The following is a 72089-nucleotide window of genomic DNA, read 5'->3' as shown; positions in this document are numbered from 1 at the left end:
CTCGTTTCTCATCATTTTGGACCATGGGCTATAGCCCATATCGTACGGCATACTATAGCGCGCCGTTTTTCATCATTTTTGAAGATTTGAAAAAAATGACAAAATGACAAAAACGAAAGGTTATAGCCCATGTTTTTTGAAATTTTGAAAAAAAAAGTTAGCCTCGTTTCTCATCATTTTGGACAATGGGCTATAGCCCATATCGTACGGCATTCTATAGCGCGCCGTTTTTCATCATTTTTAAAGATTTTAAAAAAATTAAGAAATGACAAAAACGAAAGGTTATAGCCCATGTTTTTTGAAATTTTGAAAAAAAAAGTTAGCCTCGTTTCTCATCATTTTGGACCATGGGCTATAGCCCATATCGTACGGCATACTATAGCGCGCCGTTTTTCATCATTTTTGAAGATTTGAAAAAATGACAAAATGACAAAAACGAAAGGTTATAGCCCATGTTTTTTGAAATTTTGAAAAAAAAAGTTAGCCTCGTTTCTCATCATTTTGGACCATGGGCTATAGCCCATATCGTACGGCATACTATAGCGCGCCGTTTTTCATCATTTTTGAAGATTTGAAAAAAATGACGAAATGACAAAAACGATGGGTTATAGCCCATGTTTTTTGAAATTTTGAAAAAAAAAGTTAGCCTCGTTTCTCATCATTTTGGACCATGGGCTATAGCCCATATCGTACGGCATACTATAGCGCGCCGTTTTTCATCATTTTTGAAGATTTGAAAAAAATGACGAAATGACAAAAACGAAAGGTTATAGCCCATGTTTTTTGAAATTTTGAAAAAAAAAGTTAGCCTTGTTTCTCATCATTTTGGACCATGGGCTATAGCCCATATCGTACGGCATACTATAGCGCGCCGTTTTTCATCATTTTTGAAGATTTGAAAAAAATGACAAAATGACAAAAACGAAAGGTTATAGCCCATGTTTTTGAAATTTTGAAAAAAAAAGTTAGCCTCGTTTCTCATCATTTTGGACCATGGGCTATAGCCCATATCGTACGGCATACTATAGCGCGCCGTTTTTCATCATTTTTGAAGATTTGAAAAAAATGACGAAACGACAAAAACGAAAGGTTATAGCCCATGTTTTTTGAAATTTTGAAAAAAAAAGTTAGCCTCGTTTCTCATCATTTTGGACCATGGGCTATAGCCCATATCGTACGGCATACTATAGCGCGCCGTTTTTCATCATTTTTGAAGATTTGAAAAAATGACAAAATGACAAAAACGAAAGGTTATAGCCCATGTTTTTTGAAATTTTGAAAAAAAAAGTTAGCCTCGTTTCTCATCATTTTGGACCATGGGCTATAGCCCATATCGTACGGCATACTATAGCGCGCCGTTTTTCATCATTTTTGAAGATTTGAAAAAAATGACGAAATGACAAAAACGAAAGGTTATAGCCCATGTTTTTTGAAATTTTGAAAAAAAAAGTTAGCCTCGTTTCTCATCATTTTGGACCATGGGCTATAGCCCATATCGTACGGCATACTATAGCGCGCCGTTTTTCATCATTTTTGAAGATTTGAAAAAAATGACGAAATGACAAAAACGAAAGGTTATAGCCCATGTTTTTTGAAATTTTGAAAAAAAAAGTTAGCCTCGTTTCTCATCATTTTGGACCATGGGCTATAGCCCATATCGTACGGCATACTATAGCGCGCCGTTTTTCATCATTTTTGAAGATTTGAAAAAAATGACAAAATGACAAAAACGAAAGGTTATAGCCCATGTTTTTGAAATTTTGAAAAAAGAAGTTAGCCTCGTTTCTCATCATTTTGGACCATGGGCTATAGCCCATATCGTACGGCATACTATAGCGCGCCGTTTTTCATCATTTTTGAAGATTTGAAAAAAATGACGAAATGACAAAAACGAAAGGTTATAGCCCATGTTTTTTGAAATTTTGAAAAAAAAAGTTAGCCTCGTTTCTCATCATTTTGGACCATGGGCTATAGCCCATATCGTACGGCATACTATAGCGCGCCGTTTTTCATCATTTTTGAAGATTTGAAAAAATGACGAAATGACAAAAACGAAAGGTTATAGCCCATGTTTTTTGAAATTTTGAAAAAAAAAGTTAGCCTCGTTTCTCATCATTTTGGACCATGGGCTATAGCCCATATCGTACGGCATACTATAGCGCTGCGTTTTTCATCATTTTTGAAGATTTGAAAAAAATGACAAAATGACAAAAACGAAAGGTTATAGCCCATGTTTTTTGAAATTTTGAAAAAAAAAGTTAGCCTCGTTTCTCATCATTTTGGACCATGGGCTATAGCCCATATCGTACGGCATACTATAGCGCGCCGTTTTTCATCATTTTTGAAGATTTGGAAAAAATGACAAAATGACAAAAACGAAAGGTTATAGCCCATGTTTTTTGAAATTTTGAAAAAAAAAGTTAGCCTCGTTTCTCATCATTTTGGACCATGGGCTAATGGGCTATAGCCCATATCGTACGGCATACTATAGCGCGCTGTTTTTCATCATTTTTGAAGATTTGAAAAAAATGACGAAATGACAAAAACGAAAGGTTATAGCCCATGTTTTTTGAAATTTTGAAAAAAAAAGTTAGCCTCGTTTCTCATCATTTTGGACCATGGGCTATAGCCCATATCGTACGGCATACTATAGCGCGCCGTTTTTCATCATTTTTAAAGATTTGAAAAAAATTACGAAATGACAAAAACGATGGGTTATAGCCCATGTTTTTTGAAATTTTGAAAAAAAAAGTTAGCCTCGTTTCTCATCATTTTGGACCATGGGCTATAGCCCATATCGTACGGCATACTATAGCGCGCCGTTTTTCATCATTTTTGAAGATTTGAAAAAAATGACGAAATGACAAAAACGAAAGGTTATAGCCCATGTTTTTTGAAATTTTGAAAAAAAAAGTTAGCCTCGTTTCTCATCATTTTGGACCATGGGATATAGCCCATATCGTACGGCATACTATAGCGCGCCGTTTTTCATCATTTTTGAAGATTTGAAAAAATGACGAAATGACAAAAACGAAAGGTTATAGCCCATGTTTTTTGAAATTTTGAAAAAAAAAGTTAGCCTCGTTTCTCATCATTTTGGACCATGGGCTATAGCCCATATCGTACGGCATACTATAGCGCGGCGTTTTTCATCATTTTTGAAGATTTGAAAAAAATGACAAAATGACAAAAACGAAAGGTTATAGCCCATGTTTTTTGAAATTTTGAAAAAAAAAAGTTAGCCTCGTTTCTCATCATTTTGGACCATGGGCTATAGCCCATATCGTACGGCATACTATAGCGCGCCGTTTTTCATCATTTTTGAAGATTTGAAAAAAATGACGAAATGACAAAAACGAAAGGTTATAGCCCATGTTTTTTGAAATTTTGAAAAAAAAAAGTTAGCAGGGCTCGAAATAGCGACCATTTTGGTCGCAAATGCGCCTGAATTTTAATCTGTGCGATCTCAAAATATAACTGGGCGCACCAGTGCTACTGCATATAATTACTGTAGTGCGACCAAAACGATCGCGACCGAAAGTGTCGCGGGCCGGTTCCCTCCCGCGAGATGATTTAAACTTGTAGAGCATAAAGATCTGAGCATGTAAAAAAAAAAGTAAGTTCCTAGTCCATTCCTGTCCAGAGTTATGATTGTTTAAAGAAATATCTCCTTGGCTTCTTCTACTTCCTCTAACCTCCCGTCAGTCCGTGGACTGACTGGGTGATCAACATCAGCTGGACCTGAGGTCCTCAGCTGTGAGAGACAACAAAAGGGCTCAATTGAATGGAATGTGTGGAGTCACACACACACATTTATGATGACGTTATGAAAATAACTTCTCATAAATATATACATTAGGCCTATATATATATATATATATATATATATATATTTTTTTTTTTACTTCAATCAAAAAGCAGGCCTACATAAAACAAAGGGTTTTGTAGCCATTTACAAATTCAGAAATTATAGCAGAGACAGTATTTAGAATTTAATTATATTTTCAACTGGTTTATTGCCACAAAAATAGCATCTCATACCAACTGGCTTGTAGGCCAGTGGTTCCCAAAGTGGGGTCCGGGGATCCCTAGGGGTCCTCGGTTAAATGATAGTTAGGAACCAAATGGACCCTTATGGGTCTGAAACTCTGAGAGTGTACTACATACTATGGGTAAACCAATTTCACTGTACATTTGTACACTCAGTTAAATTAACTTTGATTTTATGGGTCCCAGAGATAGAAATGGGGAACGGTAGCCTAATTCAGGTCAAACTGGGGGTCCTTGAAATGTAAATAACTGAAAATCACTGCTAGAGCCGTAAAAATCTTCTCATATGGGGGTCCCTGGAATATATTTTCAAATGGGGGTCCGTGGGCTAATGAGTGTCAATTTGAGGGTGCTTGACATGAAAAATGTTGGGAACCACTGCTGTAGGCTACAAGTGTAATAATAATGAATGTAAAAAATCGATTACATATTGGTGCTCGTAAAATTTTGGTGGGTGCTCCTAATTTTTTTCTGGTGCTCCTTCATTCTGAATTTGGGAGCACCAGTGCTACCAAGTAAAAAAGTTAATTTCGAGCCCTGGTTAGCCTCGTTTCTCATCATTTTAGACCATGGGCTATAGCCCATATCGTACGGCATACTATAGCGCGCCGTTTTTCATCATTTTTGAAGATTTGAAAAAAAATGACGAAATAACAAAAACGAAAGGTTATAGCCCATGTTTTTTGAAATTTTGAAAAAAAAAGTTAGCCTCGTTTCTCATCATTTTGGACCATGGGCTATAGCCCATATCGTACGGCATACTATAGCGCGCCGTTTTTCATCATTTTTGAAGATTTGAAAAAATGACAAAATGACAAAAACGAAAGGTTATAGCCCATGTTTTTTGAAATTTTGAAAAAAAAAGTTAGCCTCGTTTCTCATCATTTTGGACAATGGGCTATAGCCCATATCGTACGGCATTCTATAGCGCGCCGTTTTTCATAATTTTTAAAGATTTGAAAAAAATTACGAAATGACAAAAACGAAAGGTTATAGCCCATGTTTTTTGAAATTTTGAAAAAAAAAGTTAGCCTCGTTTCTCATCATTTTGGACCATGGGCTATAGCCCATATCGTACGGCATACTATAGCGCGCCGTTTTTCATCATTTTTGAAGATTTGAAAAAATGACGAAATGACAAAAACGAAAGGTTATAGCCCATGTTTTTTGAAATTTTGAAAAAAAAAGTTAGCCTCGTTTCTCATCATTTTGGACCATGGGCTATAGCCCATATCGTACGGCATACTATAGCGCGGCGTTTTTCATCATTTTTGAAGATTTGAAAAAAATGACAAAATGACAAAAACGAAAGGTTATAGCCCATGTTTTTTGAAATTTTGAAAAAAGAAGTTAGCCTCGTTTCTCATCATTTTGGACCATGGGCTATAGCCCATATCGTACGGCATACTATAGCGCGCCGTTTTTCATCATTTTTGAAGATTTGAAAAAAATGACGAAATGACAAAAACGAAAGGTTATAGCCCATGTTTTTTGAAATTTTGAAAAAAAAAGTTAGCCGTTTCTCATCATTTTAGACCATGGGCTATAGCCCATATCGTACGGCATACTATAGCGCGCCGTTTTTCATCATTTTTGAAGATTTGAAAAAAATGACGAAATAACAAAAACGAAAGGTTATAGCCCATGTTTTTTGAAATTTTGAAAAAAAAAGTTAGCCTCGTTTCTCATCATTTTGGACCATGGGCTATAGCCCATATCGTACGGCATACTATAGCGCGCCGTTTTTCATCATTTTTGAAGATTTGAAAAAAATGACAAAATGACAAAAACGAAAGGTTATAGCCCATGTTTTTTGAAATTTTGAAAAAAAAAGTTAGCCTCGTTTCTCATCATTTTGGACAATGGGCTATAGCCCATATCGTACGGCATTCTATAGCGCGCCGTTTTTCATAATTTTTAAAGATTTGAAAAAAATTACGAAATGACAAAAACGAAAGGTTATAGCCCATGTTTTTTGAAATTTTGAAAAAAAAAGTTAGCCTCGTTTCTCATCATTTTGGACCATGGGCTATAGCCCATATCGTACGGCATACTATAGCGCGCCGTTTTTCATCATTTTTGAAGATTTGAAAAAAATGACGAAATGACAAAAACGAAAGGTTATAGCCCATGTTTTTTGAAATTTTGAAAAAAAAAGTTAGCCTCGTTTCTCATCATTTTGGACCATGGGCTATAGCCCATATCGTACGGCATACTATAGCGCGCCGTTTTTCATCATTTTTGAAGATTTGAAAAAAATGACGAAATGACAAAAACGAAAGGTTATAGCCCATGTTTTTTGAAATTTTGAAAAAAAAAGTTAGCCTCGTTTCTCATCATTTTGGACCATGGGCTATAGCCCATATCGTACGGCATACTATAGCGCGCCGTTTTTCATCATTTTTGAAGATTTGAAAAAAATGACAAAATGACAAAAACGAAAGGTTATAGCCCATGTTTTTGAAATTTTGAAAAAATAAGTTAGCCTCGTTTCTCATCATTTTGGACCATGGGCTATAGCCCATATCGTACGGCATACTATAGCGCGCCGTTTTTCATCATTTTTGAAGATTTGAAAAAAATGACGAAATGACAAAAACGAAAGGTTATAGCCCATGTTTTTTGAAATTTTGAAAAAAAAAGTTAGCCTCGTTTCTCATCATTTTGGACCATGGGCTATAGCCCATATCGTACGGCATACTATAGCGCGCCGTTTTTCATCATTTTTGAAGATTTGAAAAAATGACGAAATGACAAAAACGAAAGGTTATAGCCCATGTTTTTTGAAATTTTGAAAAAAAAAGTTAGCCTCGTTTCTCATCATTTTGGACCATGGGCTATAGCCCATATCGTACGGCATACTATAGCGCGGCGTTTTTCATCATTTTTGAAGATTTGAAAAAAATGACAAAATGACAAAAACGAAAGGTTATAGCCCATGTTTTTTGAAATTTTGAAAAAAAAAGTTAGCCTCGTTTCTCATCATTTTGGACCATGGGCTATAGCCCATATCGTACGGCATACTATAGCGCGCCGTTTTTCATCATTTTTGAAGATTTGGAAAAAATGACAAAATGACAAAAACGAAAGGTTATAGCCCATGTTTTTTGAAATTTTGAAAAAAAAAGTTAGCCTCGTTTCTCATCATTTTGGACCATGGGCTATAGCCCATATCGTACGGCATACTATAGCGCGCCGTTTTTCATCATTTTTGAAGATTTGAAAAAAATGACGAAATGACAAAAACGATGGGTTATAGCCCATGTTTTTTGAAATTTTGAAAAAAAAAGTTAGCCTCGTTTCTCATCATTTTGGACCATGGGCTATAGCCCATATCGTACGGCATACTATAGCGCGCCGTTTTTCATCATTTTTGAAGATTTGAAAAAAATGACGAAATGACAAAAACGAAAGGTTATAGCCCATGTTTTTAGAAATTTTTAAAAGAAAAGTTAGCCTCGTTTCTCATCATTTTGGACCATGGGCTATAGCCCATATCGTACGGCATACTATAGCGCGCCGTTTTTCATCATTTTTAAAGATTTGAAAAAATTACGAAATGACAAAAACGATGGGTTATAGCCCATGTTTTTTGAAATTTTGAAAAAAAAAGTTAGCCTCGTTTCTCATCATTTTGGACCATGGGCTATAGCCCATATCGTACGGCATACTATAGCGCGCCGTTTTTCATCATTTTTGAAGATTTGAAAAAAATGACGAAATGACAAAAACGAAAGGTTATAGCCCATGTTTTTTGAAATTTTGAAAAAAAAAGTTAGCCTCGTTTCTCATCATTTTGGACCATGGGCTATAGCCCATATCGTACGGCATACTATAGCGCGCCGTTTTTCATCATTTTTGAAGATTTGAAAAAAATGACAAAATGACAAAAACGAAAGGTTATAGCCCATGTTTTTTGAAATTTTGAAAAGAAAAGTTAGCCTCGTTTCTCATCATTTTGGACCATGGGCTATAGCCCATATCGTACGGCATTCTATAGCGCGCCGTTTTTCATCATTTTTAAAGATTTGAAAAAATTACGAAATGACAAAAACGAAAGGTTATAGCCCATGTTTTTAGAAATTTTGAAAAAAAAAGTTAGCCTCGTTTCTCATCATTTTGGACCATGGGCTATAGCCCATATCGTACGGCATACTATAGCGCGCCGTTTTTCATCATTTTTGAAGATTTGAAAAAATGACGAAATGACAAAAACGAAAGGTTATAGCCCATGTTTTTTGAAATGTTGAAAAAAAAAGTTAGCCTCGTTTCTCATCATTTTGGACCATGGGCTATAGCCCATATCGTACGGCATACTATAGCGCGGCGTTTTTCATCATTTTTGAAGATTTGAAAAAAATGACAAAATGACAAAAACGAAAGGTTATAGCCCATGTTTTTTGAAATTTTGAAAAAAAAAGTTAGCCTCGTTTCTCATCATTTTGGACCATGGGCTATAGCCCATATCGTACGGCATACTATAGCGCGCCGTTTTCATCATTTTTGAAGATTTGAAAAAAATGACGAAATGACAAAAACGAAAGGTTATAGCCCATGTTTTTTGAAATTTTGAAAAAAAAAGTTAGCCTCGTTTCTCATCATTTTGGACCATGGGCTATAGCCCATATCGTACGGCATACTATAGCGCGCCGTTTTTCATCATTTTTGAAGATTTGAAAAAAATGACGAAATGACAAAAACGAAAGGTTATAGCCCATGTTTTTTGAAATTTTGAAAAAAAAAGTTAGCCTCGTTTCTCATCATTTTAGACCATGGGCTATAGCCCATATCGTACGGCATACTATAGCGCGCCGTTTTTCATCATTTTTGAAGATTTGAAAAAAATGACGAAATAACAAAAACGAAAGGTTATAGCCCATGTTTTTTGAAATTTTGAAAAAAAAAGTTAGCCTCGTTTCTCATCATTTTGGACCATGGGCTATAGCCCATATCGTACGGCATACTATAGCGCGCCGTTTTTCATCATTTTTGAAGATTTGAAAAAAATGACAAAATGACAAAAACGAAAGGTTATAGCCCATGTTTTTTGAAATTTTGAAAAAAAAAGTTAGCCTCGTTTCTCATCATTTTGGACAATGGGCTATAGCCCATATCGTACGGCATTCTATAGCGCGCCGTTTTTCATAATTTTTAAAGATTTGAAAAAAATTACGAAATGACAAAAACGAAAGGTTATAGCCCATGTTTTTTGAAATTTTGAAAAAAAAAGTTAGCCTCGTTTCTCATCATTTTGGACCATGGGCTATAGCCCATATCGTACGGCATACTATAGCGCGCCGTTTTTCATCATTTTTGAAGATTTGAAAAAATGACGAAATGACAAAAACGAAAGGTTATAGCCAATGTTTTTTGAAATTTTGAAAAAAAAAGTTAGCCTCGTTTCTCATCATTTTGGACCATGGGCTATAGCCCATATCGTACGGCATACTATAGCGCGCCGTTTTTCATCATTTTTGAAGATTTGAAAAAAATGACGAAATGACAAAAACGATGGGTTATAGCCCATGTTTTTTGAAATTTTGAAAAAAAAAGTTAGCCTCGTTTCTCATCATTTTGGACCATGGGCTATAGCCCATATCGTACGGCATACTATAGCGCGCCGTTTTTCATCATTTTTGAAGATTTGAAAAAAATGACAAAATGACAAAAACGAAAGGTTATAGCCCATGTTTTTTGAAATTTTGAAAAAAAAAGTTAGCCTCGTTTCTCATCATTTTGGACCATGGGCTATAGCCCATATCGTACGGCATACTATAGCGCGCCGTTTTTCATCATTTTTGAAGATTTGAAAAAAATGACGAAATGACAAAAACGAAAGGTTATAGCCCATGTTTTTTGAAATTTTGAAAAAAAAAGTTAGCCTCGTTTCTCATCATTTTGGACCATGGGCTATAGCCCATATCGTACGGCATACTATAGCGCGCCGTTTTTCATCATTTTTGAAGATTTGAAAAAAATGACGAAATGACAAAAACGAAAGGTTATAGCCCATGTTTTTTGAAATTTTGAAAAAAAAAGTTAGCCTCGTTTCTCATCATTTTGGACCATGGGCTATAGCCCATATCGTACGGCATACTATAGCGCGCCGTTTTTCATCATTTTTGAAGATTTGAAAAAAATGACAAAATGACAAAAACGAAAGGTTATAGCCCATGTTTTTGAAATTTTGAAAAAAGAAGTTAGCCTCGTTTCTCATCATTTTGGACCATGGGCTATAGCCCATATCGTACGGCATACTATAGCGCGCCGTTTTTCATCATTTTTGAAGATTTGAAAAAAATGACGAAATGACAAAAACGAAAGGTTATAGCCCATGTTTTTTGAAATTTTGAAAAAAAAAGTTAGCCTCGTTTCTCATCATTTTGGACCATGGGCTATAGCCCATATCGTACGGCATACTATAGCGCGCCGTTTTTCATCATTTTTGAAGATTTGAAAAAATGACGAAATGACAAAAACGAAAGGTTATAGCCCATGTTTTTTGAAATTTTGAAAAAAAAAGTTAGCCTCGTTTCTCATCATTTTGGACCATGGGCTATAGCCCATATCGTACGGCATACTATAGCGCGGCGTTTTTCATCATTTTTGAAGATTTGAAAAAAATGACAAAATGACAAAAACGAAAGGTTATAGCCCATGTTTTTTGAAATTTTGAAAAAAGAAGTTAGCCTCGTTTCTCATCATTTTGGACCATGGGCTATAGCCCATATCGTACGGCATACTATAGCGCGCCGTTTTTCATCATTTTTGAAGATTTGGAAAAAATGACAAAATGACAAAAACGAAAGGTTATAGCCCATGTTTTTTGAAATTTTGAAAAAAAAAGTTAGCCTCGTTTCTCATCATTTTGGACCATGGGCTATAGCCCATATCGTACGGCATACTATAGCGCGCCGTTTTTCATCATTTTTGAAGATTTGAAAAAAATGACGAAATGACAAAAACGAAAGGTTATAGCCCATGTTTTTTGAAATTTTGAAAAAAAAAGTTAGCCTCGTTTCTCATCATTTTGGACCATGGGCTATAGCCCATATCGTACGGCATACTATAGCGCGCCGTTTTTCGTCATTTTTAAAGATTTGAAAAAAATTACGAAATGACAAAAACGATGGGTTATAGCCCATGTTTTTTGAAATTTTGAAAAAAAAAGTTAGCCTCGTTTCTCATCATTTTGGACCATGGGCTATAGCCCATATCGTACGGCATACTATAGCGCGCCGTTTTTCATCATTTTTGAAGATTTGAAAAAAATGACAAAATGACAAAAACGAAAGGTTATAGCCCATGTTTTTTGAAATTTTGAAAAAAAAAGTTAGCCTCGTTTCTCATCATTTTTGACCATGGGCTATAGCCCATATCGTACGGCATACTATAGCGCGCCGTTTTTCATCATTTTTGAAGATTTGAAAAAAATGACGAAATGACAAAAACGAAAGGTTATAGCCCATGTTTTTAGAAATTAAAAAAAAAAAAGTTAGCCTCGTTTCTCATCATTTTGGACCATGGGCTATAGCCCATATCGTACGGCATACTATAGCGCGCCGTTTTTCATCATTTTTAAAGATTTGAAAAAATTACGAAATGACAAAAACGATGGGTTATAGCCCATGTTTTTTGAAATTTTGAAAAAAAAAGTTAGCCTCGTTTCTCATCATTTTGGACCATGGGCTATAGCCCATATCGTACGGCATACTATAGCGCGCCGTTTTTCATCATTTTTGAAGATTTGAAAAAAATTACGAAATGACAAAAACGAAAGGTTATAGCCCATGTTTTTTGAAATTTTGAAAAAAAAAGTTAGCCTCGTTTCTCATCATTTTGGACCATGGGCTATAGCCCATATCGTACGGCATACTATAGCGCGCCGTTTTTCATCATTTTTGAAGATTTGAAAAAAATGACAAAATGACAAAAACGAAAGGTTATAGCCCATGTTTTTTGAAATTTTGAAAAAAAAAGTTAGCCTCGTTTCTCATCATTTTGGACCATGGGCTATAGCCCATATCGTACGGCATACTATAGCGCGGCGTTTTTCATCATTTTTGAAGATTTGAAAAAAATGACAAAATGACAAAAACGAAAGGTTATAGCCCATGTTTTTTGAAATTTTGAAAAAAAAAGTTAGCCTCGTTTCTCATCATTTTGGACCATGGGCTATAGCCCATATCGTACGGCATACTATAGCGCGCCGTTTTCATCATTTTTGAAGATTTGAAAAAAATTACGAAATGACAAAAACGAAAGGTTATAGCCCATGTTTTTTGAAATTTTGAAAAAAAAAGTTAGCCTCGTTTCTCATCATTTTTGACCATGGGCTATAGCCCATATCGTACGGCATACTATAGCGCGCCGTTTTTCATCATTTTTGAAGATTTGAAAAAAATGACGAAATGACAAAAACGAAAGGTTATAGCCCATGTTTTTAGAAATTTAAAAAAAAAAAGTTAGCCTCGTTTCTCATCATTTTGGACCATGGGCTATAGCCCATATCGTACGGCATACTATAGCGCGCCGTTTTTCATCATTTTTAAAGATTTGAAAAAATTACGAAATGACAAAAACGATGGGTTATAGCCCATGATTTTTGAAATTTTGAAAAAAAAAGTTAGCCTCGTTTCTCATCATTTTGGACCATGGGCTATAGCCCATATCGTACGGCATACTATAGCGCGCCGTTTTTCATCATTTTTGAAGATTTGAAAAAAATTACGAAATGACAAAAACGAAAGGTTATAGCCCATGTTTTTTGAAATTTTGAAAAAAAAAGTTAGCCTCGTTTCTCATCATTTTGGACCATGGGCTATAGCCCATATCGTACGGCATACTATAGCGCGCCGTTTTTCATCATTTTTGAAGATTTGAAAAAAATGACAAAATGACAAAAACGAAAGGTTATAGCCCATGTTTTTTGAAATTTTGAAAAAAAAAGTTAGCCTCGTTTCTCATCATTTTGGACCATGGGCTATAGCCCATATCGTACGGCATACTATAGCGCGGCGTTTTTCATCATTTTTGAAGATTTGAAAAAAATGACAAAATGACAAAAACGAAAGGTTATAGCCCATGTTTTTTGAAATTTTGAAAAAAAAAGTTAGCCTCGTTTCTCATCATTTTGGACCATGGGCTATAGCCCATATCGTACGGCATACTATAGCGCGCCGTTTTCATCATTTTTGAAGATTTGAAAAAAATGACGAAATGACAAAAACGAAAGGTTATAGCCCATGTTTTTTGAAATTTTGAAAAAAAAAGTTAGCCTCGTTTCTCATCATTTTGGACCATGGGCTATAGCCCATATCGTACGGCATACTATAGCGCGCCGTTTTTCATCATTTTTGAAGATTTGAAAAAAATGACGAAATGACAAAAACGAAAGGTTATAGCCCATGTTTTTTGAAATTTTGAAAAAAAAAGTTAGCCTCGTTTCTCATCATTTTAGACCATGGGCTATAGCCCATATCGTACGGCATACTATAGCGCGCCGTTTTTCATCATTTTTGAAGATTTGAAAAAAATGACGAAATAACAAAAACGAAAGGTTATAGCCCATGTTTTTTGAAATTTTGAAAAAAAAAGTTAGCCTCGTTTCTCATCATTTTGGACCATGGGCTATAGCCCATATCGTACGGCATACTATAGCGCGCCGTTTTTCATCATTTTTGAAGATTTGAAAAAAATGACAAAATGACAAAAACGAAAGGTTATAGCCCATGTTTTTTGAAATTTTGAAAAAAAAAGTTAGCCTCGTTTCTCATCATTTTGGACAATGGGCTATAGCCCATATCGTACGGCATTCTATAGCGCGCCGTTTTTCATAATTTTTAAAGATTTGAAAAAAATTACGAAATGACAAAAACGAAAGGTTATAGCCCATGTTTTTTGAAATTTTGAAAAAAAAAGTTAGCCTCGTTTCTCATCATTTTGGACCATGGGCTATAGCCCATATCGTACGGCATACTATAGCGCGCCGTTTTTCAACATTTTTGAAGATTTGAAAAAATGACGAAATGACAAAAACGAAAGGTTATAGCCCATGTTTTTTGAAATTTTGAAAAAAAAAGTTAGCCTCGTTTCTCATCATTTTGGACCATGGGCTATAGCCCATATCGTACGGCATACTATAGCGCGCCGTTTTTCATCATTTTTGAAGATTTGAAAAAAATGACGAAATGACAAAAACGATGGGTTATAGCCCATGTTTTTTGAAATTTTGAAAAAAAAAGTTAGCCTCGTTTCTCATCATTTTGGACCATGGGCTATAGCCCATATCGTACGGCATACTATAGCGCGCCGTTTTTCATCATTTTTGAAGATTTGAAAAAAATGACAAAATGACAAAAACGAAAGGTTATAGCCCATGTTTTTTGAAATTTTGAAAAAAAAAGTTAGCCTCGTTTCTCATCATTTTGGACCATGGGCTATAGCCCATATCGTACGGCATACTATAGCGCGCCGTTTTTCATCATTTTTGAAGATTTGAAAAAATGACGAAATGACAAAAACGAAAGGTTATAGCCCATGTTTTTTGAAATTTTGAAAAAAAAAGTTAGCCTCGTTTCTCATCATTTTGGACCATGGGCTATAGCCCATATCGTACGGCATACTATAGTGCGCCGTTTTTCATCATTTTTGAAGATTTGAAAAAAATGACGAAATGACAAAAACGATGGGTTATAGCCCATGTTTTTTGAAATTTTGAAAAAAAAAGTTAGCCTCGTTTCTCATCATTTTGGACCATGGGCTATAGCCCATATCGTACGGCATACTATAGCGCGCCGTTTTTCATCATTTTTGAAGATTTGAAAAAAATGACAAAATGACAAAAACGAAAGGTTATAGCCCATGTTTTTTGAAATTTTGAAAAAAAAAGTTAGCCTCGTTTCTCATCATTTTGGACCATGGGCTATAGCCCATATCGTACGGCATACTATAGCGCGCCGTTTTTCATCATTTTTGAAGATTTGAAAAAATTACGAAATGACAAAAACGAAAGGTTATAGCCCATGTTTTTTGAAATTTTGAAAAAAAAAGTTAGCCTCGTTTCTCATCATTTTGGACCATGGGCTATAGCCCATATCGTACGGCATACTATAGCGCGCCGTTTTTCATCATTTTTGAAGATTTGAAAAAAATTACGAAATGACAAAAACGAAAGGTTATAGCCCATGTTTTTTGAAATTTTGAAAAAAAAAGTTAGCCTCGTTTCTCATCATTTTGGACCATGGGCTATAGCCCATATCGTACGGCATACTATAGCGCGCCGTTTTTCATCATTTTTGAAGATTTGAAAAAAATGACAAAATGACAAAAACGAAAGGTTATAGCCCATGTTTTTTGAAATTTTGAAAAAAAAAGTTAGCCTCGTTTCTCATCATTTTGGACCATGGGCTATAGCCCATATCGTACGGCATACTATAGCGCGCCGTTTTTCATCATTTTTGAAGATTTGAAAAAAATGACAAAATGACAAAAACGAAAGGTTATAGCCCATGTTTTTTGAAATTTTGAAAAAAAAAGTTAGCCTCGTTTCTCATCATTTTGGACCATGGGCTATAGCCCATATCGTACGGCATACTATAGCGTGCCGTTTTTCATCATTTTTGAAGATTTGAAAAAATGACGAAATGACAAAAACGAAAGGTTATAGCCCATGTTTTTTGAAATTTTGAAAAAAAAAGTTAGCCTCGTTTCTCATCATTTTGGACCATGGGCTATAGCCCATATCGTACGGCATACTATAGCGCGCCGTTTTTCATCATTTTTGAAGATTTGAAAAAAATGACAAAATGACAAAAACGAAAGGTTATAGCCCATGTTTTTTGAAATTTTGAAAAAAAAAGTTAGCCTCGTTTCTCATCATTTTGGACCATGGGCTATAGCCCATATCGTACGGCATACTATAGCGCGCCGTTTTTCATCATTTTTGAAGATTTGAAAAAATTACGAAATGACAAAAACGAAAGGTTATAGCCCATGTTTTTTGAAATTTTGAAAAAAAAAGTTAGCCTCGTTTCTCATCATTTTGGACCATGGGCTATAGCCCATATCGTACGGCATACTATAGCGCGCCGTTTTTCATCATTTTTGAAGATTTGAAAAAAATTACGAAATGACAAAAACGAAAGGTTATAGCCCATGTTTTTTGAAATTTTGAAAAAAAAAGTTAGCCTCGTTTCTCATCATTTTGGACCATGGGCTATAGCCCATATCGTACGGCATACTATAGCGCGCCGTTTTTCATCATTTTTGAAGATTTGAAAAAAATGACAAAATGACAAAAACGAAAGGTTATAGCCCATGTTTTTTGAAATTTTGAAAAAAAAAGTTAGCCTCGTTTCTCATCATTTTGGACCATGGGCTATAGCCCATATCGTACGGCATACTATAGCGCGCCGTTTTTCATCATTTTTGAAGATTTGAAAAAAATGACAAAATGACAAAAACGAAAGGTTATAGCCCATGTTTTTTGAAATTTTGAAAAAAAAAGTTAGCCTCGTTTCTCATCATTTTGGACCATGGGCTATAGCCCATATCGTACGGCATACTATAGCGTGCCGTTTTTCATCATTTTTGAAGATTTGAAAAAATGACGAAATGACAAAAACGAAAGGTTATAGCCCATGTTTTTTGAAATTTTGAAAAAAAAAGTTAGCCTCGTTTCTCATCATTTTGGACCATGGGCTATAGCCCATATCGTACGGCATACTATAGCGCGCCGTTTTTCATCATTTTTGAAGATTTGAAAAAAATGACAAAATGACAAAAACAAAAGGTTATAGCCCATGTTTTTTGAAATTTTGAAAAAAAAGTTAGCCTCGTTTCTCATCATTTTGGACCATGGGCTATAGCCCATATCGTACGGCATACTATAGTGCGCCGTTTTTCATCATTTTTGAAGATTTGAAAAAAATGACAAAATGACAAAAACGAAAGGTTATAGCCCATGTTTTTTGAAATTTTGAAAAAAAAAGTTAGCCTCGTTTCTCATCATTTTGGACCATGGGCTATAGCCCATATCGTACGGCATACTATAGCGCGCCGTTTTTCATCATTTTTGAAGATTTGAAAAAATGACGAAATGACAAAAACGAAAGGTTATAGCCCATGTTTTTTGAAATTTTGAAAAAAAAAGTTAGCCTCGTTTCTCATCATTTTGGACCATGGGCTATAGCCCATATCGTACGGCATACTATAGTGCGCCGTTTTTCATCATTTTTGAAGATTTGAAAAAAATGACGAAATGACAAAAACGATGGGTTATAGCCCATGTTTTTTGAAATTTTGAAAAAAAAAGTTAGCCTCGTTTCTCATCATTTTGGACCATGGGCTATAGCCCATATCGTACGGCATACTATAGCGCGCCGTTTTTCATAATTTTTGAAGATTTGAAAAAAATGACAAAATGACAAAAACGAAAGGTTATAGCCCATGTTTTTTGAAATTTTGAAAAAAAAAGTTAGCCTCGTTTCTCATCATTTTGGACCATGGGCTATAGCCCATATCGTACGGCATACTATAGCGCGCCGTTTTTCATCATTTTTGAAGATTTGAAAAAATTACGAAATGACAAAAACGAAAGGTTATAGCCCATGTTTTTTGAAATTTTGAAAAAAAAAGTTAGCCTCGTTTCTCATCATTTTGGACCATGGGCTATAGCCCATATCGTACGGCATACTATAGCGCGCCGTTTTTCATCATTTTTGAAGATTTGAAAAAAATGACAAAATGACAAAAACAAAAGGTTATAGCCCATGTTTTTTGAAATTTTGAAAAAAAAAGTTAGCCTCGTTTCTCATCATTTTGGACCATGGGCTATAGCCCATATCGTACGGCATACTATAGCGCGCCGTTTTTCATCATTTTTGAAGATTTGAAAAAAATGACGAAATGACAAAAACGAAAGGTTATAGCCCATGTTTTTTGAAATTTTGAAAAAAAAAGTTAGCCTCGTTTCTCATCATTTTGGACCATGGGCTATAGCCCATATCGTACGGCATACTATAGCGAACCGTTTTTCATCATTTTTGAAGATTTGAAAAAAATGACAAAATGACAAAAACAAAAGGTTATAGCCCATGTTTTTTTGAAATTTTGAAAAAAAAAGTTAGCCTCGTTTCTCATCATTTTGGACCATGGGCTATAGCCCATATCGTACGGCATACTATAGCGCGCCGTTTTTCATCATTTTTGAAGATTTGAAAAAAATGACAAAATGACAAAAACAAAAGGTTATAGCCCATGTTTTTTGAAATTTTGAAAAAAAAAGTTAGCCTCGTTTCTCATCATTTTGGACCATGGGCTATAGCCCATATCGTACGGCATACTATAGCGCGCCGTTTTTCATCATTTTTGAAGATTTGAAAAAAATGACAAAATGACAAAAACGAAAGGTTATAGCCCATGTTTTTTGAAATTTTGAAAAAAAAAGTTAGCCTCGTTTCTCATCATTTTGGACCATGGGCTATAGCCCATATCGTACGGCATACTATAGCGCGCCGTTTTTCATCATTTTTGAAGATTTGAAAAAAATGACAAAATGACAAAAACAAAAGGTTATAGCCCATGTTTTTTGAAATTTTGAAAAAAAAAGTTAGCCTCGTTTCTCATCATTTTGGACCATGGGCTATAGCCCATATCGTACGGCATACTATAGTGCGCCGTTTTTCATCATTTTTGAAGATTTGAAAAAAATGACGAAATGACAAAAACGAAAGGTTATAGCCCATGTTTTTTGAAATTTTGAAAAAAAAAGTTAGCCTCGTTTCTCATCATTTTGGACCATGGGCTATAGCCCATATCGTACGGCATACTATAGCGCGCCGTTTTTCATCATTTTTGAAGATTTGAAAAAAATGACGAAATGACAAAAACGAAAGGTTATAGCCCATGTTTTTTGAAATTTTGAAAAAAAAAGTTAGCCTCGTTTCTCATCATTTTGGACCATGGGCTATAGCCCATATCGTACGGCATACTATAGCGCGCCGTTTTTCATCATTTTTGAAGATTTGAAAAAAATGACAAAATGACAAAAACGAAAGGTTATAGCCCATGTTTTTGAAATTTTGAAAAAAGAAGTTAGCCTCGTTTCTCATCATTTTGGACCATGGGCTATAGCCCATATCGTACGGCATACTATAGCGCGCCGTTTTTCATTATTTTTGAAGATTTGAAAAAAATGACGAAATGACAAAAACGAAAGGTTATAGCCCATGTTTTTTGAAATTTTGAAAAAAAAAGTTAGCCTCGTTTCTCATCATTTTGGACCATGGGCTATAGCCCATATCGTACGGCATACTATAGCGCGCCGTTTTTCATCATTTTTGAAGATTTGAAAAAATGACGAAATGACAAAAACGAAAGGTTATAGCCCATGTTTTTTGAAATTTTTAAAAAAAAGTTAGCCTCGTTTCTCATCATTTTGGACCATGGGCTATAGCCCATATCGTACGGCATACTATAGCGCGCCGTTTTTCATCATTTTTGAAGATTTGAAAAAAATGACGAAATGACAAAAACGAAAGGTTATAGCCCATGTTTTTGAAATTTTGAAAAAAAAGTTAGCCTCGTTTCTCATAATTTTGGACCATGGGCTATAGCCCATATCGTACGGCATACTATAGCGCGCCGTTTTTCATCATTTTTGAAGATTTGAAAAAAATGACGAAATGACAAAAACGAAAGGTTATAGCCCATGTTTTTTGAAATTTTGAAAAAAAAAAGTTAGCCTCGTTTCTCATCATTTTGGACCATGGGCTATAGCCCATATCGTACGGCATACTATAGCGCGCCGTTTTTCATCATTTTTGAAGATTTGAAAAAAATGACGAAATGACAAAAACGAAAGGTTATAGCCCATGTTTTTTGAAATTTTGAAAAAAAAAGTTAGCCTCGTTTCTCATCATTTTGGACCATGGGCTATAGCCCATATCGTACGGCATACTATAGCGCGCCGTTTTTCATCATTTTTGAAGATTTGAAAAAAATTACGAAATGACAAAAACGAAAGGTTATAGCCCATGTTTTTTGAAATTTTGAAAAAAAAAGTTAGCCTCGTTTCTCATCATTTTGGACCATGGGCTATAGCCCATATCGTACGGCATACTATAGCGCGCCGTTTTTCATCATTTTTGAAGATTTGAAAAAAATGACAAAATGACAAAAACGAAAGGTTATAGCCCATGTTTTTGAAATTTTGAAAAAAGAAGTTAGCCTCGTTTCTCATCATTTTGGACCATGGGCTATAGCCCATATCGTACGGCATACTATAGCGCGCCGTTTTTCATTATTTTTGAAGATTTGAAAAAAAAATGACGAAATGACAAAAACGAAAGGTTATAGCCCATGTTTTTTGAAATTTTGAAAAAAAAAGTTAGCCTCGTTTCTCATCATTTTGGACCATGGGCTATAGCCCATATCGTACGGCATACTATAGCGCGCCGTTTTTCATCATTTTTGAAGATTTGAAAAAAATGACAAAATGACAAAAACGAAAGGTTATAGCCCATGTTTTTTGAAATTTTGAAAAAAAAAGTTAGCCTCGTTTCTCATCATTTTGGACCATGGGCTATAGCCCATATCGTACGGCATACTATAGCGCGCCGTTTTTCATCATTTTTGAAGATTTGAAAAAAATGACGAAATGACAAAAACGAAAGGTTATAGCCCATGTTTTTTGAAATTTTGAAAAACAAAGTTAGCCTCGTTTCTCATCATTTTGGACCATGGGCTATAGCCCATATCGTACGGCATACTATAGCGCGCCGTTTTTCATCATTTTTAAAGATTTGAAAAAAATTACGAAATGACAAAAACGATGGGTTATAGCCCATGTTTTTTGAAATTTTGAAAAAAAAAGTTAGCCTCGTTTCTCATCATTTTGGACCATGGGCTATAGCCCATATCGTACGGCATACTATAGCGCGCCGTTTTTCATCATTTTTGAAGATTTGAAAAAAATGACGAAATGACAAAAACGAAAGGTTATAGCCCATGTTTTTTGAAATTTTGAAAAAAAAAGTTAGCCTCGTTTCTCATCATTTTGGACCATGGGCTATAGCCCATATCGTACGGCATACTATAGCGCGCCGTTTTTCATCATTTTTGAAGATTTGAAAAAAATGACGAAATGACAAAAACGAAAGGTTATAGCCCATGTTTTTAGAAATTAAAAAAAAAAAAGTTAGCCTCGTTTCTCATCATTTTGGACCATGGGCTATAGCCCATATCGTACGGCATACTATAGCGCGCCGTTTTTCATCATTTTTAAAGATTTGAAAAAATTACGAAATGACAAAAACGATGGGTTATAGCCCATGTTTTTTGAAATTTTGAAAAAAAAAGTTAGCCTCGTTTCTCATCATTTTGGACCATGGGCTATAGCCCATATCGTACGGCATACTATAGCGCGCCGTTTTTCATCATTTTTGAAGATTTGAAAAAAATGACGAAATGACAAAAACGAAAGGTTATAGCCCATGTTTTTTGAAATTTTGAAAAAAAAAGTTAGCCTCGTTTCTCATCATTTTGGACCATGGGCTATAGCCCATATCGTACGGCATACTATAGCGCGCCGTTTTTCATCATTTTTAAAGATTTGAAAAAAATTACGAAATGACAAAAACGATGGGTTATAGCCCATGTTTTTTGAAATTTTGAAAAAAAAAGTTAGCCTCGTTTCTCATCATTTTGGACCATGGGCTATAGCCCATATCGTACGGCATACTATAGCGCGCCGTTTTTCATCATTTTTGAAGATTTGAAAAAAATGACGAAATGACAAAAACGAAAGGTTATAGCCCATGTTTTTTGAAATTTTGAAAAAAAAAGTTAGCCTCGTTTCTCATCATTTTGGACCATGGGCTATAGCCCATATCGTACGGCATACTATAGCGCGCCGTTTTTCATCATTTTTGAAGATTTGAAAAAAATGACGAAATGACAAAAACGAAAGGTTATAGCCCATGTTTTTAGAAATTTAAAAAAAAAAAGTTAGCCTCGTTTCTCATCATTTTGGACCATGGGCTATAGCCCATATCGTACGGCATACTATAGCGCGCCGTTTTTCATCATTTTTAAAGATTTGAAAAAATTACGAAATGACAAAAACGATGGGTTATAGCCCATGTTTTTTGAAATTTTGAAAAAAAAAGTTAGCCTCGTTTCTCATCATTTTGGACCATGGGCTATAGCCCATATCGTACGGCATACTATAGCGCGCCGTTTTTCATCATTTTTGAAGATTTGAAAAAAATGACGAAATGACAAAAACGAAAGGTTATAGCCCATGTTTTTTGAAATTTTGAAAAAAAAAGTTAGCCTCGTTTCTCATCATTTTGGACCATGGGCTATAGCCCATATCGTACGGCATACTATAGCGCGCCGTTTTTCATCATTTTTGAAGATTTGAAAAAAATGACAAAATGACAAAAACGAAAGGTTATAGCCCATGTTTTTTGAAATTTTGAAAAAAAAAGTTAGCCTCGTTTTTCATCATTTTGGACCATGGGCTATAGCCCATATCGTACGGCATTCTATAGCGCGCCGTTTTTCATCATTTTTAAAGATTTGAAAAAATTAAGAAATGACAAAAACGAAAGGTTATAGCCCATGTTTTTAGAAATTTTGAAAAAAAAAGTTAGCCTCGTTTCTCATCATTTTGGACCATGGGCTATAGCCCATATCGTACGGCATACTATAGCGCGCCGTTTTTCATCATTTTTGAAGATTTGAAAAAATGACGAAATGACAAAAACGAAAGGTTATAGCCCATGTTTTTTGAAATTTTGAAAAAAAAAGTTAGCCTCGTTTCTCATCATTTTGGACCATGGGCTATAGCCCATATCGTACGGCATACTATAGCGCGCCGTTTTTCATCATTTTTGAAGATTTGAAAAAATGACGAAATGACAAAAACGAAAGGTTATAGCCCATGTTTTTTGAAATTTTGAAAAAAAAAGTTAGCCTCGTTTCTCATCATTTTGGACCATGGGCTATAGCCCATATCGTACGGCATTCTATAGCGCGCCGTTTTTCATCATTTTTAAAGATTTGAAAAAATTACGAAATGACAAAAACGAAAGGTTATAGCCCATGTTTTTAGAAATTTTGAAAAAAAAAGTTAGCCTCGTTTCTCATCATTTTGGACCATGGGCTATAGCCCATATCGTACGGCATACTATAGCGCGCCGTTTTTCATCATTTTTGAAGATTTGAAAAAATGACGAAATGACAAAAACGAAAGGTTATAGCCCATGTTTTTTGAAATTTTGAAAAAAAAAGTTAGCCTCGTTTCTCATCATTTTGGACCATGGGCTATAGCCCATATCGTACGGCATACTATAGCGCGCCGTTTTTCATCATTTTTGAAGATTTGAAAAAATGACGAAATGACAAAAACGAAAGGTTATAGCCCATGTTTTTTGAAATTTTGAAAAAAAAAGTTAGCCTCGTTTCTCATCATTTTGGACCATGGGCTATAGCCCATATCGTACGGCATTCTATAGCGCGCCGTTTTTCATCATTTTTGAAGATTTGAAAAAATGACGAAATGACAAAAACGAAAGGTTATAGCCCATGTTTTTTGAAATTTTGAAAAAAAAAGTTAGCCTCGTTTCTCATCATTTTGGACCATGGGCTATAGCCCATATCGTACGGCATACTATAGCGCGGCGTTTTTCATCATTTTTGAAGATTTGAAAAAAATGACAAAATGACAAAAACGAAAGGTTATAGCCCATGTTTTTTGAAATTTTGAAAAAAAAAGTTAGCCTCGTTTCTCATCATTTTGGACCATGGGCTATAGCCCATATCGTACGGCATACTATAGCGCGCCGTTTTTCATCATTTTTGAAGATTTGGAAAAAATGACAAAATGACAAAAACGAAAGGTTATAGCCCATGTTTTTTGAAATTTTGAAAAAAAAAGTTAGCCTCGTTTCTCATCATTTTGGACCATGGGCTATAGCCCATATCGTACGGCATACTATAGCGCGCCGTTTTTCATCATTTTTTAAGATTTGAAAAAAATGACGAAATGACAAAAACGAAAGGTTATAGCCCATGTTTTTTGAAATTTTGAAAAAAAAAGTTAGCCTCGTTTCTCATCATTTTGGACCATGGGCTATAGCCCATATCGTACGGCATACTATAGCGCGCCGTTTTTCATCATTTTTAAAGATTTGAAAAAAATTACGAAATGACAAAAACGATGGGTTATAGCCCATGTTTTTTGAAATTTTGAAAAAAAAAGTTAGCCTCGTTTCTCATCATTTTGGACCATGGGCTATAGCCCATATCGTACGGCATACTATAGCGCGCCGTTTTTCATCATTTTTGAAGATTTGAAAAAAATGACGAAATGACAAAAACGAAAGGTTATAGCCCATGTTTTTTGAAATTTTGAAAAAAAAAGTTAGCCTCGTTTCTCATCATTTTGGACCATGGGCTATAGCCCATATCGTACGGCATACTATAGCGCGCCGTTTTTCATCATTTTTGAAGATTTGAAAAAAATGACGAAATGACAAAAACGAAAGGTTATAGCCCATGTTTTTAGAAAAAAAAAAAAAAAAAGTTAGCCTCGTTTCTCATCATTTTGGACCATGGGCTATAGCCCATATCGTACGGCATACTATAGCGCGCCGTTTTTCATCATTTTTAAAGATTTGAAAAAATTACGAAATGACAAAAACGATGGGTTATAGCCCATGTTTTTTGAAATTTTGAAAAAAAAAGTTAGCCTCGTTTCTCATCATTTTGGACCATGGGCTATAGCCCATATCGTACGGCATACTATAGCGCGCCGTTTTTCATCATTTTTGAAGATTTGAAAAAAATGACGAAATGACAAAAACGAAAGGTTATAGCCCATGTTTTTTGAAATTTTGAAAAAAAAAGTTAGCCTCGTTTCTCATCATTTTGGACCATGGGCTATAGCCCATATCGTACGGCATACTATAGCGCGCCGTTTTTCATCATTTTTGAAGATTTGAAAAAATGACGAAATGACAAAAACGAAAGGTTAAAGCCCATGTTTTTTGAAATTTTGAAAAAAAAAGTTAGCCTCGTTTCTCATCATTTTGGACCATGGGCTATAGCCCATATCGTACGGCATACTATAGCGCGCCGTTTTTCATCATTTTTGAAGATTTGAAAAAAATGACGAAATGACAAAAACGAAAGGTTATAGCCCATGTTTTTAGAAATTAAAAAAAAAAAAGTTAGCCTCGTTTCTCATCATTTTGGACCATGGGCTATAGCCCATATCGTACGGCATACTATAGCGCGCCGTTTTTCATCATTTTTAAAGATTTGAAAAAATTACGAAATGACAAAAACGATGGGTTATAGCCCATGTTTTTTGAAATTTTGAAAAAAAAAGTTAGCCTCGTTTCTCATCATTTTGGACCATGGGCTATAGCCCATATCGTACGGCATACTATAGCGCGCCGTTTTTCATCATTTTTGAAGATTTGAAAAAAATGACGAAATGACAAAAACGAAAGGTTATAGCCCATGTTTTTTGAAATTTTGAAAAAAAAAGTTAGCCTCGTTTCTCATCATTTTGGACCATGGGCTATAGCCCATATCGTACGGCATACTATAGCGCGCCGTTTTTCATCATTTTTAAAGATTTGAAAAAAATTACGAAATGACAAAAACGATGGGTTATAGCCCATGTTTTTTGAAATTTTGAAAAAAAAAGTTAGCCTCGTTTCTCATCATTTTGGACCATGGGCTATAGCCCATATCGTACGGCATACTATAGCGCGCCGTTTTTCATCATTTTTGAAGATTTGAAAAAAATGACGAAATGACAAAAACGAAAGGTTATAGCCCATGTTTTTTGAAATTTTGAAAAAAAAAGTTAGCCTCGTTTCTCATCATTTTGGACCATGGGCTATAGCCCATATCGTACGGCATACTATAGCGCGCCGTTTTTCATCATTTTTGAAGATTTGAAAAAAATGACGAAATGACAAAAACGAAAGGTTATAGCCCATGTTTTTAGAAATTAAAAAAAAAAAGTTAGCCTCGTTTCTCATCATTTTGGACCATGGGCTATAGCCCATATCGTACGGCATACTATAGCGCGCCGTTTTTCATCATTTTTAAAGATTTGAAAAAATTACGAAATGACAAAAACGATGGGTTATAGCCCATGTTTTTTGAAATTTTGAAAAAAAAAGTTAGCCTCGTTTCTCATCATTTTGGACCATGGGCTATAGCCCATATCGTACGGCATACTATAGCGCGCCGTTTTTCATCATTTTTAAAGATTTGAAAAAAATTACGAAATGACAAAAACGATGGGTTATAGCCCATGTTTTTTGAAATTTTGAAAAAAAAAGTTAGCCTCGTTTCTCATCATTTTGGACCATGGGCTATAGCCCATATCGTACGGCATACTATAGCGCGCCGTTTTTCATCATTTTTGAAGATTTGAAAAAAATGACGAAATGACAAAAACGAAAGGTTATAGCCCATGTTTTTTGAAATTTTGAAAAAAAAAGTTAGCCTCGTTTCTCATCATTTTGGACCATGGGCTATAGCCCATATCGTACGGCATACTATAGCGCGCCGTTTTTCATCATTTTTGAAGATTTGAAAAAAATGACGAAATGACAAAAACGAAAGGTTATAGCCCATGTTTTTTGAAATTTAAAAAAAAAAAGTTAGCCTCGTTTCTCATCATTTTGGACCATGGGCTATAGCCCATATCGTACGGCATACTATAGCGCGCCGTTTTTCATCATTTTTAAAGATTTGAAAAAATTACGAAATGACAAAAACGATGGGTTATAGCCCATGTTTTTTGAAATTTTGAAAAAAAAAGTTAGCCTCGTTTCTCATCATTTTGGACCATGGGCTATAGCCCATATCGTACGGCATACTATAGCGCGCCGTTTTTCATCATTTTTGAAGATTTGAAAAAAATGACGAAATGACAAAAACGAAAGGTTATAGCCCATGTTTTTTGAAATTTTGAAAAAAAAAGTTAGCCTCGTTTCTCATCATTTTGGACCATGGGCTATAGCCCATATCGTACGGCATACTATAGCGCGCCGTTTTTCATCATTTTTGAAGATTTGAAAAAATGACGAAATGACAAAAACGAAAGGTTATAGCCCATGTTTTTTGAAATTTTGAAAAAAAAAGTTAGCCTCGTTTCTCATCATTTTGGACCATGGGCTATAGCCCATATCGTACGGCATTCTATAGCGCGCCGTTTTTCATCATTTTTAAAGATTTGAAAAAATTACGAAATGACAAAAACGAAAGGTTATAGCCCATGTTTTTAGAAATTTTGAAAAAAAAAGTTAGCCTCGTTTCTCATCATTTTGGACCATGGGCTATAGCCCATATCGTACGGCATACTATAGCGCGCCGTTTTTCATCATTTTTGAAGATTTGAAAAAATGACGAAATGACAAAAACGAAAGGTTATAGCCCATGTTTTTTGAAATTTTGAAAAAAAAAGTTAGCCTCGTTTCTCATCATTTTGGACCATGGGCTATAGCCCATATCGTACGGCATACTATAGCGCGCCGTTTTTCATCATTTTTGAAGATTTGAAAAAATGACGAAATGACAAAAACGAAAGGTTATAGCCCATGTTTTTTGAAATTTTGAAAAAAAAAGTTAGCCTCGTTTCTCATCATTTTGGACCATGGGCTATAGCCCATATCGTACGGCATTCTATAGCGCGCCGTTTTTCATCATTTTTAAAGATTTGAAAAAATTACGAAATGACAAAAACGAAAGGTTATAGCCCATGTTTTTAGAAATTTTGAAAAAAAAAGTTAGCCTCGTTTCTCATCATTTTGGACCATGGGCTATAGCCCATATCGTACGGCATACTATAGCGCGGCGTTTTTCATCATTTTTGAAGATTTGAAAAAAATGACAAAATGACAAAAACGAAAGGTTATAGCCCATGTTTTTTGAAATTTTGAAAAAAAAAGTTAGCCTCGTTTCTCATCATTTTGGACCATGGGCTATAGCCCATATCGTACGGCATACTATAGCGCGCCGTTTTTCATCATTTTTGAAGATTTGGAAAAAATGACAAAATGACAAAAACGAAAGGTTATAGCCCATGTTTTTTGAAATTTTGAAAAAAAAAGTTAGCCTCGTTTCTCATCATTTTGGACCATGGGCTATAGCCCATATCGTACGGCATACTATAGCGCGCCGTTTTTCATTATTTTTGAAGATTTGAAAAAAATGACGAAATGACAAAAACGAAAGGTTATAGCCCATGTTTTTTGAAATTTTGAAAAAAAAAGTTAGCCTCGTTTCTCATCATTTTGGACCATGGGCTATAGCCCATATCGTACGGCATACTATAGCGCGCCGTTTTTCATCATTTTTGAAGATTTGAAAAAAATGACGAAATGACAAAAACGAAAGGTTATAGCCCATGTTTTTTGAAATTTTGAAAAAAAAAGTTAGCCTCGTTTCTCATCATTTTGGACCATGGGCTATAGCCCATATCGTACGGCATACTATAGCGCGCCGTTTTTCATCATTTTTGAAGATTTGAAAAAAATGACGAAATGACAAAAACGAAAGGTTATAGCCCATGTTTTTAGAAATTAAAAAAAAAAAAGTTAGCCTCGTTTCTCATCATTTTGGACCATGGGCTATAGCCCATATCGTACGGCATACTATAGCGCGCCGTTTTTCATCATTTTTAAAGATTTGAAAAAATTACGAAATGACAAAAACGATGGGTTATAGCCCATGTTTTTTGAAATTTTGAAAAAAAAAGTTAGCCTCGTTTCTCATCATTTTGGACCATGGGCTATAGCCCATATCGTACGGCATACTATAGCGCGCCGTTTTTCATCATTTTTGAAGATTTGAAAAAAATGACGAAATGACAAAAACGAAAGGTTATAGCCCATGTTTTTTGAAATTTTGAAAAAAAAAGTTAGCCTCGTTTCTCATCATTTTGGACCATGGGCTATAGCCCATATCGTACGGCATACTATAGCGCGCCGTTTTTCATCATTTTTAAAGATTTGAAAAAAATTACGAAATGACAAAAACGATGGGTTATAGCCCATGTTTTTTTAAATTTTGAAAAAAAAAGTTAGCCTCGTTTCTCATCATTTTGGACCATGGGCTATAGCCCATATCGTACGGCATACTATAGCGCGCCGTTTTTCATCATTTTTGAAGATTTGAAAAAAATGACGAAATGACAAAAACGAAAGGTTATAGCCCATGTTTTTTGAAATTTTGAAAAAAAAAGTTAGCCTCGTTTCTCATCATTTTGGACCATGGGCTATAGCCCATATCGTACGGCATACTATAGCGCGCCGTTTTTCATCATTTTTGAAGATTTGAAAAAAATGACGAAATGACAAAAACGAAAGGTTATAGCCCATGTTTTTAGAAATTTAAAAAAAAAAAGTTAGCCTCGTTTCTCATCATTTTGGACCATGGGCTATAGCCCATATCGTACGGCATACTATAGCGCGCCGTTTTTCATCATTTTTAAAGATTTGAAAAAATTACGAAATGACAAAAACGATGGGTTATAGCCCATGTTTTTTGAAATTTTGAAAAAAAAAGTTAGCCTCGTTTCTCATCATTTTGGACCATGGGCTATAGCCCATATCGTACGGCATACTATAGCGCGCCGTTTTTCATCATTTTTGAAGATTTGAAAAAAATGACGAAATGACAAAAACGAAAGGTTATAGCCCATGTTTTTTGAAATTTTGAAAAAAAAAGTTAGCCTCGTTTCTCATCATTTTGGACCATGGGCTATAGCCCATATCGTACGGCATACTATAGCGCGCCGTTTTTCATCATTTTTGAAGATTTGAAAAAAATGACAAAATGACAAAAACGAAAGGTTATAGCCCATGTTTTTTGAAATTTTGAAAAAAAAAGTTAGCCTCGTTTCTCATCATTTTGGACCATGGGCTATAGCCCATATCGTACGGCATTCTATAGCGCGCCGTTTTTCATCATTTTTAAAGATTTGAAAAAATTACGAAATGACAAAAACGAAAGGTTATAGCCCATGTTTTTAGAAATTTTGAAAAAAAAAGTTAGCCTCGTTTCTCATCATTTTGGACCATGGGCTATAGCCCATATCGTACGGCATACTATAGCGCGCCGTTTTTCATCATTTTTGAAGATTTGAAAAAATGACGAAATGACAAAAACGAAAGGTTATAGCCCATGTTTTTTGAAATTTTGAAAAAAAAAGTTAGCCTCGTTTCTCATCATTTTGGACCATGGGCTATAGCCCATATCGTACGGCATTCTATAGCGCGCCGTTTTTCATCATTTTTAAAGATTTGAAAAAATTACGAAATGACAAAAACGAAAGGTTATAGCCCATGTTTTTAGAAATTTTGAAAAAAAAAGTTAGCCTCGTTTCTCATCATTTTGGACCATGGGCTATAGCCCATATCGTACGGCATACTATAGCGCGCCGTTTTTCATCATTTTTGAAGATTTGAAAAAATGACGAAATGACAAAAACGAAAGGTTATAGCCCATGTTTTTTGAAATTTTGAAAAAAAAAGTTAGCCTCGTTTCTCATCATTTTGGACCATGGGCTATAGCCCATATCGTACGGCATACTATAGCGCGCCGTTTTTCATCATTTTTGAAGATTTGAAAAAATGACGAAATGACAAAAACGAAAGGTTATAGCCCATGTTTTTTGAAATTTTGAAAAAAAAAGTTAGCCTCGTTTCTCATCATTTTGGACCATGGGCTATAGCCCATATCGTACGGCATTCTATAGCGCGCCGTTTTTCATCATTTTTAAAGATTTGAAAAAATTACGAAATGACAAAAACGAAAGGTTATAGCCCATGTTTTTAGAAATTTTGAAAAAAAAAGTTAGCCTCGTTTCTCATCATTTTGGACCATGGGCTATAGCCCATATCGTACGGCATACTATAGCGCGCCGTTTTTCATCATTTTTGAAGATTTGAAAAAATGACGAAATGACAAAAACGAAAGGTTATAGCCCATGTTTTTTGAAATTTTGAAAAAAAAAGTTAGCCTCGTTTCTCATCATTTTGGACCATGGGCTATAGCCCATATCGTACGGCATACTATAGCGCGGCGTTTTTCATCATTTTTGAAGATTTGAAAAAAATGATGAAATGACAAAAACGAAAGGTTATAGCCCATGTTTTTTGAAATTTTGAAAAAAAAAGTTAGCCTCGTTTCTCATCATTTTGGACCATGGGCTATAGCCCATATCGTACGGCATACTATAGCGCGCCGTTTTTCATCATTTTTGAAGATTTGGAAAAAATGACAAAATGACAAAAACGAAAGGTTATAGCCCATGTTTTTTGAAATTTTGGAAAAAAAAGTTAGCCTCGTTTCTCATCATTTTGGACCATGGGCTATAGCCCATATCGTACGGCATACTATAGCGCGCCGTTTTTCATCATTTTTGAAGATTTGAAAAAAATGACGAAATGACAAAAACGAAAGGTTATAGCCCATGTTTTTTGAAATTTTGAAAAAAAAAGTTAGCCTCGTTTCTCATCATTTTGGACCATGGGCTATAGCCCATATCGTACGGCATACTATAGCGCGCCGTTTTTCATCATTTTTGAAGATTTGAAAAAATGACGAAATGACAAAAACGAAAGGTTATAGCCCATGTTTTTTGAAATTTTGAAAAAAAAAGTTAGCCTCGTTTCTCATCATTTTGGACCATGGGCTATAGCCCATATCGTACGGCATACTATAGCGCGCCGTTTTTCATCATTTTTGAAGATTTGAAAAAATGACGAAATGACAAAAACGAAAGGTTATAGCCCATGTTTTTTGAAATTTTGAAAAAAAAAGTTAGCCTCGTTTCTCATCATTTTGGACCATGGGCTATAGCCCATATCGTACGGCATTCTATAGCGCGCCGTTTTTCATCATTTTTAAAGATTTGAAAAAATGACGAAATGACAAAAACGAAAGGTTATAGCCCATGTTTTTAGAAATTTTGAAAAAAAAAGTTAGCCTCGTTTCTCATCATTTTGGACCATGGGCTATAGCCCATATCGTACGGCATACTATAGCGCGCCGTTTTTCATCATTTTTGAAGATTTGAAAAAATGACGAAATGACAAAAACGAAAGGTTATAGCCCATGTTTTTTGAAATTTTGAAAAAAAAAGTTAGCCTCGTTTCTCATCATTTTGGACCATGGGCTATAGCCCATATCGTACGGCATACTATAGCGCGCCGTTTTTCATCATTTTTGAAGATTTGAAAAAATGACGAAATGACAAAAACGAAAGGTTATAGCCCATGTTTTTTGAAATTTTGAAAAAAAAAGTTAGCCTCGTTTCTCATCATTTTGGACCATGGGCTATAGCCCATATCGTACGGCATTCTATAGCGCGCCGTTTTTCATCATTTTTAAAGATTTGAAAAAATTACGAAATGACAAAAACGAAAGGTTATAGCCCATGTTTTTAGAAATTTTGAAAAAAAAAGTTAGCCTCGTTTCTCATCATTTTGGACCATGGGCTATAGCCCATATCGTACGGCATACTATAGCGCGCCGTTTTTCATCATTTTTGAAGATTTGAAAAAATGACGAAATGACAAAAACGAAAGGTTATAGCCCATGTTTTTTGAAATTTTGAAAAAAAAAAGTTAGCCTCGTTTCTCATCATTTTGGACCATGGGCTATAGCCCATATCGTACGGCATACTATAGTGCGGCGTTTTTCATCATTTTTGAAGATTTGAAAAAAATGACAAAATGACAAAAACGAAAGGTTATAGCCCATGTTTTTTGAAATTTTGAAAAAAAAAGTTAGCCTCGTTTCTCATCATTTTGGACCATGGGCTATAGCCCATATCGTACGGCATACTATAGCGCGCCGTTTTTCATCATTTTTGAAGATTTGGAAAAAATGACAAAATGACAAAAACGAAAGGTTATAGCCCATGTTTTTTGAAATTTTGAAAAAAAAAGTTAGCCTCGTTTCTCATCATTTTGGACCATGGGCTATAGCCCATATCGTACGGCATACTATAGCGCGCCGTTTTTCATCATTTTTGAAGATTTGAAAAAAATGACGAAATGACAAAAACGAAAGGTTATAGCCCATGTTTTTTGAAATTTTGAAAAAAAAAGTTACCCTCTTTTCTCATCATTTTGGACCATGGGCTATAGCCCATATCGTACGGCATACTATAGCGCGCCGTTTTTCATCATTTTTAAAGATTTGAAAAAAATTACGAAATGACAAAAACGATGGGTTATAGCCCATGTTTTTTGAAATTTTGAAAAAAAAAGTTAGCCTCGTTTCTCATCATTTTGGATCATGGGCTATAGCCCATATCGTACGGCATACTATAGCGCGCCGTTTTTCATCATTTTTGAAGATTTGAAAAAAATGACGAAATGACAAAAACGAAAGGTTATAGCCCATGTTTTTTGAAATTTTGAAAAAAAAAGTTAGCCTCGTTTCTCATCATTTTGGACCATGGGCTATAGCCCATATCGTACGGCATACTATAGCGCGCCGTTTTTCATCATTTTTGAAGATTTGAAAAAAATGACGAAATGACAAAAACGAAAGGTTATAGCCCATGTTTTTAGAAATTAAAAAAAAAAAAGTTAGCCTCGTTTCTCATCATTTTGGACCATGGGCTATAGCCCATATCGTACGGCATACTATAGCGCGCCGTTTTTCATCATTTTTAAAGATTTGAAAAAATTACGAAATGACAAAAACGATGGGTTATAGCCCATGTTTTTTGAAATTTTGAAAAAAAAAGTTAGCCTCGTTTCTCATCATTTTGGACCATGGGCTATAGCCCATATCGTACGGCATACTATAGCGCGCCGTTTTTCATCATTTTTAAAGATTTGAAAAAAATTACGAAATGACAAAAACGATGGGTTATAGCCCATGTTTTTTGAAATTTTGGAAAAAAAAGTTAGCCTCGTTTCTCATCATTTTGGACCATGGGCTATAGCCCATATCGTACGGCATACTATAGCGCGCCGTTTTTCATCATTTTTGAAGATTTGAAAAAAATGACGAAATGACAAAAACTAAAGGTTATAGCCCATGTTTTTTGAAATTTTGAAAAAAAAAGTTAGCCTCGTTTCTCATCATTTTGGACCATGGGCTATAGCCCATATCGTACGGCATACTATAGCGCGCCGTTTTTCATCATTTTTGAAGATTTGAAAAAAATGACGAAATGACAAAAACGAAAGGTTATAGCCCATGTTTTTAGAAATTAAAAAAAAAAAAGTTAGCCTCGTTTCTCATCATTTTGGACCATGGGCTATAGCCCATATCGTACGGCATACTATAGCGCGCCGTTTTTCATCATTTTTAAAGATTTGAAAAAATTACGAAATGACAAAAACGATGGGTTATAGCCCATGTTTTTTGAAATTTTGAAAAAAAAAGTTAGCCTCGTTTCTCATCATTTTGGACCATGGGCTATAGCCCATATCGTACGGCATACTATAGCGCGCCGTTTTTCATCATTTTTGAAGATTTGAAAAAAATGACGAAATGACAAAAACGAAAGGTTATAGCCCATGTTTTTTGAAATTTTGAAAAAAAAAGTTAGCCTCGTTTCTCATCATTTTGGACCATGGGCTATAGCCCATATCGTACGGCATACTATAGCGCGCCGTTTTTCATCATTTTTAAAGATTTGAAAAAAATTACGAAATGACAAAAACGATGGGTTATAGCCCATGTTTTTTGAAATTTTGAAAAAAAAAGTTAGCCTCGTTTCTCATCATTTTGGACCATGGGCTATAGCCCATATCGTACGGCATACTATAGCGCGCCGTTTTTCATCATTTTTGAAGATTTGAAAAAAATGACGAAATGACAAAAACGAAAGGTTATAGCCCATGTTTTTTGAAATTTTGAAAAAAAAAGTTAGCCTCGTTTCTCATCATTTTGGACCATGGGCTATAGCCCATATCGTACGGCATACTATAGCGCGCCGTTTTTCATCATTTTTGAAGATTTGAAAAAAATGACGAAATGACAAAAACGAAAGGTTATAGCCCATGTTTTTAGAAATTAAAAAAAAAAAGTTAGCCTCGTTTCTCATCATTTTGGACCATGGGCTATAGCCCATATCGTACGGCATACTATAGCGCGCCGTTTTTCATCATTTTTAAAGATTTGAAAAAATTACGAAATGACAAAAACGATGGGTTATAGCCCATGTTTTTTGAAATTTTGAAAAAAAAAGTTAGCCTCGTTTCTCATCATTTTGGACCATGGGCTATAGCCCATATCGTACGGCATACTATAGCGCGCCGTTTTTCATCATTTTTGAAGATTTGAAAAAAATGACGAAATGACAAAAACGAAAGGTTATAGCCCATGTTTTTTGAAATTTTGAAAAAAAAAGTTAGCCTCGTTTCTCATCATTTTGGACCATGGGCTATAGCCCATATCGTACGGCATACTATAGCGCGCCGTTTTTCATCATTTTTGAAGATTTGAAAAAAATGACAAAATGACAAAAACGAAAGGTTATAGCCCATGTTTTTGAAATTTTGAAAAAAAAAGTTAGCCTCGTTTCTCATCATTTTGGACCATGGGCTATAGCCCATATCGTACGGCATTCTATAGCGCGCCGTTTTTCATCATTTTTAAAGATTTGAAAAAATTACGAAATGACAAAAACGAAAGGTTATAGCCCATGTTTTTAGAAATTTTGAAAAAAAAAGTTAGCCTCGTTTCTCATCATTTTGGACCATGGGCTATAGCCCATATCGTACGGCATACTATAGCGTGCCGTTTTTCATCATTTTTGAAGATTTGAAAAAATGACGAAATGACAAAAACGAAAGGTTATATCCCATGTTTTTTGAAATTTTGAAAAAAAAAGTTAGCCTCGTTTCTCATCATTTTGGACCATGGGCTATAGCCCATATCGTACGGCATTCTATAGTGCGCCGTTTTTCATCATTTTTAAAGATTTGAAAAAATTACGAAATGACAAAAACGAAAGGTTATAGCCCATGTTTTTAGAAATTTTGAAAAAAAAAGTTAGCCTCGTTTCTCATCATTTTGGACCATGGGCTATAGCCCATATCGTACGGCATACTATAGCGCGCCGTTTTTCATCATTTTTGAAGATTTGAAAAAATGACGAAATGACAAAAACGAAAGGTTATAGCCCATGTTTTTTGAAATTTTGAAAAAAAAAGTTAGCCTCGTTTCTCATCATTTTGGACCATGGGCTATAGCCCATATCGTACGGCATACTATAGCGCGCCGTTTTTCATCATTTTTGAAGATTTGAAAAAATGACGAAATGACAAAAACGAAAGGTTATAGCCCATGTTTTTTGAAATTTTGAAAAAAAAAGTTAGCCTCGTTTCTCATCATTTTGGACCATGGGCTATAGCCCATATCGTACGGCATTCTATAGCGCGCCGTTGTTCATCATTTTTAAAGATTTGAAAAAATTACGAAATGACAAAAACGAAAGGTTATAGCCCATGTTTTTAGAAATTTTGAAAAAAAAAGTTAGCCTCGTTTCTCATCATTTTGGACCATGGGCTATAGCCCATATCGTACGGCATACTATAGCGCGCCGTTTTTCATCATTTTTGAAGATTTGAAAAAATGACGAAATGACAAAAACGAAAGGTTATAGCCCATGTTTTTTGAAATTTTGAAAAAAAAAGTTAGCCTCGTTTCTCATCATTTTGGACCATGGGCTATAGCCCATATCGTACGGCATACTATAGCGCGGCGTTTTTCATCATTTTTGAAGATTTGAAAAAAATGACAAAATGACAAAAACGAAAGGTTATAGCCCATGTTTTTTGAAATTTTGAAAAAAAAAGTTAGCCTCGTTTCTCATCATTTTGGACCATGGGCTATAGCCCATATCGTACGGCATACTATAGCGCGCCGTTTTTCATCATTTTTGAAGATTTGGAAAAAATGACAAAATGACAAAAACGAAAGGTTATAGCCCATGTTTTTTGAAATTTTGAAAAAAAAAGTTAGCCTCGTTTCTCATCATTTTGGACCATGGGCTATAGCCCATATCGTACGGCATACTATAGCGCGCCGTTTTTCATCATTTTTGAAGATTTGAAAAAAATGACGAAATGACAAAAACGAAAGGTTATAGCCCATGTTTTTTGAAATTTTGAAAAAAAAAGTTAGCCTCGTTTCTCATCATTTTGGACCATGGGCTATAGCCCATATCGTACGGCATACTATAGCGCGCCGTTTTTCATCATTTTTAAAGATTTGAAAAAAATTACGAAATGACAAAAACGATGGGTTATAGCCCATGTTTTTTGAAATTTTGAAAAAAAAAGTTAGCCTCGTTTCTCATCATTTTGGACCATGGGCTATAGCCCATATCGTACGGCATACTATAGCGCGCCGTTTTTCATCATTTTTGAAGATTTGAAAAAAATGACGAAATGACAAAAACGAAAGGTTATAGCCCATGTTTTTTGAAATTTTGAAAAAAAAAGTTAGCCTCGTTTCTCATCATTTTGGACCATGGGCTATAGCCCATATCGTACGGCATACTATAGCGCGCCGTTTTTCATCATTTTTGAAGATTTGAAAAAAATGACGAAATGACAAAAACGAAAGGTTATAGCCCATGTTTTTAGAAATTAAAAAAAAAAAAGTTAGCCTCGTTTCTCATCATTTTGGACCATGGGCTATAGCCCATATCGTACGGCATACTATAGCGCGCCGTTTTTCATCATTTTTAAAGATTTGAAAAAAATACGAAATGACAAAAACGATGGGTTATAGCCCATGTTTTTTGAAATTTTGAAAAAAAAAGTTAGCCTCGTTTCTCATCATTTTGGACCATGGGCTATAGCCCATATCGTACGGCATACTATAGCGCGCCGTTTTTCATCATTTTTGAAGATTTGAAAAAAATGACGAAATGACAAAAACGAAAGGTTATAGCCCATGTTTTTTGAAATTTTGAAAAAAAAAGTTAGCCTCGTTTCTCATCATTTTGGACCATGGGCTATAGCCCATATCGTACGGCATACTATAGCGCGCCGTTTTTCATCATTTTTGAAGATTTGAAAAAAATGACAAAATGACAAAAACGAAAGGTTATAGCCCATGTTTTTTGAAATTTTGAAAAAAAAAGTTAGCCTCGTTTCTCATCATTTTGGACCATGGGCTATAGCCCATATCGTACGGCATTCTATAGCGCGCCGTTTTTCATAATTTTTAAAGATTTGAAAAAATTACGAAATGACAAAAACGAAAGGTTATAGCCCATGTTTTTAGAAATTTTGAAAAAAAAAGTTAGCCTCGTTTCTCATCATTTTGGACCATGGGCTATAGCCCATATCGTACGGCATACTATAGCGCGCCGTTTTTTTTTCATTTTTGAAGATTTGAAAAAATGACGAAATGACAAAAACGAAAGGTTATATCCCATGTTTTTTGAAATTTTGAAAAAAAAAGTTAGCCTCGTTTCTCATCATTTTGGACCATGGGCTATAGCCCATATCGTACGGCATACTATAGCGCGCCGTTTTCATCATTTTTGAAGATTTGAAAAAAATGACAAAATGACAAAAACGAAAGGTTATAGCCCATGTTTTTTGAAATTTTGAAAAAAAAGGTTAGCCTCGTTTCTCATCATTTTGGACCATGGGCTATAGCCCATATCGTACGGCATACTATAGCGCGCCGTTTTTCATCATTTTTGAAGATTTGAAAAAAATGACGAAATGACAAAAACGAAAGGTTATAGCCCATGTTTTTTGAAATTTTGAAAAAAAAAGTTAGCCTCGTTTCTCATCATTTTAGACCATGGGCTATAGCCCATATCGTACGGCATACTATAGCGCGCCGTTTTTCATCATTTTTGAAGATTTGAAAAAAATGACGAAATGACAAAAACGAAAGGTTATATCCCATGTTTTTTGAAATTTTGAAAAAAAAAGTTAGCCTCGTTTCTCATCATTTTGGACCATGGGCTATAGCCCATATCGTACGGCATACTATAGCGCGCCGTTTTCATCATTTTTGAAGATTTGAAAAAAATGACAAAATGACAAAAACGAAAGGTTATAGCCCATGTTTTTTGAAATTTTGAAAAAAAAGGTTAGCCTCGTTTCTCATCATTTTGGACCATGGGCTATAGCCCATATCGTACGGCATACTATAGCGCGCCGTTTTTCATCATTTTTGAAGATTTGAAAAAAATGACGAAATGACAAAAACGAAAGGTTATAGCCCATGTTTTTTGAAATTTTGAAAAAAAAAGTTAGCCTCGTTTCTCATCATTTTAGACCATGGGCTATAGCCCATATCGTACGGCATACTATAGCGCGCCGTTTTTCATCATTTTTGAAGATTTGAAAAAAATGACGAAATAACAAAAACGAAAGGTTATAGCCCATGTTTTTTGAAATTTTGAAAAAAAAAGTTAGCCTCGTTTCTCATCATTTTGGACCATGGGCTATAGCCCATATCGTACGGCATACTATAGCGCGCCGTTTTTCATCATTTTTGAAGATTTGAAAAAAATGACAAAATGACAAAAACGAAAGGTTATAGCCCATGTTTTTTGAAATTTTGAAAAAAAAAAGTTAGCCTCGTTTCTCATCATTTTGGACAATGGGCTATAGCCCATATCGTACGGCATTCTATAGCGCGCCGTTTTTCATAATTTTTAAAGATTTGAAAAAAATTACGAAATGACAAAAACGAAAGGTTATAGCCCATGTTTTTTGAAATTTTGAAAAAAAAAGTTAGCCTCGTTTCTCATCATTTTGGACCATGGGCTATAGCCCATATCGTACGGCATACTATAGCGCGCCGTTTTTCATCATTTTTGAAGATTTGAAAAAATGACGAAATGACAAAAACGAAAGGTTATAGCCCATGTTTTTTGAAATTTTGAAAAAAAAAGTTAGCCTCGTTTCTCATCATTTTGGACCATGGGCTATAGCCCATATCGTACGGCATACTATAGCGCGCCGTTTTTCATCATTTTTGAAGATTTGAAAAAAATGACGAAATGACAAAAACGATGGGTTATAGCCCATGTTTTTTGAAATTTTGAAAAAAAAAGTTAGCCTCGTTTCTCATCATTTTGGACCATGGGCTATAGCCCATATCGTACGGCATACTATAGCGCGCCGTTTTTCATCATTTTTGAAGATTTGAAAAAAATGACAAAATGACAAAAACGAAAGGTTATAGCCCATGTTTTTTGAAATTTTGAAAAAAAAAGTTAGCCTCGTTTCTCATCATTTTGGACCATGGGCTATAGCCCATATCGTACGGCATACTATAGCGCGCCGTTTTTCATCATTTTTGAAGATTTGAAAAAATGACGAAATGACAAAAACGAAAGGTTATAGCCCATGTTTTTTGAAATTTTGAAAAAAAAAGTTAGCCTCGTTTCTCATCATTTTGGACCATGGGCTATAGCCCATATCGTACGGCATACTATAGCGCGGCGTTTTTCATCATTTTTGAAGATTTGAAAAAAATGACAAAATGACAAAAACGAAAGGTTATAGCCCATGTTTTTTGAAATTTTGAAAAAAAAAGTTAGCCTCGTTTCTCATCATTTTGGACCATGGGCTATAGCCCATATCGTACGGCATACTATAGCGCGCCGTTTTTCATCATTTTTGAAGATTTGGAAAAAATGACAAAATGACAAAAACGAAAGGTTATAGCCCATGTTTTTTGAAATTTTGAAAAAAAAAGTTAGCCTCGTTTCTCATCATTTTGGACCATGGGCTATAGCCCATATCGTACGGCATACTATAGCGCGCCGTTTTTCATCATTTTTGAAGATTTGAAAAAAATGACGAAATGACAAAAACGAAAGGTTATAGCCCATGTTTTTTGAAATTTTGAAAAAAAATGTTAGCCTCGTTTCTCATCATTTTGGACCATGGGCTATAGCCCATATCGTACGGCATACTATAGCGCGCCGTTTTTCATCATTTTTGAAGATTTGAAAAAAATGACGAAATGACAAAAACGAAAGGTTATAGCCCATGTTTTTAGAAATTAAAAAAAAAAAAGTTAGCCTCGTTTCTCATCATTTTGGACCATGGGCTATAGCCCATATCGTACGGCATACTATAGCGCGCCGTTTTTCATCATTTTTAAAGATTTGAAAAAAATTACGAAATGACAAAAACGATGGGTTATAGCCCATGTTTTTTGAAATTTTGAAAAAAAAAGTTAGCCTCGTTTCTCATCATTTTAGACCATGGGCTATAGCCCATATCGTACGGCATACTATAGCGCGCCGTTTTTCATCATTTTTGAAGATTTGAAAAAAATGACGAAATGACAAAAACGAAAGGTTATAGCCCATGTTTTTTGAAATTTTGAAAAAAAAAGTTAGCCTCGTTTCTCATCATTTTGGACCATGGGCTATAGCCCATATCGTACGGCATACTATAGCGCGCCGTTTTTCATCATTTTTGAAGATTTGAAAAAAATGACAAAATGACAAAAACGAAAGGTTATAGCCCATGTTTTTTGAAATTTTGAAAAAAAAAGTTAGCCTCGTTTCTCATCATTTTGGACCATGGGCTATAGCCCATATCGTACGGCATTCTATAGCGCGCCGTTTTTCATAATTTTTAAAGATTTGAAAAAATTACGAAATGACAAAAACGAAAGGTTATAGCCCATGTTTTTAGAAATTTTGAAAAAAAAAGTTAGCCTCGTTTCTCATCATTTTGGACCATGGGCTATAGCCCATATCGTACGGCATACTATAGCGCGCCGTTTTTCTTTTCATTTTTGAAGATTTGAAAAAATTACGAAATGACAAAAACGAAAGGTTATAGCCCATGTTTTTTGAAATTTTGAAAAAAAAAGTTAGCCTCGTTTCTCATCATTTTGGACCATGGGCTATAGCCCATATCGTACGGCATACTATAGCGCGCCGTTTTCATCATTTTTGAAGATTTGAAAAAAATGACAAAATGACAAAAACGAAAGGTTATAGCCCATGTTTTTTGAAATTTTGAAAAAAAAGGTTAGCCTCGTTTCTCATCATTTTGGACCATGGGCTATAGCCCATATCGTACGGCATACTATAGCGCGCCGTTTTTCATCATTTTTGAAGATTTGAAAAAAATGACGAAATGACAAAAACGAAAGGTTATAGCCCATGTTTTTTGAAATTTTGAAAAAAAAAGTTAGCCTCGTTTCTCATCATTTTGGACAATGGGCTATAGCCCATATCGTACGGCATTCTATAGCGCGCCGTTTTTCATAATTTTTGAAGATTTGAAAAAAATGACGAAATAACAAAAACGAAAGGTTATAGCCCATGTTTTTTGAAATTTTGAAAAAAAAAGTTAGCCTCGTTTCTCATCATTTTGGACCATGGGCTATAGCCCATATCGTACGGCATACTATAGCGCGCCGTTTTTCATCATTTTTGAAGATTTGAAAAAATGACGAAATGACAAAAACGAAAGGTTATAGCCCATGTTTTTTGAAATTTTGAAAAAAAAAGTTAGCCTCGTTTCTCATCATTTTGGACCATGGGCTATAGCCCATATCGTACGGCATACTATAGCGCGCCGTTTTTCATCATTTTTGAAGATTTGAAAAAAATGACGAAATGACAAAAACGATGGGTTATAGCCCATGTTTTTTGAAATTTTGAAAAAAAAAGTTAGCCTCGTTTCTCATCATTTTGGACCATGGGCTATAGCCCATATCGTACGGCATACTATAGCGCGCCGTTTTTCATCATTTTTGAAGATTTGAAAAAAATGACAAAATGACAAAAACGAAAGGTTATAGCCCATGTTTTTTGAAATTTTGAAAAAAAAATTTAGCCTCGTTTCTCATCATTTTGGACCATGGGCTATAGCCCATATCGTACGGCATACTATAGCGCGCCGTTTTTCATCATTTTTGAAGATTTGAAAAAATGACGAACTGACAAAAACGAAAGGTTATAGCCCATGTTTTTTGAAATTTTGGAAAAAAAAGTTAGCCTCGTTTCTCATCATTTTGGACCATGGGCTATAGCCCATATCGTACGGCATACTATAGCGCGGCGTTTTTCATCATTTTTGAAGATTTGAAAAAAATGACAAAATGACAAAAACGAAAGGTTATAGCCCATGTTTTTTGAAATTTTGAAAAAAAAAGTTAGCCTCGTTTCTCATCATTTTGGACCATGGGCTATAGCCCATATCGTACGGCATACTATAGCGCGCCGTTTTTCATCATTTTTGAAGATTTGGAAAAAATGACAAAATGACAAAAACGAAAGGTTATAGCCCATGTTTTTTGAAATTTTGAAAAAAAAAGTTAGCCTCGTTTCTCATCATTTTGGACCATGGGCTATAGCCCATATCGTACGGCATACTATAGCGCGCCGTTTTTCATCATTTTTGAAGATTTGAAAAAAATGACGAAATGACAAAAACGAAAGGTTATAGCCCATGTTTTTTGAAATTTTGAAAAAAAATGTTAGCCTCGTTTCTCATCATTTTGGACCATGGGCTATAGCCCATATCGTACGGCATACTATAGCGCGCCGTTTTTCATCATTTTTAAAGATTTGAAAAAAATTACGAAATGACAAAAACGATGGGTTATAGCCCATGTTTTTTGAAATTTTGAAAAAAAAAGTTAGCCTCGTTTCTCATCATTTTGGACCATGGGCTATAGCCCATATCGTACGGCATACTATAGCGCGCCGTTTTTCATCATTTTTGAAGATTTGAAAAAAATGACGAAATGACAAAAACGAAAGGTTATAGCCCATGTTTTTTGAAATTTTGAAAAAAAAAGTTAGCCTCGTTTCTCATCATTTTGGACCATGGGCTATAGCCCATATCGTACGGCATACTATAGCGCGCCGTTTTTCATCATTTTTGAAGATTTGAAAAAAATGACGAAATGACAAAAACGAAAGGTTATAGCCCATGTTTTTTGAAATTTTGAAAAAAAAAGTTAGCCTCGTTTCTCATCATTTTGGACCATGGGCTATAGCCCATATCGTACGGCATACTATAGCGCGCCGTTTTTCATCATTTTTGAAGATTTGAAAAAAATGACGAAATTACAAAAACGAAAGGTTATAGCCCATGTTTTTTGAAATTTTGAAAAAAAAAGTTAGCCTCGTTTCTCATCATTTTGGACCATGGGCTATAGCCCATATCGTACGGGATACTATAGCGCGCCGTTTTTCATCATTTTTGAAGATTTGAAAAAAATGACAAAATGACAAAAACGAAAGGTTATAGCCCATGTTTTTTGAAATTTTGAAAAAAAAAGTTAGCCTCGTTTCTCATCATTTTGGACCATGGGCTATAGCCCATATCGTACGGCATTCTATAGCGCGCCGTTTTTCATCATTTTTAAAGATTTGAAAAAATTACGAAATGACAAAAACGAAAGGTTATAGCCCATGTTTTTAGAAATTTTGAAAAAAAAAGTTAGCCTCGTTTCTCATCATTTTGGACCATGGGCTATAGCCCATATCGTACGGCATACTATAGCGCGCCGTTTTTCATCATTTTTGAAGATTTGAAAAAATGACGAAATGACAAAAACGAAAGGTTATAGCCCATGTTTTTTGAAATTTTGAAAAAAAAAGTTAGCCTCGTTTCTCATCATTTTGGACCATGGGCTATAGCCCATATCGTACGGCATACTATAGCGCAGCGTTTTTCATCATTTTTGAAGATTTGAAAAAAATGACAAAATGACAAAAACGAAAGGTTATAGCCCATGTTTTTTGAAATTTTGAAAAAAAAAGTTAGCCTCGTTTCTCATCATTTTGGACCATGGGCTATAGCCCATATCGTACGGCATACTATAGCGCGCCGTTTTCATCATTTTTGAAGATTTGAAAAAAATGACGAAATGACAAAAACGAAAGGTTATATCCCATGTTTTTTGAAATTTTGAAAAAAAAAGTTAGCCTCGTTTCTCATCATTTTGGACCATGGGCTATAGCCCATATCGTACGGCATACTATAGCGCGCCGTTTTTCATCATTTTTGAAGATTTGAAAAAAATGACGAAATGACAAAAACGAAAGGTTATAGCCCATGTTTTTTGAAATTTTGAAAAAAAAAGTTAGTCTCGTTTCTCATCATTTTGGACCATGGGCTATAGCCCATATCGTACGGCATACTATAGCGCGCCGTTTTTCATCATTTTTGAAGATTTGAAAAAAATGACGAAATTACAAAAACGAAAGGTTATAGCCCATGTTTTTTGAAATTTTGAAAAAAAAAGTTAGCCTCGTTTCTCATCATTTTGGACCATGGGCTATAGCCCATATCGTACGGCATACTATAGCGCGCCGTTTTTCATCATTTTTGAAGATTTGAAAAAAATGACAAAATGACAAAAACGAAAGGTTATAGCCCATGTTTTTTGAAATTTTGAAAAAAAAAGTTAGCCTCGTTTCTCATCATTTTGGACCATGGGCTATAGCCCATATCGTACGGCATTCTATAGCGCGCCGTTTTTCATCATTTTTAAAGATTTGAAAAAATTACGAAATGACAAAAACGAAAGGTTATAGCCCATGTTTTTAGAAATTTTGAAAAAAAAAGTTAGCCTCGTTTCTCATCATTTTGGACCATGGGCTATAGCCCATATCGTACGGCATACTATAGCGTGCCGTTTTTCATCATTTTTGAAGATTTGAAAAAATGACGAAATGACAAAAACGAAAGGTTATAGCCCATGTTTTTTGAAATTTTGAAAAAAAAAGTTAGCCTCGTTTCTCATCATTTTGGACCATGGGCTATAGCCCATATCGTACGGCATACTATAGCGCAGCGTTTTTCATCATTTTTGAAGATTTGAAAAAAATGACAAAATGACAAAAACGAAAGGTTATAGCCCATGTTTTTTGAAATTTTGAAAAAAAAAGTTAGCCTCGTTTCTCATCATTTTGGACAATGGGCTATAGCCCATATCGTACGGCATTCTATAGCGCAGCGTTTTTCATCATTTTTGAAGATTTGAAAAAAATGACAAAATGACAAAAACGAAAGGTTATAGCCCATGTTTTTTGAAATTTTGAAAAAAAAAGTTAGCCTCGTTTCTCATCATTTTGGACAATGGGCTATAGCCCATATCGTACGGCATTCTATAGCGCGCCGTTTTTCATCATTTTTAAAGATTTGAAAAAAATTACGAAATGACAAAAACGAAAGGTTATAGCCCATGTTTTTTGAAATTTTGAAAAAAAAAGTAAGCCTCGTTTCTCATCATTTTGGACCATGGGCTATAGCCCATATCGTACGGCATACTATAGCGCGCCGTTTTTCATCATTTTTGAAGATTTGAAAAAATGACGAAATGACAAAAACGAAAGGTTATAGCCCATGTTTTTTGAAATTTTGAAAAAAAAAGTTAGCCTCGTTTCTCATCATTTTGGACCATGGGCTATAGCCCATATCGTACGGCATACTATAGCGCGCCGTTTTTCATCATTTTTGAAGATTTGAAAAAAATGACGAAATGACAAAAACGATGGGTTATAGCCCATGTTTTTTGAAATTTTGAAAAAAAAAGTTAGCCTCGTTTCTCATCATTTTGGACCATGGGCTATAGCCCATATCGTACGGCATACTATAGCGCGGCGTTTTTCATCATTTTTGAAGATTTGAAAAAAATGACAAAATGACAAAAACGAAAGGTTATAGCCCATGTTTTTTGAAATTTTGAAAAAAAAAGTTAGCCTCGTTTCTCATCATTTTGGACCATGGGCTATAGCCCATATCGTACGGCATACTATAGCGCGCCGTTTTTCATCATTTTTGAAGATTTGAAAAAAATGACGAAATGACAAAAACGAAAGGTTATAGCCCATGTTTTTTGAAATTTTGAAAAAAAAAGTTAGCCTCGTTTCTCATCATTTTGGACCATGGGCTATAGCCCATATCGTACGGCATACTATAGCGCGCCGTTTTTCATCATTTTTGAAGATTTGAAAAAAATGACGAAATGACAAAAACGAAAGGTTATAGCCCATGTTTTTTGAAATTTTGAAAAAAAAAGTTAGCCTCGTTTCTCATCATTTTGGACCATGGGCTATAGCCCATATCGTACGGCATACTATAGCGCGCCGTTTTTCATCATTTTTGAAGATTTGAAAAAAATGACAAAATGACAAAAACGAAAGGTTATAGCCCATGTTTTTTGAAATTTTGAAAAAAAAAGTTAGCCTCGTTTCTCATCATTTTGGACCATGGGCTATAGCCCATATCGTACGGCATTCTATAGCGCGCCGTTTTTCATCATTTTTAAAGATTTGAAAAAATGACGAAATGACAAAAACGAAAGGTTATTGCCCATGTTTTTAGAAATTTTGAAAAAAAAAGTTAGCCTCGTTTCTCATCATTTTGGACCATGGGCTATAGCCCATATCGTACGGCATACTATAGCGCGCCGTTTTTCATCATTTTTGAAGATTTGAAAAAATGACGAAATGACAAAAACGAAAGGTTATAGCCCATGTTTTTTGAAATTTTGGAAAAAAAAGTTAGCCTCGTTTCTCATCATTTTGGACCATGGGCTATAGCCCATATCGTACGGCATACTATAGCGCAGCGTTTTTCATCATTTTTGAAGATTTGAAAAAAATGACAAAATGACAAAAACGAAAGGTTATAGCCCATGTTTTTTGAAATTTTGAAAAAAAAAGTTAGCCTCGTTTCTCATCATTTTGGACCATGGGCTATAGCCCATATCGTACGGCATACTATAGCGCGCCGTTTTCATCATTTTTGAAGATTTGAAAAAAATGACGAAATGACAAAAACGAAAGGTTATAGCCCATGTTTTTTGAAATTTTGAAAAAAAAAGTTAGCCTCGTTTCTCATCATTTTGGACCATGGGCTATAGCCCATATCGTACGGCATACTATAGCGCGCCGTTTTTCATCATTTTTGAAGATTTGAAAAAAATGACGAAATGACAAAAACGAAAGGTTATAGCCCATGTTTTTTGAAATTTTGAAAAAAAAAGTTAGCCTCGTTTCTCATCATTTTAGACCATGGGCTATAGCCCATATCGTACGGCATACTATAGCGCGCCGTTTTTCATCATTTTTGAAGATTTGAAAAAAATGACGAAATAACAAAAACGAAAGGTTATAGCCCATGTTTTTTGAAATTTTGAAAAAAAAAGTTAGCCTCGTTTCTCATCATTTTGGACCATGGGCTATAGCCCATATCGTACGGCATACTATAGCGCGCCGTTTTTCATCATTTTTGAAGATTTGAAAAAAATGACAAAATGACAAAAACGAAAGGTTATAGCCCATGTTTTTTGAAATTTTGAAAAAAAAAGTTAGCCTCGTTTCTCATCATTTTGGACAATGGGCTATAGCCCATATCGTACGGCATTCTATAGCGCGCCGTTTTTCATCATTTTTAAAGATTTGAAAAAAATTACGAAATGACAAAAACGAAAGGTTATATCCCATGTTTTTTGAAATTTTGAAAAAAAAAGTTAGCCTCGTTTCTCATCATTTTGGACCATGGGCTATAGCCCATATCGTACGGCATACTATAGCGCGCCGTTTTTCATCATTTTTGAAGATTTGAAAAAATGACGAAATGACAAAAACGAAAGGTTATAGCCCATGTTTTTTGAAATTTTGAAAAAAAAAGTTAGCCTCGTTTCTCATCATTTTGGACCATGGGCTATAGCCCATATCGTACGGCATACTATAGCGCGCCGTTTTTCATCATTTTTGAAGATTTGAAAAAAATGACGAAATGACAAAAACGATGGGTTATAGCCCATGTTTTTTGAAATTTTGAAAAAAAAAGTTAGCCTCGTTTCTCATCATTTTGGACCATGGGCTATAGCCCATATCGTACGGCATACTATAGCGCGCCGTTTTTCATCATTTTTGAAGATTTGAAAAAAATGACAAAATGACAAAAACGAAAGGTTATAGCCCATGTTTTTTGAAATTTTGAAAAAAAAAGTTAGCCTCGTTTCTCATCATTTTGGACCATGGGCTATAGCCCATATCGTACGGCATACTATAGCGCGCCGTTTTTCATCATTTTTGAAGATTTGAAAAAAATGACGAAATGACAAAAACGAAAGGTTATAGCCCATGTTTTTTGAAATTTTGAAAAAAAAAGTTAGCCTCGTTTCTCATCATTTTGGACCATGGGCTATAGCCCATATCGTACGGCATACTATAGCGCGCCGTTTTTCATCATTTTTGAAGATTTGAAAAAATGACGAAATGACAAAAACGAAAGGTTATAGCCCATGTTTTTTGAAATTTTGAAAAAAAAAGTTAGCCTCGTTTCTCATCATTTTGGACCATGGGCTATAGCCCATATCGTACGGCATACTATAGCGCGCCGTTTTTCATCATTTTTGAAGATTTGAAAAAAATGACGAAATGACAAAAACGATGGGTTATAGCCCATGTTTTTTGAAATTTTGAAAAAAAAAGTTAGCCTCGTTTCTCATCATTTTGGACCATGGGCTATAGCCCATATCGTACGGCATACTATAGCGCGGCGTTTTTCATCATTTTTGAAGATTTGAAAAAAATGACAAAATGACAAAAACGAAAGGTTATAGCCCATGTTTTTTGAAATTTTGAAAAAAAAAGTTAGCCTCGTTTCTCATCATTTTGGACCATGGGCTATAGCCCATATCGTACGGCATACTATAGCGCGCCGTTTTTCATCATTTTTGAAGATTTGAAAAAAATGACGAAATGACAAAAACGAAAGGTTATAGCCCATGTTTTTTGAAATTTTGAAAAAAAAAGTTAGCCTCGTTTCTCATCATTTTGGACCATGGGCTATAGCCCATATCGTACGGCATACTATAGCGCGCCGTTTTTCATCATTTTTGAAGATTTGAAAAAAATGACAAAATGACAAAAACGAAAGGTTATAGCCCATGTTTTTGAAATTTTGAAAAAAAAAAGTTAGCCTCGTTTCTCATCATTTTGGACCATGGGCTATAGCCCATATCGTACGGCATACTATAGCGCGCCGTTTTTCATCATTTTTGAAGATTTGAAAAAAATGACGAAATGACAAAAACGAAAGGTTATAGCCCATGTTTTTTGAAATTTTGAAAAAAAAAGTTAGCCTCGTTTCTCATCATTTTGGACCATGGGCTATAGCCCATATCGTACGGCATACTATAGCGCGCCGTTTTTCATCATTTTTGAAGATTTTAAAAAAATGACAAAATGACAAAAACGAAAGGTTATAGCCCATGTTTTTTGAAATTTTGAAAAAAAAAGTTAGCCTCGTTTCTCATCATTTTGGACCATGGGCTATAGCCCATATCGTACGGCATACTATAGCGCGCCGTTTTTCATCATTTTTGAAGATTTGAAAAAAATGACAAAATGACAAAAACGAAAGGTTATAGCCCATGTTTTTTGAAATTTTGGAAAAAAAAGTTAGCCTCGTTTCTCATCATTTTGGACCATGGGCTATAGCCCATATCGTACGGCATACTATAGCGCGCCGTTTTTCATCATTTTTGAAGATTTGGAAAAAAATGACAAAATGACAAAAACGAAAGGTTATAGCCCATGTTTTTTGAAATTTTGAAAAAAAAAGTTAGCCTCGTTTCTCATCATTTTGGACCATGGGCTATAGCCCATATCGTACGGCATACTATAGCGCGCCGTTTTTCATCATTTTTGAAGATTTGAAAAAATGACAAAATGACAAAAACGAAAGGTTATAGCCCATGTTTTTTGAAATTTTGAAAAAAAAAGTTAGCCTCGTTTCTCATCATTTTGGACCATGGGCTATAGCCCATATCGTACGGCATACTATAGCGCGCCGTTTTTCATCATTTTTGAAGATTTGAAAAAAATGACAAAATGACAAAAACGAAAGGTTATAGCCCATGTTTTTTGAAATTTTGAAAAAAAAAGTTAGCCTCGTTTCTCATCATTTTGGACCATGGGCTATAGCCCATATCGTACGGCATACTATAGCGCGCCGTTTTTCATCATTTTTGAAGATTTGGAAAAAATGACAAAATGACAAAAACGAAAGGTTATAGCCCATGTTTTTTGAAATTTTGAAAAAAAAAGTTAGCCTCGTTTCTCATCATTTTGGACCATGGGCTATAGCCCATATCGTACGGCATACTATAGCGCGCCGTTTTTCATCATTTTTGAAGATTTGAAAAAAATGACGAAATGACAAAAACGAAAGGTTATAGCCCATGTTTTTTGAAATTTTGAAAAAAAAAGTTAGCCTCGTTTCTCATCATTTTGGACCATGGGCTATAGCCCATATCGTACGGCATACTATAGCGCGCCGTTTTTCATCATTTTTTAAGATTTGAAAAAAATTACGAAATGACAAAAACGATGGGTTATAGCCCATGTTTTTTGAAATTTTGAAAAAAAAAGTTAGCCTCGTTTCTCATCATTTTGGACCATGGGCTATAGCCCATATCGTACGGCATACTATAGCGCGCCGTTTTTCATCATTTTTGAAGATTTGAAAAAAATGACGAAATGACAAAAACGAAAGGTTATAGCCCATGTTTTTTGAAATTTTGAAAAAAAAAGTTAGCCTCGTTTCTCATCATTTTGGACCATGGGCTATAGCCCATATCGTACGGCATACTATAGCGCGCCGTTTTTCATCATTTTTGAAGATTTGAAAAAAATGACGAAATGACAAAAACGAAAGGTTATAGCCCATGTTTTTAGAATTAAAAAAAAAAAAAGTTAGCCTCGTTTCTCATCAGTTTGGACCATGGGCTATAGCCCATATCGTACGGCATACTATAGCGCGCCGTTTTTCATCATTTTTAAAGATTTGAAAAAATTACGAAATGACAAAAACGATGGGTTATAGCCCATGTTTTTTGAAATTTTGAAAAAAAAAGTTAGCCTCGTTTCTCATCATTTTGGACCATGGGCTATAGCCCATATCGTACGGCATACTATAGCGCGCCGTTTTTCATCATTTTTGAAGATTTGAAAAAAATGACGAAATGACAAAAACGAAAGGTTATAGCCCATGTTTTTTGAAATTTTGAAAAAAAACGTTAGCCTCGTTTCTTATCATTTTGGACCATGGGCTATAGCCCATATCGTACGGCATACTATAGCGCGCCGTTTTTCATCATTTTTGAAGATTTGAAAAAAATGACGAAATGACAAAAACGAAAGGTTATAGCCCATGTTTTTAGAATTGAAAAAAAAAAAAGTTAGCCTCGTTTCTCATCATTTTGGACCATGGGCTATAGCCCATATCGTACGGCATACTATAGCGCGCCGTTTTTCATCATTTTTAAAGATTTGAAAAAATTACGAAATGACAAAAACGATGGGTTATAGCCCATGTTTTTTGAAATTTTGAAAAAAAAAGTTAGCCTCGTTTCTCATCATTTTGGACCATGGGCTATAGCCCATATCGTACGGCATACTATAGCGCGCCGTTTTTCATCATTTTTGAAGATTTGAAAAAAATGACGAAATGACAAAAACGAAAGGTTATAGCCCATGTTTTTTGAAATTTTGAAAAAAAAAGTTAGCCTCGTTTCTCATCATTTTGGACCATGGGCTATAGCCCATATCGTACGGCATACTATAGCGTGCCGTTTTTCATCATTTTTGAAGATTTGAAAAAAATGACAAAATGACAAAAACTAAAGGTTATAGCCCATGTTTTTTGAAATTTTGAAAAAAAAAGTTAGCCTCGTTTCTCATCATTTTGGACCATGGGCTATAGCCCATATCGTACGGCATTCTATAGCGCGCCGTTTTTCATCATTTTTAAAGATTTGAAAAAATTACGAAATGACAAAAACGAAAGGTTATAGCCCATGTTTTTTGAAATTTTGAAAAAACAAGTTAGCCTCGTTTCTCATCATTTTGGACCATGGGCTATAGCCCATATCGTACGGCATACTATAGCGCGCCGTTTTTCATCATTTTTGAAGATTTGAAAAAAATGACGAAATGACAAAAACGAAAGGTTATAGCCCATGTTTTTTGAAATTTTGAAAAAAAAAGTTAGCCTCGTTTCTCATCATTTTAGACCATGGGCTATAGCCCATATCGTACGGCATACTATAGCGCGCCGTTTTTCATCATTTTTGAAGATTTGAAAAAATTGACGAAATAACAAAAACGAAAGGTTATAGCCCATGTTTTTTGAAATTTTGAAAAAAAAAGTTAGCCTCGTTTCTCATCATTTTGGACAATGGGCTATAGCCCATATCGTACGGCATTCTATAGCGCGCCGTTTTTCATCATTTTTAAAGATTTGAAAAAAATTACGAAATGACAAAAACGAAAGGTTATAGCCCATGTTTTTTGAAATTTAAAAAAAAAAAGTTAGCCTCGTTTCTCATCATTTTGGACCATGGGCTATAGCCCATATCGTACGGCATACTATAGCGCGCCGTTTTCATCATTTTTGAAGATTTGAAAAAAATGACGAAATGACAAAAACGAAAGGTTATAGCCCATGTTTTTTGAAATTTTGAAAAAAAAAGTTAGCCTCGTTTCTCATCATTTTGGACCATGGGCTATAGCCCATATCGTACGGCATACTATAGCGCGCCGTTTTTCATCATTTTTGAAGATTTGAAAAAAATGACAAAATGACAAAAACGAAAGGTTATAGCCCATGTTTTTTGAAATTTTGAAAAAAAAAGTTAGCCTCGTTTCTCATCATTTTGGACAATGGGCTATAGCCCATATCGTACGGCATTCTATAGCGCGCCGTTTTTCATCATTTTTAAAGATTTGAAAAAAATTACGAAATGACAAAAACGAAAGGTTATAGCCCATGTTTTTTGAAATTTTGAAAAAAAAAGTTAGCCTCGTTTCTCATCATTTTGGACCATGGGCTATAGCCCATATCGTACGGCATACTATAGCGCGCCGTTTTTCATCATTTTTGAAGATTTGAAAAAATGACGAAATGACAAAAACGAAAGGTTATAGCCCATGTTTTTTGAAATTTTGAAAAAAAAAGTTAGCCTCGTTTCTCATCATTTTGGACCATGGGCTATAGCCCATATCGTACGGCATACTATAGCGCGCCGTTTTTCATCATTTTTGAAGATTTGAAAAAAATGACAAAATGACAAAAACGATGGGTTATAGCCCATGTTTTTTGAAATTTTGAAAAAAAAAGTTAGCCTCGTTTCTCATCATTTTGGACCATGGGCTATAGCCCATATCGTACGGCATACTATAGCGCTGCGTTTTTCATCATTTTTGAAGATTTGAAAAAAATGACAAAATGACAAAAACGAAAGGTTATAGCCTATGTTTTTTGAAATTTTGAAAAAAAAAGTTAGCCTCGTTTCTCATCATTTTGGACCATGGGCTATAGCCCATATCGTACGGCATACTATAGCGCGCCGTTTTTCATCATTTTTGAAGATTTGAAAAAAATGACGAAATGACAAAAACGAAAGGTTATAGCCCATGTTTTTTGAAATTTTGAAAAAAAAAGTTAGCCTCGTTTCTCATCATTTTGGACCATGGGCTATAGCCCATATCGTACGGCATACTATAGCGCGCCGTTTTTCATCATTTTTGAAGATTTGAAAAAAATGACAAAATGACAAAAACGAAAGGTTATAGCCCATGTTTTTGAAATTTTGAAAAAAAAAAGTTAGCCTCGTTTCTCATCATTTTGGACCATGGGCTATAGCCCATATCGTACGGCATACTATAGCGCGCCGTTTTTCATCATTTTTGAAGATTTGAAAAAAATGACGAAATGACAAAAACGAAAGGTTATAGCCCATGTTTTTTGAAATTTTGAAAAAAAAAGTTAGCCTCGTTTCTCATCATTTTGGACCATGGGCTATAGCCCATATCGTACGGCATACTATAGCGCGCCGTTTTTCATCATTTTTGAAGATTTGAAAAAAATGACAAAATGACAAAAACGAAAGGTTATAGCCCATGTTTTTTGAAATTTTGAAAAAAAAAGTTAGCCTCGTTTCTCATCATTTTGGACCATGGGCTATAGCCCATATCGTACGGCATACTATAGCGCGCCGTTTTTCATCATTTTTGAAGATTTGAAAAAAATGACAAAATGACAAAAACGAAAGGTTATAGCCCATGTTTTTTGAAATTTTGAAAAAAAAAGTTAGCCTCGTTTCTCATCATTTTGGACCATGGGCTATAGCCCATATCGTACGGCATACTATAGCCCGCCGTTTTTCATCATTTTTGAAGATTTGAAAAAAATGACAAAATGACAAAAACGAAAGGTTATAGCCCATGTTTTTTGAAATTTTGAAAAAAAAAGTTAGCCTCGTTTCTCATCATTTTGGACCATGGGCTATAGCCCATATCGTACGGCATACTATAGCGCGCCGTTTTTCATCATTTTTGAAGATTTGAAAAAAATGACAAAATGACAAAAACGAAAGGTTATAGCCCATGTTTTTTGAAATTTTGAAAAAAAAAGTTAGCCTCGTTTCTCATCATTTTGGACCATGGGCTATAGCCCATATCGTACGGCATACTATAGCGCGCCGTTTTTCATCATTTTTGAAGATTTGAAAAAAATGACAAAATGACAAAAACGAAAGGTTATAGCCCATGTTTTTTGAAATTTTGAAAAAAAAAGTTAGCCTCGTTTCTCATCATTTTGGACCATGGGCTATAGCCCATATCGTACGGCATACTATAGCGCGCCGTTTTTCATCATTTTTGAAGATTTGGAAAAAATGACAAAATGACAAAAACGAAAGGTTATAGCCCATGTTTTTTGAAATTTTGAAAAAAAAAGTTAGCCTCGTTTCTCATCATTTTGGACCATGGGATATAGCCCATATCGTACGGCATACTATAGCGCGCCGTTTTTCATCATTTTTGAAGATTTGAAAAAAATGACGAAATGACAAAAACGAAAGGTTATAGCCCATGTTTTTTGAAATTTTGAAAAAAAAAGTTAGCCTCGTTTCTCATCATTTTGGACCATGGGCTATAGCCCATATCGTACGGCATACTATAGCGCGCCGTTTTTCATCATTTTTAAAGATTTGAAAAAAATTACGAAATGACAAAAACGATGGGTTATAGCCCATGTTTTTTGAAATTTTGAAAAAAAAAGTTAGCCTCGTTTCTCATCATTTTGGACCATGGGCTATAGCCCATATCGTACGGCATACTATAGCGCGCCGTTTTTCATCATTTTTGAAGATTTGAAAAAAATGACGAAATGACAAAAACGAAAGGTTATAGCCCATGTTTTTTGAAATTTTGAAAAAAAAAGTTAGCCTCGTTTCTCATCATTTTGGACCATGGGCTATAGCCCATATCGTACGGCATACTATAGCGCGCCGTTTTTCATCATTTTTGAAGATTTGAAAAAAATGACGAAATGACAAAAACGAAAGGTTATAGCCCATGTTTTTAGATTAAAAAAAAAAAAAAGTTAGCCTCGTTTCTCATCATTTTGGACCATGGGCTATAGCCCATATCGTACGGCATACTATAGCGCGCCGTTTTTCATCATTTTTAAAGATTTGAAAAAATTACGAAATGACAAAAACGATGGGTTATAGCCCATGTTTTTTGAAATTTTGAAAAAAAAAGTTAGCCTCGTTTCTCATAATTTTGGACCATGGGCTATAGCCCATATCGTACGGCATACTATAGCGCGCCGTTTTTCATCATTTTTGAAGATTTGAAAAAAATGACGAAATGACAAAAACGAAAGGTTATAGCCCATGTTTTTTGAAATTTTGAAAAAAAAAGTTAGCCTCGTTTCTCATCATTTTGGACCATGGGCTATAGCCCATATCGTACGGCATTCTATAGCGCGCCGTTTTTCATCATTTTTAAAGATTTGAAAAAATTACGAAATGACAAAAACGAAAGGTTATAGCCCATGTTTTTAGAAAATTTGAAAAAAAAAGTTAGCCTCGTTTCTCATCATTTTGGACCATGGGCTATAGCCCATATCGTACGGCATACTATAGCGCGCCGTTTTTCATCATTTTTGAAGATTTGAAAAAATGACGAAATGACAAAAACGAAAGGTTATAGCCCATGTTTTTTGAAATTTTGAAAAAAAAAGTTAGCCTCGTTTCTCATCATTTTGGACCATGGGCTATAGCCCATATCGTACGGCATACTATAGCGCAGCGTTTTTCATCATTTTTGAAGATTTGAAAAAAATGACAAAATGACAAAAACGAAAGGTTATAGCCCATGTTTTTTGAAATTTTGAAAAAAAAAGTTAGCCTCGTTTCTCATCATTTTGGACCATGGGCTATAGCCCATATCGTACGGCATACTATAGCGCGCCGTTTTCATCATTTTTGAAGATTTGAAAAAAATGACGAAATGACAAAAACGAAAGGTTATAGCCCATGTTTTTTGAAATTTTGAAAAAAAAAGTTAGCCTCGTTTCTCATCATTTTGGACCATGGGCTATAGCCCATATCGTACGGCATACTATAGCGCGCCGTTTTTCATCATTTTTGAAGATTTGAAAAAAATGACGAAATGACAAAAACGAAAGGTTATAGCCCATGTTTTTTGAAATTTTGAAAAAAAAAGTTAGCCTCGTTTCTCATCATTTTAGACCATGGGCTATAGCCCATATCGTACGGCATACTATAGCGCGCCGTTTTTCATCATTTTTGAAGATTTGAAAAAAATGACGAAATAACAAAAACGAAAGGTTATAGCCCATGTTTTTTGAAATTTTGAAAAAAAAAGTTAGCCTCGTTTCTCATCATTTTGGACCATGGGCTATAGCCCATATCGTACGGCATTCTATAGCGCGCCGTTTTTCATCATTTTTAAAGATTTGAAAAAAATTACGAAATGACAAAAACGAAAGGTTATAGCCCATGTTTTTTGAAATTTTGAAAAAAAAAGTTAGCCTCGTTTCTCATCATTTTGGACCATGGGCTATAGCCCATATCGTACGGCATACTATAGCGCGCCGTTTTTCATCATTTTTGAAGATTTGAAAAAATGACGAAATGACAAAAACGAAAGGTTATAGCCCATGTTTTTTGAAATTTTGAAAAAAAAAGTTAGCCTCGTTTCTCATCATTTTGGACCATGGGCTATAGCCCATATCGTACGGCATACTATAGCGCGCCGTTTTTCATCATTTTTGAAGATTTGAAAAAAATGACAAAATGACAAAAACGAAAGGTTATAGCCCATGTTTTTTGAAATTTTGAAAAAAAAAGTTAGCCTCGTTTCTCATCATTTTGGACCATGGGCTATAGCCCATATCGTACGGCATACTATAGCGCGCCGTTTTTCATCATTTTTGAAGATTTGAAAAAAATGACAAAATGACAAAAACGAAAGGTTATAGCCCATGTTTTTTGAAATTTTGAAAAAAAAAGTTAGCCTCGTTTCTCATCATTTTGGACCATGGGCTATAGCCCATATCGTACGGCATACTATAGCGCGCCGTTTTTCATCATTTTTGAAGATTTGAAAAAAATGACAAAATGACAAAAACGAAAGGTTATAGCCCATGTTTTTTTAAATTTTGAAAAAAAAAGTTAGCCTCGTTTCTCATCATTTTGGACCATGGGCTATAGCCCATATCGTACGGCATACTATAGCGCGCCGTTTTTCATCATTTTTGAAGATTTGAAAAAAATGACGAAATGACAAAAACGAAAGGTTATAGCCCATGTTTTTTGAAATTTTGAAAAAAAAAGTTAGCCTTGTTTCTCATCATTTTGGACCATGGGCTATAGCCCATATCGTACGGCATACTATAGCGCGCCGTTTTTCATCATTTTTGAAGATTTGAAAAAAATGACGAAATGACAAAAACGAAAGGTTATAGCTCATGTTTTTTGAAATTTTGAAAAAAAAAGTTAGCCTCGTTTCTCATCATTTTGGACCATGGGCTATAGCCCATATCGTACGGCATACTATAGCGCGCCGTTTTTCATCATTTTTGAAGATTTGAAAAAAATGACAAAATGACAAAAACGAAAGGTTATAGCCCATGTTTTTGAAATTTTGAAAAAAGAAGTTAGCCTCGTTTATCATCATTTTGGACCATGGGCTATAGCCCATATCGTACGGCATACTATAGCGCGCCGTTTTTCATCATTTTTGAAGATTTGAAAAAAATGACAAAATGACAAAAACGAAAGGTTATAGCCCATGTTTTTTGAAATTTTGAAAAAAAAAGTTAGCCTCGTTTCTCATCATTTTGGACCATGGGCTATAGCCCATATCGTACGGCATACTATAGCGTGCCGTTTTTCATCATTTTTGAAGATTTGAAAAAAATGACAAAATGACAAAAACGAAAGGTTATAGCCCATGTTTTTTGAAATTTTGAAAAAAAAAGTTAGCCTCGTTTCTCATCATTTTGGACCATGGGCTATAGCCCATATCGTACGGCATACTATAGCGCGCCGTTTTTCATCATTTTTGAAGATTTGAAAAAAATGACGAAATGACAAAAACGAAAGGTTATAGCCCATGTTTTTTGAAATTTTGAAAAAAAAAGTTAGCCTCGTTTCTCATCATTTTGGACCATGGGCAATAGCCCATATCGTACGGCATACTATAGCGCGCCGTTTTTCATCATTTTTGAAGATTTGAAAAAAATTACGAAATGACAAAAACGAAAGGTTATAGCCCATGTTTTTTGAAATTTTGAAAAAAAAAGTTAGCCTCGTTTCTCATCATTTTGGACCATGGGCTATAGCCCATATCGTACGGCATACTATAGCGCGCCGTTTTTCATCATTTTTGAAGATTTGAAAAAAATGACAAAATGACAAAAACGAAAGGTTATAGCCCATGTTTTTGAAATTTTGAAAAAAGAAGTTAGCCTCGTTTATCATCATTTTGGACCATGGGCTATAGCCCATATCGTACGGCATACTATAGCGCGCCGTTTTTCATCATTTTTGAAGATTTGAAAAAAATGACAAAATGACAAAAACGAAAGGTTATAGCCCATGTTTTTTGAAATTTTGAAAAAAAAAGTTAGCCTCGTTTCTCATCATTTTGGACCATGGGCTATAGCCCATATCGTACGGCATACTATAGCGCGCCGTTTTTCATCATTTTTGAAGATTTTAAAAAATGACGAAATGACAAAAACGAAAGGTTATAGCTCATGTTTTTTGAAATTTTGAAAAAAAAAGTTAGCCTCGTTTCTCATCATTTTGGACCATGGGCTATAGCCCATATCGTACGGCATACTATAGCGCGCCGTTTTTCATCATTTTTGAAGATTTGAAAAAAATGACAAAATGACAAAAACGAAAGGTTATAGCCCATGTTTTTGAAATTTTGAAAAAAGAAGTTAGCCTCGTTTATCATCATTTTGGACCATGGGCTATAGCCCATATCGTACGGCATACTATAGCGCGCCGTTTTCATCATTTTTGAAGATTTGAAAAAAATGACAAAATGACAAAAACGAAAGGTTATAGCCCATGTTTTTTGAAATTTTGAAAAAAAAAGTTAGCCTCGTTTCTCATCATTTTGGACCATGGGCTATAGCCCATATCGTACGGCATACTATAGCGCGCCGTTTTTCATCATTTTTGAAGATTTGAAAAAATGACGAAATGACAAAAACGAAAGGTTATAGCCCATGTTTTTTGAAATTTTGAAAAAAAAAGTTAGCCTCGTTTCTCATCATTTTGGACCATGGGCTATAGCCCATATCGTACGGCATACTATAGCGCGCCGTTTTTCATCATTTTTGAAGATTTGAAAAAAATGACGAAATGACAAAAACGAAAGGTTATAGCCCATGTTTTTTGAAATTTTGAAAAAAAAAGTTAGCCTCGTTTCTCATCATTTTGGACCATGGGCAATAGCCCATATCGTACGGCATACTATAGCGCGCCGTTTTTCATCATTTTTGAAGATTTGAAAAAAATGACGAAATGACAAAAACGAAAGGTTATAGCCCATGTTTTTTGAAATTTTGAAAAAAAAAGTTAGCCTCGTTTCTCATCATTTTGGACCATGGGCTATAGCCCATATCGTACGGCATACTATAGCGCGCCGTTTTTCATAATTTTTGAAGATTTGAAAAAAATGACAAAATGACAAAAACGAAAGGTTATAGCCCATGTTTTTTGAAATTTTGAAAAAAAAAGTTAGCCTCGTTTCTCATCATTTTGGACCATGGGCTATAGCCCATATCGTACGGCATACTATAGCGCGCCGTTTTTCATCATTTTTGAAGATTTGAAAAAATGACGAAATGACAAAAACGAAAGGTTATAGCCCATGTTTTTTGAAATTTTGAAAAAAAAAGTTAGCCTCGTTTCTCATCATTTTGGACCATGGGCTATAGCCCATATCGTACGGCATACTATAGCGCGCCGTTTTTCATCATTTTTGAAGATTTGAAAAAATTACGAAATGACAAAAACGATGGGTTATAGCCCATGTTTTTTTAAATTTTGAAAAAAAAAGTTAGCCTCGTTTCTCATCATTTTGGACCATGGGCTATAGCCCATATCGTACGGCATACTATAGCGCGGCGTTTTTCATCATTTTTGAAGATTTGAAAAAAATGACAAAATGACAAAAACGAAAGGTTATAGCCCATGTTTTTTGAAATTTTGAAAAAAAAAGTTAGCCTCGTTTCTCATCATTTTGGACCATGGGCTATAGCCCATATCGTACGGCATACTATAGCGCGCCGTTTTTCATCATTTTTGAAGATTTGAAAAAAATGACGAAATGACAAAAACGAAAGGTTATAGCCCATGTTTTTTGAAATTTTGAAAAAAAAAGTTAGCCTCGTTTCTCATCATTTTGGACCATGGGCTATAGCCCATATCGTACGGCATACTATAGCGCGCCGTTTTTCATCATTTTTGAAGATTTGAAAAAAATGACAAAATGACAAAAACGAAAGGTTATAGCCCATGTTTTTGAAATTTTGAAAAAAAAAAGTTAGCCTCGTTTCTCATCATTTTGGACCATGGGCTATAGCCCATATCGTACGGCATACTATAGCGCGCCGTTTTTCATCATTTTTGAAGATTTGAAAAAAATGACAAAATGACAAAAACGAAAGGTTATAGCCCATGTTTTTTGAAATTTTGAAAAAAAAAGTTAGCCTCGTTTCTCATCATTTTGGACCATGGGCTATAGCCCATATCGTACGGCATACTATAGCGTGCCGTTTTTCATCATTTTTGAAGATTTGAAAAAAATGACAAAATGACAAAAACGAAAGGTTATAGCCCATGTTTTTTGAAATTTTGAAAAAAAAAGTTAGCCTCGTTTCTCATCATTTTGGACCATGGGCTATAGCCCATATCGTACGGCATACTATAGCGCGCCGTTTTTCATCATTTTTGAAGATTTGAAAAAAATTACGAAATGACAAAAACGAAAGGTTATAGCCCATGTTTTTTGAAATTTTGAAAAAAAAAGTTAGCCTCGTTTCTCATCATTTTGGACCATGGGCTATAGCCCATATCGTACGGCATACTATAGCGCGCCGTTTTTCATCATTTTTGAAGATTTGAAAAAAATGACAAAATGACAAAAACGAAAGGTTATAGCCCATGTTTTTTGAAATTTTGAAAAAAAAAGTTAGCCTCGTTTCTCATCATTTTGGACCATGGGCTATAGCCCATATCGTACGGCATACTATAGCGCGCCGTTTTTCATCATTTTTGAAGATTTGAAAAAATGACGAAATGACAAAAACGAAAGGTTATAGCCCATGTTTTTTGAAATTTTGAAAAAAAAAGTTAGCCTCGTTTCTCATCATTTTGGACCATGGGCTATAGCCCATATCGTACGGCATACTATAGCGCGCCGTTTTTCATCATTTTTGAAGATTTGAAAAAAATGACGAAATGACAAAAACGAAAGGTTATAGCCCATGTTTTTTGAAATTTTGAAAAAAAAAGTTAGCCTCGTTTCTCATCATTTTGGACCATGGGCAATAGCCCATATCGTACGGCATACTATAGCGCGCCGTTTTTCATCATTTTTGAAGATTTGAAAAAAATGACGAAATGACAAAAACGAAAGGTTATAGCCCATGTTTTTTGAAATTTTGAAAAAAAAAGTTAGCCTCGTTTCTCATCATTTTGGACCATGGGCTATAGCCCATATCGTACGGCATACTATAGCGCGCCGTTTTTCATCATTTTTGAAGATTTGAAAAAAATGACAAAATGACAAAAACGAAAGGTTATAGCCCATGTTTTTTGAAATTTTGAAAAAAAAAGTTAGCCTCGTTTCTCATCATTTTGGACCATGGGCTATAGCCCATATCGTACGGCATACTATAGCGCGCCGTTTTTCATCATTTTTGAAGATTTGAAAAAATGACGAAATGACAAAAACGAAAGGTTATAGCCCATGTTTTTTGAAATTTTGAAAAAAAAAGTTAGCCTCGTTTCTCATCATTTTGGACCATGGGCTATAGCCCATATCGTACGGCATACTATAGCGCGCCGTTTTTCATCATTTTTGAAGATTTGAAAAAATTACGAAATGACAAAAACGATGGGTTATAGCCCATGTTTTTTGAAATTTTGAAAAAAAAAGTTAGCCTCGTTTCTCATCATTTTGGACCATGGGCTATAGCCCATATCGTACGGCATACTATAGCGCGGCGTTTTTCATCATTTTTGAAGATTTGAAAAAAATGACAAAATGACAAAAACGAAAGGTTATAGCCCATGTTTTTTGAAATTTTGAAAAAAAAAGTTAGCCTCGTTTCTCATCATTTTGGACCATGGGCTATAGCCCATATCGTACGGCATACTATAGCGCGCCGTTTTTCATCATTTTTGAAGATTTGAAAAAAATGACGAAATGACAAAAACGAAAGGTTATAGCCCATGTTTTTTGAAATTTTGAAAAAAAAAGTTAGCCTCGTTTCTCATCATTTTGGACCATGGGCTATAGCCCATATCGTACGGCATACTATAGCGCGCCGTTTTTCATCATTTTTGAAGATTTGAAAAAAATGACAAAATGACAAAAACGAAAGGTTATAGCCCATGTTTTTGAAATTTTGAAAAAAAAAAGTTAGCCTCGTTTCTCATCATTTTGGACCATGGGCTATAGCCCATATCGTACGGCATACTATAGCGCGCCGTTTTTCATCATTTTTGAAGATTTGAAAAAAATGACAAAATGACAAAAACGAAAGGTTATAGCCCATGTTTTTTGAAATTTTGAAAAAAAAAGTTAGCCTCGTTTCTCATCATTTTGGACCATGGGCTATAGCCCATATCGTACGGCATACTATAGCGCGCCGTTTTTCATCATTTTTGAAGATTTGAAAAAAATGACGAAATGACAAAAACGAAAGGTTATAGCCCATGTTTTTTGAAATTTTGAAAAAAAAAGTTAGCCTCGTTTCTCATCATTTTGGACCATGGGCTATAGCCCATATCGTACGGCATACTATAGCGCGCCGTTTTTCATCATTTTTGAAGATTTGAAAAAAATGACGAAATGACAAAAACGAAAGGTTATAGCTCATGTTTTTTGAAATTTTGAAAAAAAAAGTTAGCCTCGTTTCTTATCATTTTGGACCATGGGCTATAGCCCATATCGTACGGCATACTATAGCGCGCCGTTTTTCATCATTTTTGAAGATTTGAAAAAAATGACAAAATGACAAAAACGAAAGGTTATAGCCCATGTTTTTGAAATTTTGAAAAAATAAGTTAGCCTCGTTTATCATCATTTTGGACCATGGGCTATAGCCCATATCGTACGGCATACTATAGCGCGCCGTTTTTCATCATTTTTGAAGATTTGAAAAAAATGACAAAATGACAAAAACGAAAGGTTATAGCCCATGTTTTTTGAAATTTTGAAAAAAAAAGTTAGCCTCGTTTCTCATCATTTTGGACCATGGGCTATAGCCCATATCGTACGGCATACTATAGCGCGCCGTTTTTCATCATTTTTGAAGATTTGAAAAAATGACGAAATGACAAAAACGAAAGGTTATAGCCCATGTTTTTTGAAATTTTGGAAAAAAAAGTTAGCCTCGTTTCTCATCATTTTGGACCATGGGCTATAGCCCATATCGTACGGCATACTATAGCGCGCCGTTTTTCATCATTTTTGAAGATTTGAAAAAAATGACAAAATGACAAAAACGAAAGGTTATAGCCCATGTTTTTTGAAATTTTGAAAAAAAAAGTTAGCCTCGTTTCTCATCATTTTGGACCATGGGCTATAGCCCATATCGTACGGCATACTATAGCGCGCCGTTTTTCATCATTTTTGAAGATTTGAAAAAAATGACGAAATGACAAAAACGAAAGGTTATAGCCCATGTTTTTTGAAATTTTGAAAAAAAAAGTTAGCCTCGTTTCTCATCATTTTGGACCATGGGCTATAGCCCATATCGTACGGCATACTATAGCGCGCCGTTTTTCATCATTTTTGAAGATTTGAAAAAAATGACGAAATGACAAAAACGAAAGGTTATAGCCCATGTTTTTTGAAATTTTGAAAAAAAAAGTTAGCCTCGTTTCTCATCATTTTGGACCATGGGCTATAGCCCATATCGTACGGCATACTATAGCGCGCCGTTTTTCATCATTTTTGAAGATTTGAAAAAAATGACAAAATGACAAAAACGAAAGGTTATAGCCCATGTTTTTGAAATTTTGAAAAAAGAAGTTAGCCTCGTTTATCATCATTTTGGACCATGGGCTATAGCCCATATCGTACGGCATACTATAGCGCGCCGTTTTTCATCATTTTTGAAGATTTGAAAAAAATGACAAAATGACAAAAACGAAAGGTTATAGCCCATGTTTTTTGAAATTTTGGAAAAAAAAAAGCCTCGTTTCTCATCATTTTGGACCATGGGCTATAGCCCATATCGTACGGCATACTATAGCGCGCCGTTTTTCATCATTTTTGAAGATTTGAAAAAATGACGAAATGACAAAAACGAAAGGTTATAGCCCATGTTTTTTGAAATTTTGAAAAAAAAAGTTAGCCTCGTTTCTCATCATTTTGGACCATGGGCTATAGCCCATATCGTACGGCATACTATAGCGCGCCGTTTTTCATCATTTTTGAAGATTTGAAAAAAATGACGAAATGACAAAAACGATGGGTTATAGCCCATGTTTTTTGAAATTTTGAAAAAAAAAGTTAGCCTCGTTTCTCATCATTTTGGACCATGGGCTATAGCCCATATCGTACGGCATACTATAGCGCGGCGTTTTTCATCATTTTTGAAGATTTGAAAAAAATGACAAAATGACAAAAACGAAAGGTTATAGCCCATGTTTTTTGAAATTTTGAAAAAAAAAGTTAGCCTCGTTTCTCATCATTTTGGACCATGGGCTATAGCCCATATCGTACGGCATACTATAGCGCGCCGTTTTTCATCATTTTTGAAGATTTGAAAAAAATGACAAAATGACAAAAACGAAAGGTTATAGCCCATGTTTTTTGAAATTTTGAAAAAAAAAGTTAGCCTCGTTTCTCATCATTTTGGACCATGGGCTATAGCCCATATCGTACGGCATACTATAGCGCGCCGTTTTTCATCATTTTTGAAGATTTGAAAAAAATGACAAAATGACAAAAACGAAAGGTTATAGCCCATGTTTTTTGAAATTTTGAAAAAAAAAGTTAGCCTCGTTTCTCATCATTTTGGACCATGGGCTATAGCCCATATCGTACGGCATACTATAGCGCGCCGTTTTTCATCATTTTTGAAGATTTGAAAAAAATGACGAAATGACAAAAACGAAAGGTTATAGCCCATGTTTTTTGAAATTTTGAAAAAAAAAGTTAGCCTCGTTTCTCATCATTTTGGACCATGGGCTATAGCCCATATCGTACGGCATACTATAGCGCGCCGTTTTTCATCATTTTTGAAGATTTGAAAAAAATGACGAAATGACAAAAACGAAAGGTTATAGCCCATGTTTTTTGAAATTTTGAAAAAAAAAGTTAGCCTCGTTTCTCATCATTTTGGACCATGGGCTATAGCCCATATCGTAAGGCATACTATAGCGCGCCGTTTTTCATCATTTTTGAAGATTTGAAAAAAATGACAAAATGACAAAAACGAAAGGTTATAGCCCATGTTTTTTGAAATTTTGAAAAAAAAAGTTAGCCTCGTTTCTCATCATTTTGGACCATGGGCTATAGCCCATATCGTACGGCATACTATAGCGCGCCGTTTTTCATCATTTTTGAAGATTTGAAAAAAATGACGAAATGACAAAAACGAAAGGTTATAGCCCATGTTTTTTGAAAATTTGAAAAGAAAAGTTAGCCTCGTTTCTCATCATTTTGGACCATGGGCTATAGCCCATATCGTACGGCATTCTATAGCGCGCCGTTTTTCATCATTTTTAAAGATTTGAAAAAAATTACGAAATGACAAAAACGAAAGGTTATAGCCCATGTTTTTTGAAATTTTGAAAAAAAAAGTTAGCCTCGTTTCTCATCATTTTGGACCATGGGCTATAGCCCATATCGTACGGCATACTATAGCGCGCCGTTTTCATCATTTTTGAAGATTTGAAAAAAATGACGAAATGACAAAAACGAAAGGTTATAGCCCATGTTTTTTGAAATTTTGAAAAAAAAAGTTAGCCTCGTTTCTCATCATTTTGGACCATGGGCTATAGCCCATATCGTACGGCATACTATAGCGCGCCGTTTTTCATCATTTTTGAAGATTTGAAAAAAATGACGAAATGACAAAAACGAAAGGTTATAGCCCATGTTTTTTGAAATTTTGAAAAAAAAAGTTAGCCTCGTTTCTCATCATTTTGGACCATGGGCTATAGCCCATATCGTACGGCATACTATAGCGCGCCGTTTTTCATCATTTTTGAGGATTTGAAAAAAATGACAAAATGACAAAAACGATGGGTTATAGGCGGTGTGTTACATGGTGAGGACTTTGTGGTGGCGGTGTGTTACATGGTGAGGACGTTGTGGTGGCGGTGTGTTACAGGGTGAGGACGTTGTGGTGGCGGTGTGTTACATGGTGAGGACTTTGTGGTGGCGGTGTGTTACATGGTGAGGACTTTGTGGTGGCGGTGTGTTACATGGTGAGGACTTTGTGGTGGCAGTGTGTTACAGGGTGAGGACTTTGTGGTGGCAGTGTGTTACATGTTAACTGCATGGTAACTGCATGGACAGTGCCTGTCCATGCAGTCAGTGTTTGTCAGCAGCAGCAACAACTCCACCTCCTGAGAGCCCTCTGTCCTGGAGCTTCAGGCCTTTGTTATGCGTCGTTGAAGTGAGTTCAGTTTGTTCATGTTCATTTGTATATTGCATTTTTATCTTTATCCGTTTTCCTGAAACTCTAGAGAGTGTGTGCACTGCGCATTACACACACTCTCTAGAGTTTCAGGAAAACAGATAAAGATAAAATGCAATATATATATATATGCATTTCATCGTTATCCGTTTAGACGCATTGTGAGCTTTAAAATTAGGAGGGGTGGCGGTGGTGGTTCAGGGGTAGAGTGGCCACTAGGGGGCGGCGGTGGCTCAGGGGTAGAGTGGCCACTAGGGGGCAGCGGTGGCTCAGGGGTAGAGTGGCCACTAGGGGGCGGCGGTGGCTCAGGGGTAGAGTGGCCACTAGGGGGCGGTGGTGGTTCAGGGGTAGAGTGGCCACTAGGGGGCGGTGGTGGTTCAGGGGTAGAGTGGCCACTAGGGGGCGGTGGTGGTTCAGGGGTAGAGTGGCCACTAGGGGGCGGTGGTGGTTCAGGGGTAGAGTGGCCACTAGGGGGCGGTGGTGGTTCAGGGGTAGAGTGGCCACTAGGGGGCGGCGGTGGCTCAGGGGTAGAGTGGCCACTAGGGGGCGGTGGTGGCTCAGGGGTAGAGTGGCCACTAGGGGGCGGTGGTGGCTCAGGGGTAGAGTGGCCACTAGGGGGCGGTGGTGGTTCAGGGGTAGAGTGGCCACTAGGGGGCGGCGGTGGTTCAGGGGTAGAGTGGCCACTAGGGGGCGGCGGTGGTTCAGGGGTAGAGTGGCCACTAGGGGGCGGCGGTGGTTCAGGGGTAGAGTGGCCACTAGGGGGCGGCGGTGGTTCAGGGGTAGAGTGGCCACTAGGGGGCGGCGGTGGTTCAGGGGTAGAGTGGCCACTAGGGGGCGGCGGTGGCTCAGGGGTAGAGTGGCCACTAGGGGGCGGTGGTGGTTCAGGGGTAGAGTGGCCACTAGGGGGCGGTGGTGGCTCAGGGGTAGAGTGGGCTGGATGGTAACCAAGGTGGACAGTTCAAATCCTGTGGGCTCCTCCCCCAGAGTTAGTGTACCCTAATACAATAACCCTAATATAATATAAGGGCATTAGGACCCAGCATCCACAGCAGCCTCACTGATTAATACGAGTAAGACGCGCGAACGCGGGAAGCGAACGCACTCAGCTCCATATATGGGCACAAAAGGGGCCAGGTCCACAACAAACAAATCACTGGCCCCTTTTGTGCCCATATATGGAGCTGAGTGGACCTGGCCCCTTTTGTGCCCATATATGGAGCTGAGTGATTGCTGATGCAACACACTCCATATTTGGACAGACACACAGACAGACAGACAGACATACACACAGACAGACATGATCTGCTAGGTCTCATAGTAAGTGCTCACTGCATTCGCAACAAAACAACACAGATATACATTTAATTACAAACATCCCTTTATTTCCTCCCGTCAGAAAATTGTAAAAAAAAGAAAAAGAAAACTTGACAACAACGAATACGGTAAACTTATTTTACGCCCATTTCCCCCGCTCAGTTTACATTTATATTTCACTGTAAAACACTCACTTTATTGAAGCTGCTATAAGAGCAATAATGTCCACATTTTAACCCATTCTGAACGGGAACCCATTTTAGTGTTGGCATCATAACGTGCTTTAGCTATTGAAAAATAGCAGATCTACAAGCTCATAGCGCGCCACCGAGTGGCGCGCTACGAGCTTGTAGGTCTGCTATTTTTTGAAAAATCGAAGAACGACTGACATTTTTAGAATCTGATCTCAGGTCAGAATGGGGTTAATCAGACCAGTGTGTGTCCAGTGGAAACCTCGTATGAATCTGATCTCAGGTCAGAATGGGTTCATCAGACCAGTGTGTGTCCAGTGGAAACCTCGTATGAATCTGATCTCAGGTCAGAATGGGTTAATGGCCTTTTTTATTATTATTTTGTATTTGTTGGTAAAACGCTCCCAAAAAGAATGTAGTCTCCGTGACACAATCTGCACTCAAAGATGTTCCTGGAAGCTTTTGTCATTGGTCGATTTCCCTGTCTACTTCCTGATTGGTTATAGTCATTTCGACCGGGTTTGGTTTGTTTTTTGGACCAATGACAAAGCTTCTATAGGAACATCTATGAGCTTGTAGTTCTGCTATTTTTGAAAAAAAAACCCAGTGAACACGTGGTCGACTTCAGGTCGAAATGGGTTAACCCATTCTGAACGGGAACCCATTTTGGTGTTAGCATCATGTTATGCTTTAGCTATTGAAAAATAGCAGATGTACAAGCTCATATCGCGCCACCGAGTGGCGCGCTACGAGCTTGTAGGTCTGCTATTTTTGAAAAATCGAAGAACGACTGACATTTTTATAGAATCTGATCTCAGGTCAGAATGGGTTAATCAGTCCCAGTGTGTGTCCAGTGGAAACCTCGTATGAATCTGATCTCAGGTCAGAATGGGTTAACCGACCTGGCGTTCTAGGGCCGGGCCTAAAGTGGATTCCCTACCAGATCACTCTGTGTGGCCGAGGACAGAGGACAGTCAGTCCATAGCCCGACGTCACTGCTTAAATCATTCTCGGGGCGAGAACCCCTTTTGGTGTTTTAAACATTATGTTATAATTTAGCTATTGAAAAATAGCAGATCTACAAGCTCATAGCGCACCACTACGAGCTTGTAGATCTGCTATTTTTGAAAAATCATGAACATTGTGGTGCAAAGCTTTGAATATAATACTCTTTCAGAGCGAACGTTTTTTTTAAACAAATCTTTGCTTCTGGGAGGGGGGGGGGGGTCCCTGAAACAACACATTTTCAGATGGGGGGTCAGCGGCCAATTTCATATATTTTTGGGGGTCCTTGACATGAAATATTGAGAACCACTGATATAGAAACATGAGGTTTTTCCGAAAAAATGACATTAAAAAAATTATTTTTTTTTAATTTCGACGTCAGGCCTGAATGGGTTAATTACAAACGTTAAAAGTCCATAAACTTGCCCGTCACATAACGTTAGGAGGGGCCGGCTGTCAGAGTAGACGTTAAAATGTTTTCTAAAGTTAAATGTAATTACGTTACGCCCAGCGTCAGGTTACAGGACGCACGCAGCATTACATCACTACAAATAAATGTAAACATTAACATAAATATAAATTATACGTTTATAAAAACCCAGTAACCATGGAAGCATTTCCTCATAGCTCCCCCAAAACCAGCAACCATGTACTCATAGCTCCCCAAAACCAGCAACCATGTCCTCATAGCTCCCCCAAAACCAGCAACCATGTCCCCATAGCTCCCCCAAAACCAGCAACCATGTCCTCATAGCTCCCCCAAAACCAGCAACCATGTCCTCATAGCTCCCCCAAAACCAGCAACCATGTCCCCAAAACCAGCAACCATGTCCTCATAGCTCCCCCAAAACCAGCAACCATGTCCTCATAGCTCCCCAAAACCAGCAACCATGTCCCCAAAACCAGCAACCATGTCCTCATAGCTCCCCAAAACCAGCAACCATGTCCCCAAAACCAGCAACCATGTCCTCATAGCTCCCCCAAAACCAGCAACCATGTCCTCATAGCTCCCCCAAAACCAGCAACCATGTCCCCAAAACCAGCAACCATGTCCTCATAGCTCCCCCAAAACCAGCAACCATGTCCTCATAGCTCCCCAAAACCAGCAACCATGTCCCCAAAACCAGCAACCATGTCCTCATAGCTCCCCAAAACCAGCAACCATGTCCCCAAAACCAGCAACCATGTCCTCATAGCTCCCCCAAAACCAGCAACCATGTCCCCAAAACCAGCAACCATGTCCTCATAG

This window comes from Protomyctophum bolini (assembly GCF_963924005.1).
Source record: "Protomyctophum bolini genome assembly, chromosome: 18".
Classification (NCBI taxonomy): domain Eukaryota; kingdom Metazoa; phylum Chordata; class Actinopteri; order Myctophiformes; family Myctophidae; genus Protomyctophum; species Protomyctophum bolini.
Note: the sequence above shows the minus strand (reverse complement) of the source record.